This window comes from Mirounga leonina, unplaced genomic scaffold (genome assembly GCF_011800145.1).
Source record: "Mirounga leonina isolate KUSES-001 unplaced genomic scaffold, KU_Mleo_1.0 Mir_174, whole genome shotgun sequence".
Lineage (NCBI taxonomy): Eukaryota > Metazoa > Chordata > Mammalia > Carnivora > Phocidae > Mirounga > Mirounga leonina.
In genome coordinates, this window is record NW_023270451.1 from 59,165,032 (window position 1) to 59,237,120 (window position 72,089).

Sequence of the window (72,089 nt, forward strand, 5' to 3'; positions counted from 1 at the left end):
TGTTTCACGGAAGGGTGTCCCTACAAAATATAGAGAAAAGCCTTTGACTAGCCAAGGACCAGAACCTTGAAAGACTTAGAGAATAGAGAATCCATGAGCATCAAAACCGGCTTGTTTTCCAGAGAGGAAGGAGGAGAATCAGAGAGGAAGCAAATAATGAGCCAGTATCATGGGTTGCAGGGACGAGAGTTAGGGTGGGGTTAGGAACTTCAAGTCTAGAGATGGGGCAGAGAGAGGAGACATATCAGATTGGTTTGGGGGATTTGAATTCAGAGCAGACCCAAGCCTATCCTCTAATGTAGAATCAGAGAAGCAGCAAGACCCCCAAGTAGAAATACTTGGATGATGTGCCTTGGCACACAGGCCCGAGCAGCCCATGGAGCCCTCTCTCCAGCTCAGGAGCAGGGGAATAATTCCTGTGTGCCTAAGCATAATAGGGAAGGGTTGAAGGGCTATATAGGGCCACCAAGCTTTGTATGGCCCCATGTTTTGCAGGCACAGCAGCATAATCTATGTCCCTAATAGGGCCATGAGAATGAGCTCAGGGAAACCCAGACCCTGGGCAGCCTTGGAATGGGTTCCTAGTGGACCCTACTGAAAACCAGATGGGAAAGATAAACTTGAACCCTAATAAAGAGAGAGGGCCATCTATATCAGAAAGCCCTTCAGATTATGCCTTAGCACTAAATAAGGCCCCAGAATTAGCTACAACCTCAGTGGAAAGGCTTGTTTCAGCCTCGTGGTATGATGGGACCTTCACTGATGGACTAAGTTTCATACCTGCAAACAAACCCACCTTTTGTCCCATCATGACTGACCCTAACCTAAAACCCACTATCAGGAATACCTCCCCAGCTAGAAGCCAAAGACCTCTTGCTTTGCTTTGTGAAGATGGAAATAGCACACTATTGACCCTGTACTCCATCAAACTGTGCGTACTGAATTGAATTGAAATGTGCTAGAGGTCAGATGGAGCTAAGTGTCCAGCCTGAGCAGCTTCAGGGCTGGCTGTCCTCCCAGAGCCCTGATCCTTGTCCTCTGTATTGGTTCCCATGGCTTCCCATCGGAAGTCACCCCTGACGGCTCTGTGATAGTGCATAGCACGAGAAAAGGTCACTTCAACCTTTGACAACTCCTCACTGAAAGCACACAGAAGGGCATGCCCCACACTGGTTCTCCCAATTTCCATAACCATGAATTGTATTCTGCTGTTCAGGCCAATGCCTGGGAATGTAATAAGGAAAATTGAGATAAGGTGGAGGCTTCTAGTTCAGCCCATTTTTTTTTTTCTTTTGTAAATCTGGTTCCTGCTGCTGTTCATTCACATTTCATACCCTTCACAAACTATATTTAGTCCCCAATTTTAGAGTTTTTAGAGGCATGAATAAAGTTTCACATGCAAAATAAAACCTGTGAAATTTCTCCTTTCCCCAGATGAAAGAACTCGCCCGGCACCTGGAGCAATTTTGCAAATTGTGCCAGAAACAAGAATCAGATTTCAGCAGTGAATACAGATTTATGCAGCCTAGAAACTGTACTGCAAATAACATTCTAGAGGTCACACTGAAATGTAGCTTCTTGCCTTCAGAAGACAATCCGAAATACAACCAAACCAGACAAAATTACCATACCATCGTCCATGCTCTCAACTGAGAGGACTAGTTACTTGTATCTATCAAGGAAAATGAAAAGAAGAGGAAATCATGCCGGTCAGAAGTAATTTTGCTTGACACTGGATTGCCAGCTCAGGCTGCCGTAACAAAATAGCATAAATGTGGTAGCTTAAACAACAGACATTTATTTCTCATGGTTCTGGAGGCTGGAAGTCCAAGGTCAGATTGCTGGCATGGTTGGACTCTAGTGAAGACATTCTTCCTGGCTTGCAGATGGCCAACTTCTTGCTGTGTCCTCACATGGCAGAGAGAGACAGAGACAGAGACAGAGAGAACGCTCTCTTTCTTCCTCTTTTTATAAAGCCACAAATCCTATCAGAATAGGGCCACATCCTATGACCTGATTTAACCTTAAATACTTCCTAAAGATTATCTCCAGATACAGTCATATTAGGGGTTCAACATATGAATTGGAGGTGTCCTCATTGGTTTTGAAACTTTCAACACATGCTAGAGAAGTGGGAAATCAGTATAGTGAAGGACCACTGGGGCTGGCAGTCTGCTAGCAAACATTCTTTGGTCAGTAACGAGCATTTCAAGGCTAGTGAGTCCAATAAACACTAAATCTTTCTCATCACAACATGAGGTTTCCCCTCAAAGAAGCTGCTTGAGTCAGCTAGAGCCCTTGCCTAACAGTAGCACAGGTGAGAACTAACTCCTTCATACACTTCATGAAGATACCTTTCAATGAATCTAATTCTTCCCCCACAACATCACACATCCTGCATTCTCTTTACTCTCTTGTGTAAATCCCGCATGCTATTTAAGAAATCCACAGATGAAGGATTAAAATCTCTATTTAGGTAAGACCTCATCTTCCATTACCTACGTGTCTGCCTCCAAGACCATGACTAAATGTATCTTACACCACAATGATAACTAGATTCCAAGGTCTTGTCACTTCCATAAGCCTACCTCACTCAACATCTGAACACAAAACCATCTTTCCTCTCTGGATTTCTGTAGCACTTATATTTCCTGTTTGTAAAATTCACCTGGCAATGAACTGTTTGTTACAGTCTTTCTCCACCTCAGTCCTGTTCTCAGGCACCATTTGTTCTCTCTGAGAACTTATATGTAACCATATATATGTGTGTGTGTTTCATTTTGGTGATAATCTAAAAAATACAGGCATGCTCTGGATCATCAAATGAATACCTCGGAACTGAGAACTGCCTTGTGTTTTCAGTGCCCATTTGAGTTGCTGAGTGTTTGGCCTCAAGTAGCAGCACTTTAATCATAATGAGCTAATGAGAGCATAAGCAGACTTAAATGCAAATGATAACTTTTGCATTAAGTGAAAGCAAGGTATTCTACATGCAGAAAAAAAATTATCATTAGTTCAAAAAGAAAGTGTTCGCAGACCTCTGTCATCACTCAGCACACAGAGAAGCCTTTAAACTCAAAAGAATCTATGCCAATTTAGTTTCAGTAAAACAGTATTACCCACCACATTCAATTGATGACTGAGTATGTGACTTCTGTTATTTTTTCATAGTTTATAGATTTGTTTTGGCTTTACAACTGTGCGAGAGCTGTAAACATACAGAGTACACATGGTTTATATTTGCAGATATTTGAGTGACATTATAATATAAATAATTTAGTCAATACTGGAATTCCACAGGCTTTTTTAAAGTCATGACTGTAAAAAATGTTTAAAGTAAAATTATGACTATAAAATACTAATATGCTTTAATTATTTATTTTAACATACTACTATATTGTGACATATCTTTTACTGCGGCCTTCAATGGTTGTTTCAGTCTTTTACTACTTACTTATTTCCACTCATCATTGCCTTATTGTTCCCAAATAAAATGCCAGGTTTTGCAGGCAGAAATGAGCTTTCAGATCACGTGCATCCTCCTTAGCATCAAGCACAGTGCTGAAGACAGAATGAATGCCCCTTCGTTTGTGGATCGTAGCTCTTTGATCAACCATTCTAGACTTAACTTCCCAGTCCAGAAAATTGTCTATTTGTTTTTTAAAATTCACTTCCAAGAAAGGTATTTTAAAAAAATCTATTTAGCCTTAATTTTCTGGTGTCTACTATAGTTACAGGCAAATAATAGCCTGCTTTACTGAGTATAATCAGGTGCTAAGAACTGTACTGAGCATTTTATACTGATCATCCCACTTTATCATAAAACCTGCAGAAAGGCAGGTGGGATAATAAACAGATTACTTCTGCTTATTAATGAAGAAGCTAAGACATATTGGGTTTAAGTACATTCCTAAACGGTCATACAACTAGTAAGTGGTAGAAGGATGGTTCTAACCAAGGCATACCAAACCCATGGTCCATCCCTGTACTGCCTGAATCTTAAATTACAATAGGAATGTGAAAATTAATGCACTGACGTTTTGTATCCTACATCAGGAAAGTGCAGAATGGGAGGGACAATGTTCCCCTTCACTCTATAGGGAGCTATGTGGCTATCACATCATTTATTAAACACCTACCACATGATGATTATTATAAAGGTGCAGATGAAGTATAAGTTGTTCGCATTTCAAATTTCTTAAATGGACACCTATTGAAAAGCAAATATTTTGATATCTTTGTTTTGTTGGGAATAGTTCTTGGCACATACATAGCATTCCAATATTTGCTGAATGGATGAAATCCTCTCCTCTTTCAAGCTTAGAAATAGTCATCTGTCCCATAGTTTAAGTTCATCTCCCATGCGTGCAACACTCACTTTATTTTCATTGTCAATTCATTCTTTACCAGTTTAAAAAAAAAATCCACTAATTCTCAAACCATGTCTGGATGCCTGATAACATGGCCTGTGGCAAAGGTGACCTACTATTTTTATGACCTTCATGATGCAATTTATTTGGGCCTAATGAGTTATTGGAATAATGACCCATGTGTGGACTCCAGGAGATCAATTCAGTTGTGGTCAGTACACAGAGCCTTTGAAACACATTATTTTCACTTTATTATTTTTCAGCCCTTTTGTCTGAGCGGCCAGAAGAATGGATGATCTCTGACAGGGTCTCTCCTCCCAGTGAGTTTACAGTACATATACTATTTAAATGTAACAAATCTAATTCCCTCAGCTATTGCACGGAGATCTGATTTCCCAGGGGACCCTCCTTGTTCCTGCCCTGGTGACAAGATTTGTTCTCTTGTAACTCCACAGCCTAGGCATCATCTCACAGAAGTGATCAATTCTGTCCTGGACTAAACATGAAGGCAACCCCAGGGTCATTATCAGTCTATTATGTGCTATCAGTGGATGGTGCTATCAGTCTGCCTAGGATAGTTCCGGAGACTCATTCATGTGTCTATTTATTCACTCATTCCTTCAACACACAATTATTGAATACTTACTCTTTGGCAGGAGCTAGAAGCTAGGGACATAGAAACGATTAGGGGGAGAAAAGCCTGCTCTCAGGACACTAACACTTTGGTGAGACATGCAAATAATCGCTCTGTGGGGAGGTAACCACTGTAATTTCATGGGTGCTCAGATCCCATGATGAAGGTGTGGTAGGGGTGAGGTGGTGAACATAGAACGAAGCATGATGTTGGGCTGTTTGATATTTTTTCCCAGTTTTAAGGAGATATAATTGATATAGAACATTATATAAGTTTAAGATTCATAACACAATGATTTGACGAATGTATATACTGTGAAGTGATGACCACAGGAAGTTTCATTAACATCCATTACCTCACAGTCACAGGTATTTTTTTCTTTGTGATGAGAACTTTTAAGATCCCCTCTCTTAGTAACTTTTAAAAATATAATGCAGTATTTTAACTATAGTCACCATGCTGTATGTTACACCCCAGAATTTATTTATTTTATAACTACACGTTTATACCTTTTGACTACCTTCATCTCCTGCCTCTGGTGACCACAAATCTGATCTCAGTTTCTATGAGTTTGGGTTTTTTCAGATTTTACTTATAAGTCAGAGCATAGAGTATTTGTCTTTTTTTTTTCTTTTTTTGTCCTTCTTACTTCACTTGGTATAATACCCTCTAGGTCCATCCATGTTGGTGCCAATGGCAGGATTTCCTTCTTTTTTTAAGGCTGAATTTTTTTAAGGCTACATTTTCTTTATCCATTCCTCTGCTGATGGGCACTTAGGTTGTTTCCATGTCTTGGCTATCGTAACTAATGCTGTAGTGAACACGGGGATGCAGATATCTCTTCAAGATACTGATTTTGTTTCCTTTGGATATTTGCCCAGAAGCGGTATAGCTGGATCATATGATAGTTCTATTTTTATTTTCCTGAGGAACTTCCATACTGTTTTCCATAGTGACTGTACTATTTTACATCCCCACCAACAGTGCACAAGAGTTCCTTTTTCTCCACAGCTTCACCAATACTTGTTCTCTCCTGTCTTTTTGATGATAGCCCTTCTAACAGGTGTGAGGGGATATCACATTGTGGTTTTGATTTTCCATTTCCCTAATGATTAGTAATGCTGAGCACCTTTCTGTGTATCTGTTGGCCACTTAGTATCTTTGGAAAAACTATATTAAGGTCTTTTGTCCATTTTTAATCGGATTATTTGTGTTTTTGCTATTGAATTGTATGAGTTTCTTACAGACTTTGGATATTAACTTCTTATGAGATGTGTGGTCTGCAAATATTTTCTCCTATTCCGTAGGATGCCTTTTCACTTTTTTGGATTGTTTCTTTTGCTATGCAGAAGCTTTTTAGTTTGATGTATCCCACTTATTTGTTTTTTATTGTGTTGCTGGTGTTGTAGGTGTCATATCCAAAATAAATCACTGCCAAGATCCATGTCAAGTTTTTTCCCTATGTTTTCTTCTAGTCTTATGGTTTCAGGACTATATTTAAGTGTTTAACCCATTTTGAGTTGATTTTTGTAAGATAGGGGTCTAAGATAGTTCCTTTTTTTTTTTTTTGCATGTGAATATCCAATTCTCCCAGCATCATTTATTGAAGAGTGTCTTTTCTCCATTGACTATTCTCAGCTCCCTTGTCAAATATTAGCTGACTGTATATGCATGGGTTTATTTCTGGGCTCTTGATTCTGTTACGACATCTTGAAGTCTGTTTAGAACAGCACCCAGAGTGATGGGTATAATGCCCCATCTGCAAGGCCATCTTTAGAAAGTATGAAAACTCACCCAGAGATGGAGTGAGAAGCTGAAAATTCTGGCGGCCAGCTTAATAGTGATTTGAAGTTTTGTGTGCTGTTCTTTTTTAATATGTATAAATTCATGTGAATTTTCATTCTAGCATAATATAGCATATTTATTTTAATATAAAAATGTGTTAAATTAATTAGCCCCCTCCATTTTGCAACTGACAAGTTCCTCAAGTAAAATGTATACTCTAGGAAAAAATGCCAAATTCTTTTGACGACTTTTCATACTCTATGGCACAGGAATGAGTACTCCTATTTTAAGCTGAGAAAAAAAAATGCTAAGAAAAAAGAAATAGAATAACAGAATATTTCATTCAGTATGGGAAGAGTATGATAAGCCCCAAATGTCTTTGACTAAGCTAATAACAAAACAGCATAAAATCCCATTCAAATCCATAGGCCATAAGAATTTAGGCAAAAAAATTAAGAAAAGTTTACAAAGCTATTGATGTGACTAATTTTGAAAATGCAAAGCATTGGCTTAACAACTAGCCTTTTTTTGAGTAGATAAGAGGGAAGATTTGAGAATATTTATATAATAGTTACCATAAAATATATCCTGAAGTTATACTTACTCTATAACTTGTCATTATAAAATTTGGTTTTGATCTAAGTCTATTCCTGTCTTCTTATATTGAACATTTTGTGTAGGTGGTTCCAAGTTGTTGATTTATAATCTTAAGACTATGAATGTTTATTGTAGGAAGCTACATAGAAAATGCTTGTTAAAGAAAAAAAAAGTTTAATGTTTAAACTATTTGCCCGAGGAGACTGATCTTACTCACCAGTGTGTAGATACTTAACCCACTGACTCAGACCTCCTTGATCTGTTTTTAATTAGCTAAGCTGGTATAAAAAGTTTTGAACAGACTCTCTTAGAACTAGGAACACTTTTAAGGCATTTCTGCTCATAAGAAGCTACTTCTATAAATAAAATAAAGTGATTCTCACAGACTAACTTTATATTTTAAATTATTTTATTATTTTTAAATATTTATTCATTTATTTGAGAGAGAGGGAGAGAGAGAGCATGAGCGGGAGGGGCAGAGGGAGAGGAAGAGAGAATCTCAAGGAGACTGTGCACTGAGTGTGAAGCCCCATTAGGGGCTTGATCTCAAGACCCTGAGGTCATGACCTAAGCTAAAACTAAGAGTCAGATGCAGACACTTAACTGACTGCACCACCCAGGTGCCCCTCACAGATTAAAGTTAAAACACAATGCAAAGTCTTAATTTTCCTCTAAGTTCCCCAACTGGAAGTTAACAAAATCTATTTATTATCTGCCCCCTGTTCCTCCCTCCCCCTGCATATTCTGATGGCAGCTCTAGCAATCTGCTGTTCCCCCCACCCCAACCTGTTAACTCATCAACACTCACCAGGTTACCCAAACTACAGTCTTTTTTGATTTATCCCCTTCTCTCTACCCACCAATTTTTCATCACCCTTAACAGCAAGCTGCATCCAATAAATATTCATGGTGGCTGCATGCTGCTCAGCACTGGGCATTCTTTCAGGTCCTCACTTCCTGATCTGTTCTTGGCCTTCTTAGGTCTCCACTCCATGTTCTAGAACCCAGTAAACTAGATTCAGATGCCAGCTTGGTGATGAACTTAGAAATCCTATATGATGTTACTATTCAGAATCGGTCCCCTCCTGGCTCCCAAGGCCATAACCAGGTGCAGGTTGGTGCATTCCAATCTCTATCCACTCCATCTCTTCCACTCAAGGAGGGAGATCAGGGTCACGTCTCCCATTCCAATCCACACCCCACCTGCCATCAGAGATGCTACATAATTCTCCATTGAAAGCAGTCACTGAATCCCTGCTGCCTGGTACATAGCATCTGAAACCTCATTTAGAAGCACATGTAAGGCCCACTGCAACCTGGCTTAGACTACCATGTCCCCTACATTCATGTCATGTTAGTTGCCCCAAATATTCATTATTTTATTTAATATTCTATGAGTGGCTGTTATGTGCCAGGCATTGGGCTCGGGATTCCACAAGGAGTAATTCTGACACTCTCAGGGAAGTGATATCTAGAGGGGATATGGAAAAGCAGAGAATTAAAACCGTGATGAGAGCTATGGGTGATGGTTAAGAGACAGCCTAGGAGTATACAAAGCCCCTGGTAGCAATGGATTTCCAGAAGATAACTGGGAAAGGTAAGATCTGAAGGATGAACTTACACTATGCGAAGGATTTATCAACCAGTTTCTCTCTTTGAAACAGCTTTCCCTTTCCCAAGAGAATTCTTACTTGGCCTTCAACGTCATGTTGTGAGGCTTTCCCTGACCTTCCCAGGCAGACTGTTTTCCGACCTATGACCCCATAACACATCTTCCATACCCATATTATTGTTCTTATCCTATTGCATCACAGTGACTAATGAAGGTGATTGGCCTCACTCACTCAGGAGCTCCATCAAGGCAGAGAAGATGTCTTTGTCCATCTTTGTGCCCAGTGATATCTGACACACAGTATGTGTTCAAGACAGTTTGATGAATAATAGAATTTAACAAGGAATGAATATGAGTCAACTTTGACATTTTAAAGATTTATTTCTTTGAGAGAGAGAAAGAGAGAGGGAGGGAGAGTACGTGTGAGTGTGGGGAGGGATGCAGGGAGAGGGAGAGAATCCTAAAGCAGACTCCCTGCTGAGTGTGGAGCCTGATGTGGGGCTCGATCTCACAACCCTGAGATCATGACCTGAGCCAAAATCAAGAGGCAGACACTTAACCAACTGAGACACCCAGGCGCCCCAACTTTGACATTTTGACATTTTAAAGTCCATTTTAAAATAGCTAAGACAGGGGCGCCTGGGTGGCTCAGTTGGTTAAGCGACTGCCTTCAGCTCAGGTCATGATCCTAGAGTCCCAGGATCGAGTCCCGCATCGGGCTCCCTGCTCGGCAGGGAGTCTGCTTCTCCCTCTGACCCTCCTCCCTCTCATGCTCTCTGCCTCTCATTCTCTCTGTCTCAAATAAATAAAAAATAAATAAATAAATAAAAAATAAATAAAAAAAATAAAATAGCTAAGACATCTGTAGGGACATACATTCAGGAGTGTCCTTTACTATACAGAAATCTTTTTATATTTTAGAATACAACACATGAGGAAATCAGAAAAAAAAATTATTCCCAATGGAAATGAACAAGAGAACAAACACTTTCATATATTTGGAGACATTTACTAGAGCTGGGCTAATTCAAGCAATGTTTATAATAGCTCCTAAATTGTGGGTTGTTAGACACTGCTTTTCATAGGCTTCAACTGTGAGTGGGGCCAGTAGGGACAGCTCAAGGAAGCATCCTAAAGTCACCTGCCATGCCAGCCCACAGCAAAGCCACCCACAGGCTTCTGGACTACTGCAACAGCACTGATCTTCACCCAGGCCACTGGGGCCAATGTGTATGGCCTTTGCACCTGGCAAGAAAGACAACAGGATTTGATAAGCATGTGCACACACACACACACACACACACACTTTCCAGATAATTAAACTAATAACAATTATACCAAAAGCTTAGTATCTATTTTGTTATCTGTAAAGGTCACTCCCAATTAAATTGCTGGTGGACTTCTCTACAGTTTCTGACTTCCATCCTCTAGTGGTATAATACATGGGCTATTTCGGTCATTAGCAAGCTCCAGATAGCAGAAGATATATTACTCATACACTTCACCACCACAGGTTGTTTTAAAATTCCTTCTAAAATGTTTAGAAGACATTTCTTGTGGAGATTGGCAGGCTATCATTTGTTTTGCTTTTCCATCTGGTGTTCAATTAATATACTAATAACCACTCTAATTTCTCTTGCTATCATATCGATCTCATTTTTCCTGTGGCATGTTTATTTTTACTTGGGGATTGAGAAGCAGTGCAGATTGAAGACAACATTTCATTTACAGCCTCTGCATGTAATGCAACCCAAGTGTTGTTAATGTTCTGTCATGGGGTCATGGCCAACTCTAACTCCAATCGCTCCATGTGCTTAGCATTCTCTTGGATGTTAGTGTTCATTAACTTTATAATTTTGTTTATAAATATTATGTTAATAAACACCACCAATATTGTAAAGCACAGATGGAATATTAAAAGTCAGAGAGAGATGTCTTATAAAACACTGGCAGATAAACACATGTCTTGTGTGGTCTCTTTTCTCCCATTCACACTTTTCATCTTTCCTGGTAGTTCTGTCATCCTTATGGAAGTCACTGAACTTTGCTCTGAAGTCTCAGGGGAGTTTTACAGGTGTAGAGCTAGGAATTTAACGACAACTGAGTGAGAGATAGAAATATTTGAAGAAAAGTTATTGCAACACAGGTGAGTGGGCTAGAGATAGACTTGACGGAAAACCTATTCATGGGGCGAAAGTGTAACTACCCGATAGAGGGGACGATAAAGGCAAAAGATTGTTGCCAAAGACGATGGCCATGAATTATACTTCTTTTCTATTTCTCTTAGGGTCTTGTACAGTGCTGGGCAATTAGGAGGTGCTCAATCAATTTTTGCAGATTGACAGAAAGAGATTAGCTATGGTTCAAGTGAAACCCACTCAGTGAGTTCATTTCTCTTTTAAGCCAATCTCTACCATATATCACAAACTTCATACATTACCCACCCCGGATCTGTCCCATTGTCACAGGAAACTCTGGGGTCCATAGCCAGGTCTGGTACATCTCTAAAAGGTGGGCTCTGTAGATGGTAGGTCAGCAATATGGCTCCTTTGTTCCAGTTTCCTTTGCTAGCCCATCAAAATCTCCAAGTAACTTCTAGGCCTTTCTCTTTCTGTCTGAATAGAAAAATACCTTTAAGCCAAGTTCTTAAATTTTCTCCTCATTATCTCTAAATGCTGGGGATGAAATGCTGAAAAAGACCCAGACCCTACCTTCCAGGATTTTTGCACACTGCTGTAGGAGATTGAGGCCCTGACCAAAGCACAGATACTCAGTGAATGTCTGCAGGATTGAATGAGCTGAAGGAGACATCTACTTCCTGCCTCCTGAATATTACAATTATTTCTTTCTTAAAGATACTTAGACTAGAGTGAACTTGAGTCATTCCTCAAAACGCCTCTGTTGAGTTTTCCATTTGGCTTCACATTTTGTTTAATGTAAGGAAATAACTGCCATCAGGAGTAAATTTGCTTTTCAAACATGGTCAAAATGTCACTGAGGTGCAAGTTTCATAAATAAAGTGGCTGGTAAGTTTGGGGAATAGTACTGTAAGATCAAAATGAAATATAGCTTTTTTAAAAAAATTAATTATTTATTTCACAGAGATGGCGAGAGAGGGAACACAAGCAGGGGGAGTGGGAGAGGGAGAAGCAGGCTTCCCGCCGAGCAGGGAGCCTGATGCGGGGCTCGATCCCAGTACCCTGGGAATTATGACCTGAGCCGAAGGCAGACGCATAATGACTGAGCCACCCAGGTGCCCCGAAATATAGCTTTGAAGTAATGAGGTCACTGATAAACTGATATGGAATGACACAGTAATAATAGAAACTAGCATTTTGAACACTTACTTAACACCCAGCACTTTGCATGCATTATTTCACTTAATCCTCACTACCACCAAATAATTTGCATACCATTTTTATTTCTATTTATTTATTTATGTTTACTTTATTTCCATTTAAAAAAGGAGTAGAGAGGTTAAGAAATTTAGGAATGACTCAGACTCTTCAAATCCAGATACACTGGCTGTGGTATGTTGGCTAAAAGTTAGTCCAAAATATATAATGAAGAATCAGTATATACATGGCTGCATGAGGTCAAGGTGACTATCTACAACCATAAATTTTGAGTATGCACTTAGTAAATAAGCATGGAAGTTTTAATGTATAATCTCAAAGGCAGAGAGGGAAGCAGATTAATGTTACCTTTCATTTTATCAAAGAAATCTGTATTAATGCAAGACAGGATAGAGAAGAAAGAAGAACAAAGAATATACTCAGTATCAAGATTAGAGAATTAATGGGCACCTGGGTGGCTCAGTTGTTAAGCTTAGTCTGCTTTGGGCTCAGGTCATGATCCCAGGGTCCTGGGATTGAGTCCCACATCAGGCTCTCTGCTCGACAGGAAGCCTGCTTCTCCCTCTCCCACTCCCCCTGCTTGTGTTCCTGCTCTCACTATCTCCCCCTCTGTCAAATAAATAAATAAAATCTTTAAAAAAAATTAGAGAATTAATTATCACATTTTTCAGGTTTCTTTTATTTTTTGTAAAACTTAATAAGGAAAAGAGAGAATACAAAAGTCAACGTTCAGAAGTTTTGACTTTTAACGTTAGTTTTTCTTTGCTTTTATGATTACCCAGAGGATTGCCAGAATTCACGAGTCCTTGTGCTGTCAATGGTCTGCTGTAGACCACTTATATCATGCCCATCTTTAAAAGAATCAAATTTGAAGACCAATGTAAGGCTAGTAATAAAACAAACAAAATAAACACAAGCTCAATGAATTTGGAGATACATGTCGGATTGGGGAAATGTTAAGTTGATTTTCATTTTCACTAAATGAAATAAACACATTTAACTCTTTGAAAGGTATTTGTGAAGGTAAGCTTGGAAAATATTCCAGGGATGACTTTGAAATGCAGCATGTGTGTGTGTGTGTGTGTGTGTGTGTGTGTGTGTGTGTGAAAGAGAGAGAGAGAGAGAGAGGGAGAGACTATCAGTATTCATGGGACCTGTATTACACGTTACTGTCCTGTCCATTATAGAAATGCTTCTTTGAATACAGATTTATCATCTGCAGTTATACAATTAAAGTATGATCACTAAATTCATAATGCATCCAGGTACTTTTTAAATGTATTTTTATTTTTTTATTTTTTAAAGATTTTATTTATTTATTTGACAGAGAGAGACACAGTGAGAGAGGGAACACAAGCAGGGAGGAGTGGGAGAGGGAGAAGCAGGCTTCCCGCTGAGCAGGGAGCCCGATGCGGGGCTTGATCCCAGAACCCTGCGGTCATGACCTGAGCCGAAGGCAGACACCTAACGACTGAGCCACCCAGGCGCCCCTAAACATATTTTTAAATGAACAGATTTTTACTGGCAGACAGAAAAATAATTGCTGGAATAATCGTATATTGTTGAATCTTTGAAGATGAAAAGCTTGAAAGGGAAAGAAAGGGCATGTAGTTATTAAACGTGTAACTCCAGGCACATCAAACAAAAAATCTGGGGGAATCAAAATACTTGGGGTTTTTCTGACCCTTTCAGGCTCAGAAACTTTAATTTCAACAGCCTCAGGATATTATTTTGCATGTTTTTGCAACTCGTTAAGGAAGATAAAAATCTTTTCTTCTGAACTGAACCCTTTATTTTAAATCAAAACCTTTAGACATTATTGAAGGATGTAAAAAAAAAGGATCCAAAATAGCCCAATATTTGTTAAAACAGTACAGAACTTTAAATCCTAAGCCCTGGCTCAGATCACACATCACTAGTATGCCAGTCGGTTGCTGGATTCAATTTAGTATTAGTAGATAGGGAACAAATCAGCCCGTTCTTTGGCCTACAGTACTCCAAGTAGACCGACCGCTCCAGTGTCTTTCCTCCCAAATCAGCCACTTTGGGTACAATTGTACAATTGTGTCACCGCATAGCTTTAGGCTTCATTGTTTGCATCCAGATTAGCCTGTCAAGCTGGAAAATGCTCTTGATAAAAATTTAAAAGAAAAACAGTAAGTTATAAACCTACTTATAAAAATTTAAGTATCTCTAATATGCTCATAAGATTGTATTTTAAAAGTTATATATATATGTTCATAGAAAAAAATACAGAAATATTAAACTGTATGTTAAGTGTAGTTATTCTTGGTAGGTGGGATTGTAGGAAGTGCTTATTTTTTTCTTTGTGGTTTTAAAATTATTTCCTAAGTATCCTACAAGTGCTACTTTTGCAAACAAGAGGAAAAAAAAAGTCAAGGGTATTATTATTTCAAAAAATTGGCATCAAACATAAAAGCTAAAATTAAATATGTTCAAATGACTATTGTAGTCTCCTGTATGGATTCTTCCTTCTATCATAGACCTAAAAGATCTGCTTAAATAATTTATATACTTATGAGGAAGATGCGATCTTTAATACAAGGTATCTGGTTTTGTGTTTTTGAATGCAGGCTGTTAATAGGAGGATGACAAGGCTTTTCAAAGATGGCGTTCACCACATCAAACTCGAAGCATGATGGCACCCAATCAGTGCAGTTGATGTAATAGGATAAGAGTTGAAAGATAGGGGTAATGACAGCCTGAGCTGAGCACGTTCTATTTACCCCCCACCAGTGGCCAAGTGCCACCAGGCCCTTCCTTGAAGCTGAACTGTGTCTCTCTATGAAGTGACTTCTCAATTGTGCTTTGAAGGGGCTGGCTGCAAAAAGGTGAAAAATCAAAAAGATTTATTTTGCATAGTTCCAAGGGGGAGAGCTGGGACCAGTGGAGCCAGATCTAAGTTTAGCTTAAGGGAGAATGCTATGAGAGGCATGGTCAAAATCTCTCTCCCCTGTGGGAGGAAGTAAAGCGTCTGTGAGGGCCTGGTCCAGCTGGGGCAGACTGAGGGAATCTCTCCACCAACACTGGTAACAGTGAAATCAAGACCAGGAAGAACAGATAGTCAAGCAGGAACCAAATCTGGTAAGAAAGAGAGTGGAGTTGCCCTAGTGGAATGGTGAGAAGCAGTAATCAAGGTGGGGAATTAACGCAGGGATAGATAATGATGGTGATGACTTAGCTACATGATTGTGAAGCCTGGTGCAAAATAAAAAGTGAAAAATGAAAATACAGTCATTTGTTAAAATTTTTTAAGAATTTCAAGATGGCACCATCAGAATATTAAGTCAAGTTGCGGGTCCTTGTAAGCACAAGGCTCTATGAAGCTGGCCCTGCACAGGAAGAATGTTTCATCACCAGGAAAGGGGGGTAGTGTTCCTGGGCTTATCATCTTTGGATGGTTTTTCCTTGCTATCTCACCCAGAAGTTGTGTGGAGTCATGGGATGCATTAAAGGACGAGGACAAGGACAAGGAAGAGATGGCTATTCAAAATGGATTTGGCAAGTATGGTAACAGGAAATATTCAAATAGAGGCTGCATATTACAGAGAAAATCCAAGCATTGAGTGGGTTTTTAGACTTGAGGAACTTCAAGATCCTTTTCAACTCAGCATCAAGAGTTCTATGCTAGGTCTGTGGGGTTTAAAATCATTTAAAAGTATTCTTCTGACTATGGGGTCTATAAATCCTGAGTTTTCCATGTATTCCCAATTCCAGTTGTTTTCATTCTCGTAAGTATTATGCTTACTTGTCAGCCAGTTCTATCTCAGAAGCATAGATGCTCTAACACAGTAGTCCTTACTGACCTGCTTAGCCCAGTACATAGATTTGTGATGGCTCGAGAGACCTTTCACACCAGTTCCCTCATCTCTCTACATAAGAAGTACGAATAGCACATTAGATTCTATTTCTCTGCTCAACTGAGGTCAAGTCTTCTTCCTGTTTCTTCTTCTGTATGAACTCTTACAAAATGCAGAGAACTCATTTTAACTGTTTATCTCCTCATGGTAGAGGGTATAAATCCTTCTCATTCCCCTTTCCTCCCTGCCTCTCTCTGTTCATGCTCTTGTCCGTGTGAAGTTGCATTCCTTCCCACCAAAAATGGAATATATTTTTCCCGTCTCATTGGTGGTGAGATGTACTATGTGGCTTATTTTGTCCATGTAACATGAGTGGGAATAGTGTGCCAGCCCCAAGTCTGGACCTGACATTGTGTGTTTCCACTGGCCTCTTCTTCACTTCTGTTAATGCCATGAGAATAGGTTCCAGGTAGCCCACTGGTCATGGGGATAGGACGAAAGACTTGTGGAGCAGACCTGGGCCCGTACTGCAGCTTGGGACTAAGACCACTAAGCCAAGCTTCAATCAGCTAAGTTTAAAGCAACTCATAGGTGTATGAGCAAAACTAAATAATTACTGTTGTTTTAAGCCACTGGTTTACTTTGTAGCATTATCGTAACAAAAACTGATAGACTCCTTAACTCCCTGACTCTTCCATACTTTTAATCAGGTAAAGGATGGTGACCATTGAACCCATTCATCAGCTGTGAAGAGTTTTGGAGTAAGTTCTGGAGTAGGTGGGCCTGGACTGACACAGCAGTCCACTTTCCCTCTTAAACTCAGAGCCTTCCTCTACCAGATGGGGATAATAAGATGCACAACTTCTTGTGGTTCTTATGGAGATGGAATGAGATAATATACCTCAAGTTCTCAGCACAGTGTCTGATGTATACTAAGAGCACAATAATTGTCAAGTGTCATTGAGGTTAGCCCTGAGGAAACACAGAATGGCCAAGCAAGTACATCTGGAGGGGAATGGATATTTGAAATAGGAATCACCTCAAGAAGCTCAAACAATAACTTTGGTCACATCAAACACAATCAAAAGGAATCAACAATGGAAAAAAAATTGTGTCAGGTGAGTAGGATTAAGGGAGACTACACCTCATATTTTCTGAAATTTGTACAGTGGTATCGCTGCGACAGCTAGATCCTACAATCTACGGGATTCACCGGGAGTGAGAGAAAAGGCAAACTTGTCCTAGGACCCATTATTATTTATCATGGCACAATGAGTAAAATGAACAGATGGCCAATTATTTCTGCAATTGCAATAAATAAAGTATTTTTATTGGGGGAGGGTGAATTGAGATCAGCCGTCCGTCCTGCTTATATGCTTTTGGGAAAGGCCAATGAAAACTTTGACATGGTAGAGATTAGATACAACCAACATCCACAACCTGTTCCTGGGTCACATAAATACTGTAATTTTTCTTTTGCAATAATTTCTGTTACTGATTAATCAAGGGCATCTGTGCCTTAAACACAGTTTGATTTGATTCTTTTCTGTCAATCATTTTATCTTAATTGTTTTTTTGACAATTAAATGAGATAATGCAGGTGAAAAAGAGCTTTGCAAAGTGTAAAGGGATGTACTTAACTGGCTGATTTTATTTAAACTGAATTGTGCAAGGAACTAAACATGCTTATCTGTTCCATTATGGCAAATTGCGAGATGTCAAACCTGGGCTTAGAACTTGGTGACAAAACCAAGGAAAATGAGCAGCTGACTAGGGGGGTTGAGAGAGGGGGAATAGCCTTTCCTCCCCAAACCATTCCCTGAGGGGATAGAGATAGGAACAGGAGAACAGATAAAGGAAAAGTAAGCTTCAGAAGTGCTTGTTTTGGGAGGTGGGGGCATGGGTTAGCCTGGTGATGGGTATTAAGGAGGGCACGTTCTGCATGGAGCACTGGGTGTTATACGCAAACAATGAATCATGGAACATACATCAAAAACTAATGATGTACTGTATGGTGATTAACATAACATTTAAAAAAAAAGTGCTTGTTTTTCTCTCCCAAGGATGTTCCTGCCTGAAAGAGTGACCAAACGTCTCTTTACTTTAATTGAATGAAAACAAAATATAACTTGCTACTTGGACACCAAATGGTTCCTACTGTTTCTTCTGCAATTTCCATTCCTCTTTGCATGGACCTAAGCCTTAAAATTGTCTTAGAGATTCAGTCACCAAGAATGACTTAAGCTCAGGACACAGTCTCCCCTCATCTTCTCTGGCCCCTCATAGATGGTGTGCAGTCCCCAGAGAAGGGGCCCAAGGAGGAAAATCACCTGGGGGGGCGCCTGGGTGGCTCAGTCGTTAAGCGTCTGCCTTCGGCTCAGGTCATGATCCCAGAGTCCTGGGATCAAGCCCCGCATCAGGCTCCCTGCTCGGCGGGAAGCCTGCTTCTCCCTCTCCCACTCCCCCTGCTTGTGTTCCCTCTCTCACTGTCTCTCTGTCAAATAAAGAAATAAAATCTTAAAAAAGAAAAGAAAAGAAAAGAAAATCACCTTGGAAGCTTTGTCTCCTCTTGTGGTACCCCAGGGAGATGAGGAAGAGTCAAAGGTGGGGCTACTGGCTCTACTTCAGATCAGCTCTATGATCGTAAACAGTTCAGGTTCCTGATCCACTACAAATGGGATAACAATAGTACCTACTTCAGGGGGATGTTATGAGCATGAATTAAGATAACTCCCATCCAAGTACTAACCAGGCCCGACCCTGCTTAGCTTCCAAGATCAGACGAGATCGGGCGCGTTCAGGGTGGTATGGCCGTAGACAAATTAAGATAACTCATGAGGACTGCAGCCCAGTGCTCGACTGACTGTGCTCATTTAGCCTTATCACCATTAGAGTCAGTCTGTGGTGAAGAAGAGAGAAGGGTGTCGGGGTGGGGGGCAGCTGGGGGAGGTGGGAGAGATGGCAGAAATCACTGAGCTGCTGCAAACAGAGGACAAAGAACTCACTAATTTAAACTAATTCAAATTTTGTGAAAACCAAATATCTGATAGGTCTAAGTTCTTTTGTATTACAATGGAAGCAAATGCTAAAGAAACTAATAGTGTGCAGAAGTTACAGGGAGAGGGATGCCTGGGTGGCTCAGCCTTTGGCTCAGGTCATGATCTCAGGGTCCTGGGATGGAGCCCCATGTTGTTGGGCTCCTTGATCAGTGGGGAGTCTGCTTCTCCTTCTTCCTCTGCTCCCCCCCCAACTCTTGCGTGCTCTCTCTCTCAAATAGATAAATAAAATCTTAAAATGTTAAGATACAAGGAGAATGATTAAGAGGGGGAAAAGGGGTAGGGGGGAGATACTATTTTTAAGGACAGGGGAAGAATAGACCTAGTCTTCTCCATTTGATAATATATTACGCTAGTCCTATCTATTTGATAATGGAACCTAAACAGCCAGGTTAACTTCACTGCATTGATTTAAAAGAGACAAAATCTCCCTTTTAATATGTCAGCCCAGGGTACCTTTCTATCAAGTCACAGATTTTAGTGATATTTTCCTGTAAACGTGCCATCTTGTACAACCGAGCTACTGAAAACAGCATTTTCAAGTCCCTTCTAGAAAAAAACTTCGCACAGATCCAAATAAATCATTCTCAAATAATACTGCTAGTGACTTTGTCGTATGAAGCTTTATGAAGGAATTTTGACAAACTATGTCTTAGCCTATCTGTGCAAATGATTTTCAAATATATTTAAGGCTACGGATATTAGTTGGGCCCACAAAGCAAATCAACTCCATCCCCATTCTTCATAAGAAAATGGGCGCCCCCACCCCCATCTTTGGTGTCAGATTACTTGTGTCCCATGCCAGAAAACACACAATCAGATCTGGCTTGGCCTTCCATTTTATCTCCTTCCCATGTGGGCAAAGCCTTCAGGAATCATGGAGGGGTACCACACTGAAATGTGTTCATTAGCCAGCCCGCCTGGGGTGAGTTCTCTGGGTGGGGGGCCCTGTCTTGTTGCTGCAGAGATTTCTAAGACAATAGTGACGCGCAGTGAAATCAGCTTCCAGTTGCCCAAGCAGGGCGTGAAGATTATTTAGGCTTGGGTCACAGCCCCAGTCACTCTCTGCTTCCTCACTGAGTCAGAGGCAAAAGGACAGCAATGTCATCATTTCTTAGCCACAGCTCCAGAGTCTTTGGGACATAATTGTGTAGTACTCGGTTTGGGAGATCTCTTCACTCCTGCCGTGAAAATATGCCTCTTTTTTCTCCCAAAAATATGTGCTCAAGCCTTTCTAAAGTAGAGTTGAGGGTTACAAAGTTTCTTTCCTAAGCACCTTTTATCCTTTAGACCACTCTTTTGAACTAGAGGATAAATTTGAAACAGGATAAAGAAGGAGGCAGATAAAATAGAAACAGGAAAGAGATCAGGGATTTGGCAGCCAAATAACCTGTGCCCAAATATAATTTTAAACATCTTGATCTTAGATGGTAGGTGCAAAATACATTATCTGGCTTTTTTTCCTTCTTTTTCAAAATGTAGCTCTCCCTCGTAGGACATAATCTTTGCCTGGGTTATTTCATAGGGGAAAACTGAGCCAGCTTAGAAATAGAATGTGTGGGTGGCAGGGGGTGGGGAGAGGGGACAAGAAATAAGGCCCTCAGCATGAATCTTTGGGTCTTCTGGCCTGCCTGGTTCATGGTATATATATTGTGTCCTATGTAGTTACTGCGCCAAGAGATTTGTAGATAACCTTTAATGATCTCATGCATTTACATATGACAGACTACACTTAGATTTAAATATAACAAAACAAGACAACCAGCTGTGGCTCATTCGTAGCAAAAGACTTACGGAAAGTTATTCCTAGCATGAGCCTGGGCATTTCAGCAAGTTTGATTTGCAAAACTCCTCCTAAGTTGACAAAATATGTGGTGACCAAAAAAGGGGTGACTTTTATAGTCAGAGCCCTGTATATTTGATGAGATATATCAATTCACTTCCGAACCTGGAAATTACAATGAATATGTTTATACTTGAGTGGACAGGAAGCATCGGTGACAGCCAAGAGGTTGAATCCAACTTACCAGTGTATTCTGTTCACTGTTAGACATTTTTTTAGAGAAGCATTTTATAATCGGGAGAGTGTACACAAAAATCCGTATTTGTGGCTTCTTCTGAATATTGGTCAATCTTGGGGCTATAGTCCCACATGGAAAAATCTGCATGAAGCCTTAGGAAGAATATATTCTTTTGGTATGTCACAGTGCTCACTATTTTCTATTCCATTACAGCTAGCCAAAGCATTTGTTATTTTTACCTATGGGGTCCTGGCAGAATTTGAATTTATGACTTCTAATATAAATGACCCATAAATAGACTAAAAATTAACTTCTAAGATATTATATAGATAGTGTGAATTATTTTATGCATTTCTTAGTGGTTTAACAGCCACACAAAGTGTGAGTGCACATGTGAACACACACACACACACACACAACATAGTTAAAAGGGCACTAAAATGAGAACTAAAAGATATGTTTTTCTTTCAGTCCTGGCTCTGTCAGTAAACCAGTTACATGACTTGGATAATTTTCTGTATTATTTCTAGGCCTAAAGGACTCATCTGTAAAATGAACCTAGAGAGCATCCTAGCTTCCCTCCTAATCTAATACTCTCTGCTTTTTTTTTCCCCCTTAACATTATTTAGGAAAATTTATTTTGGGACTTCAGTAATCCAGTTTGATTTCCTTTATGATTAAAATTCATGGGATTAAAGAACTAATCTGAAAACAAAATTAGGGCCCAGCCCTAATTTTATAATTTTATTTTATAGATAGGAAAAACTGATGCTTGGAGAGATCACTTAAATAAATACCAAAAGAAATATGTGGTAAATGCAGAGATGTTCAAAATGCTATGCCAGTACAGAGAAGGAAGCAGCCATTCTCTATTTTGTTAAAAGCATCTCCTTTCTTCTGCCTACTATTTTACCTGTAGGACATTCTATGAGCCACAGGGCTGGGAGGAGATTTGAAAGTGACCCCATAGAGACCCATGACCCAATAATGCGATCTGGAATTTAGAGTGACAGGTTAAAAATTACTATTTCCCGAACTCTTATTGTACTGACTTGTATTATTTGGGTCTGTGTCTTTCTTCCCTGCTAGACAGTAGTGAGTCTTTAAGAGTAAGCACCTCTCATCTTTTTATTTCCACCCCCATTTCACATTCCTAGTATGGTGTATTGCATAAACTAAGTATTCAGTAAATGCTTGCTAAATCCAAAGAGAAACTTCCAGATCTATAAACCATAGAGAGGGACACCTGAATAGCTCAGTTGGTTAAGCATCTGCCTTAGGCTCAGGTCATGATCCTAGGGTCCTGGGATCGAGTCCCACATCGGGCTCCTTGCTATGCAGGGAGCCTGTTTCTCCCTCTGCCTGCTGCTCCCCCTGCTTGTGCTTGCTCTGTGTGTCTCTCTCTCTGACAAATAAATAAATAAATAAATAAATAAATAAATAAATAAATAAAATCTTAAAAAAAAAAAACAGAGAGATTTTTCAGTTGGCACAATAATTAATGACATGATACCATAAATGGGCTTGATAACCAACAACAGTAGATTAGCTATGCCCTGAGTGATACATCTTATTCCACTGCATAGCAGTTCAGCTCAGTAAATCTGTACTGTTTATCTACTATATGCAAAATAGATACTAAATGCTTTAGGGCAAAACTCCCTAAACCTGGTGATCATCAGCATTACCTGAAGAGGTTTTAAAAATACAGACTTGGAAACTATAACCCCAGAGATTCTGATATAATGTATCTAGGCTTGCGGTCTCTATGTGTGTTTTAAGTTCTCTGATTCTAATCATTAGTCAGGTTTGGGAAATATGTAAGCAATATAAAAGCAAAGACTGTAACTGCGGATTATGTACTTCATTTTAAGTTTGTGATCTAAATTTCAGGACCTTAGTTACTTCCTAATCTCCTAAAATCAACCATAAATTTATTAGTGTCTATGAAGTTTAGAACAAATAAGTAAAAAACAAGAAAATTAAATTACACAAAATGTTAAATGTCGTCCATCTCTGTAGCTAGCAATAAACTACCATTTTTTTCTTATCAAGATAATTCAGGAATATTAGTAGTAGCAATGAAGAGCACTGCTTCCTTATCTCTTGACAAAAAATACTCAATTACCATGGTAACCACTGAGATGGGACAAGATTTCTCCTTAGAGGCAGAGAATAGAACCAAACATCAGTTGGGAGAGAAGAGTCTTAACTACCCACAAGTGATACTTTTAGCTGTATTTGCATAAACTTAGGTCATTTTAGCTAAGACTTCTAAATTAAATTTTGAACACTTGTCATAGTAGCTTCCCACATTGACTACCCATATGTGGGTTTTGTGTATTCATATTAGCGGATTTGAATATTTTTATTAAATCACCTAGTCAAGAAAATCAAACCAGTCTTAGCATGTAAAACAAAATAAAAAAAGGAATGAAAGCTGATGAAATACTCTTTCTCTACAATAATGATAATCATAAGGACAACTTCCATTCAATGAGGACTCACTATACCAAATACTTTCTCTATATTGTGTCATTCTTTTCTTATTGCAGCACCACAAAATAGGTATTCTTTTCATATCTTATAAAAGAGGAAATTTAACTTCAGAGGGTTAAATATATTTATCCACCATCATATAGCTAGCAAATAGTAGAGTTAAGATGAAATCATTCTGACTCAAGAATCTTGCCCTCCAAAATAAAAACATAACTTACACCATGTAGATAGGAACTGTGGTCTTCCTAGCCCATTATTCTCTCTCAAAGGACACCAGAATCTCTTTGTGGAAAAAGATGCACAATACTGCATTGCCCTCAAAGGTTAGCAATATACAATCTTGCCGGTTCTTGAACTTATTCTCGAATATCTTTAATTTATTGATATTTTACAGCTAAGCAGTCATGCAACAAATATTATTATATAATTACCAAGAGCCAGGCATTATATTTGTTATTGAAAATATAAAAGCATAAGGCAGCCTCTGCACTAAAGAAGTTCATAATCTAGTAATAGAGGAGTAAATAAATAATATCAATATAATATGTAGGAATTGCACTAAAGAAAAGTGTTTGCAAAGGTGGGGTGGTCAGGGAAGCCATCACATCAATGCTTTGAACTGGATCTGGTAGTGACTAGGATTGGCAGGGAGATGGGAGAATGACACTTTAAGCTGTGGGAACCACACTTGTGCAAGAAAGCAGTCATGAAATGGCTTGAGTTGGGAGTCTATTGGGTTGGAGTTTAACTGGCAATGGGAGGAGAGGGAAGAATGAGATTGTAGAACTAGGTAGCATCTAGGGGCTTATCCATTACTATTATTATGCTCATTTTTTACTTACTCAACACTATGTGCCCAGCATGGCCTCAAGTACTTTGCATACATTATTTCATGAGGAAGTTTACAGTTGACGAAATTACAACTCAGATAGATGAATGATTTGCCTAGATCATGGAGCTTGGATAAGGGTAGAATTTGAGCTCAGATTTGATTTGTCTCCAAGCATGCATTTCTCTTCCATCTACCACACATAGGTGTTTGGAGATTATTTCTCCATAAGCAATGAGGAGCTGCTCGAGAATTTCTAATTACCATGTAATATGCAATGCAATGAAATTTGAATTTTGGAAGGATCTCTTTGGCAGCAGTATAGAGAATAGACTGTGACACAGGACTAGAAGACCAATTAAGAAGTTATTACGAGGGTCCAAGTGAGAAAAAATGAGATCCTAGGCCAGTGGTTCTCATAATTGACTGTCTAATGGGAAGCTTTTAAAAATATATAATGCCTGGGTCCCAGAGAGTCTATTTTAATTGGTCCCAGATGAGCCCTGAGCAATGACATTTTTAAGACTCTCCAGATGATTCTGTTATGCAGTCAGAGTTGACAACCATTGACCTTGGCCAAGTCAATGACACTGGGATTTTCTTAGTGCTCTTGGGTTATGTTAATGTGAGGCCTAGGTTAAGAACCTTTAGTACCTTTATGAACCTCTCAACACAAAGATTTCATTCAGGTTAGCAAGTAGATTTTTCTGGGTTATTTAGAATGGCCAGAAAATGCCTTCCTTTTATTAGAGGATAAGCAAAAACTATTGCACATATTAACACTTCTGAAAGCAATGTGCTCTTAGTGGTCAAAATTTCATATATAAAATTCTAGATATTAGAGCCAGAGGCCATAGTTTTTGACTTTTCAGGCAGAAATGAACTCTCTGAATTGTAGTTCATGGTAACAGAGTCTACTCAGAGAAACAGACCTATGCCTGGTAATATAGCAAAAGGAATTTAATGTGGACACTAGTTGGGGGGCACTTGGGTGGCTCATTCGGTTAAGCGTCTGACTCTTAATTTAGTCTCAGGTCATGATCTCAGGGTCCAGATCAAATTCTTCCTCTCCCTTTGCCCCTTCCCCCTACCCCACTCATGTGCACGCACACACACTCTCTCTCTAAAAATAAATAAAATCTTTAAGAACAAATAAATGAATAAACAAAAGTGTTACAAGAGCTGAAAGGGAAAATGGGCTGGGCATACACCCCAGGGATGGGAGAAAAAGAAGCTACACACCACATAAGGAAATGGGGGACAAAAGTAGGGAACATTTTTACTGCCACACATTTTTAGTGCCTGGGCTGCCTTTGAGAGCTGGATCCTTGAAGCAAGTAGCTGACTGACTGAAGCTGGAACCACAGAGATGTACCACTGTTGGAGATGCTTTTTAAAGCTAAGAGGAGAGGGGGAAAACCCTGGCTCTTCCTTTCCACTCGCTCTCCAATCTCACGCCTGTGCCTCGCATTGGCTGAAGCTAGTAGCTGGAAAGGGATCTTGGGATGCATACTTTGCAGGACGTTTTCACTCTATAATACATTGCCGAGCTGGAGGTTGTGGATGGATCTGAAAGCAAACAGGCAAATGACCAGGGCTAGGATGCTGAGCCAGATTTGTCCTAAATTCTGGCTGTAGATAGATTCCGTACCTGCTGTTAAGTATATGTGGTATAGAATACAAAATAACTACAAAGTACCGAGAGTTTTCCTTTTATTCCAGGTACATAGGAACAACTTTTTAGAGACATGTGTTAGTATTGTTCTGACATTATCAGCTTCTCAGCTAAGTTCACATTTACTGAATATATTCCAATATAAGCATGTGGAGAATATATTTGACATGAATAAAGAAAAGATACAGATTACAAAAAGGAGGCAACTTTGGATAGGTGTAGTCTCCATGTGTAGAATTTTACTGACACTGAACGGTTAGCGGTAGGGTAGCAGCTGCGTCGAGGGTGCTATTTTCAGAGAAGTGGTAAGTTTCATTTCCACAAGCCAGTTTGCAAGAGTTACATGTAGAAGAGTAATTTTTTTCCCCACTTAAAAACTACCTTGGCTACATGTACTGAAAAACAATTAAGAGTGGAATTGTCTTTATGCAAACGGGTCACTGAAGGGGTCATATGGGCTTTTCAATTCCAGGACTAACTTTCTACCTATTGGTGGCCATCTATACTGTTTAGAAGGGTCTTGCTTATTCCAAAACAGCATCCTTGGTTAAGACAGAGGAGTCTGGTCCCAGATGGGCCATCTGGCTGGAACACTGATGACAGGCACACCTTGATGAATTTGGACTAAGCCATAGATGGAGATCCAACAACTCAACTGTATCATTTTCCTAAGGGAATCTTGCATGATACCACTACACCAGCGGGGCTCATTTCCCTAAGGAAGCATTAATCTGAGTCATGTGGAAAAACATTATTTTCCTGTTCCCCTTTGAACTTTAAGAAGATTAGAAAGAACAAGATCAGTCTGGGAGGATTGTAATTTAGTTTTAGTAGTCTATTCATGAGTCTATTCTGATTGAGATGACTGTTACAGTAGATTAAACCCAATTATTTTACAGTGGTTTCTCTTTTCTAAAATGGAATTTCTCCACAACTTGGTAGTTTGTCTTCTTAAAATACAAATAAGTACAATCAAGGCCTCAAAAACCCTCACATCCAGATGAACATGGCCTATTCCCAATCCATTACACATACACCATTTATTTGGCCTGTACCTCTGTGTAGTTCTTCAAGAATGCATTTTCTCATGACCAGTTTCAAACAAAGCCAGAGCTTTAAATCAGTTAGGTTAGTCTGAAAATATGCCAGTCCTTATCAGCATCTTTTGGGGCATACAGTATCTCTTTCAGATCTTGGCTTCCAAGAAGAGAGGAGTCCTTGTCTTGACGGGTTGATTTTCTTTGCCTAGGCTCAACCAGTAGTGATAATAAGCAGAGGCACTAGGCCTATTGTGTTTCATTGGCAGGATTATTATGTTCACTTAAGACTTGAAAGGTTGCGAGCTAGTACAACAACTTCCTTGCGTGGGGCATGTCTAGGTTTTGCATACTAAATGCTAATGGTGTGTGAATTGCCTGGAATACCTGATATGGTCCAACCAAACAAATATCCATGAGGGTTTTTTGTAAGTTTTCCTGTTGGTTGTGACTCTCATTTTCATGAGGCAAAAGGTAAGGTTTTAAAATATTTAAATTTTTTGTTTTTAAAGATTTTAATCAATTGGTTTGTGTAAACTCCCCTTCATCCTTCACCTGCTCCTGTGCTTTGGGGAGTAATGAGGACAAGACCAGAATTGTGTGTCCAAGAATTTATTGATTTTATTTTATAGGAAGACCTATGGCATGGGTCCCTCTGTCACAGACAATGGAAATAAGCAATCCCCACTGAGGAATGAAATCATTCAGAAGTTTCTCTGTAACTAAATCCAATCAGCTTTCCTGCAAGGGTAGTCTTCTCTTCATCTAGAAATTTACGTATTTGTAGAAAACCTATAGCCATTTTTATCTTTATTCTCTCTTTTCACTCCATCCAGGTTGCATTAAGATAGTCCCTAATTCAGTGCGGAAATTAGGCTTTTTATTTGCACTTCCTTCTATACATGTGACATTATAATAAAGAAGTTTGTTGTCCTCAATAATCTCATTTGGCTCCAGCATATTTTTTTTGAGATAATTCCCTCGTTAGCTGGTTGTATTCTAAATGTGTGCAAACCATATTATGCTTCTCGCTTCTAAATTATGCAAAGACGACCCTTACTTTCTACTCTATTTTATAGACACTAGTTTTCATTAAATTGACATAAATAAATCATCCTTAAACTTTTGAGTCTGTTCTCAGTTTAAATTTCTCCTCAGATTTGACACTCTGCTTCTTTCTAAAACATTATTTGAAATTGAACATATTAGAGCATTGTATGGCAAATTTCCCCCCACATTATTTTATTCTTCACTTTCTAACATCCTCTCGTTATTTCCTATACTTTATTTGTTTAACTTCATTTTCACATAGTTCTGGGGATTCAGCCATAGAGTTGCATCTTAAGGACTGGGAAGTTTTTAATCATTAAATCAGCTTAATGACCAAGAAACTATCCAGACCAATCTATATTTTAGTCATTCACAGTAGAATGACAAACCAAAGAGCTGTGGGAAATCACTGATATAAGTTACACAACAGAATATTGGGAATCCATTAGACATTAGTAGACATTCTTAAATTAATTAGTTCAAAACTACCACCCTTTCAGAACCATGGACAGCTATATCAACCTCTTGTGCTGATCTCAAAAATTGGAATTGTATAATGAAATATCTAAAGGCTTTTAATTAAGTAGCCTTGCTTAATGCTTTGAAGTTTTAAACATCTTAGTTATCCTTAGGAGGATTATACTGGGTATTGGGGTCTGAGCTAATCCTTCAGAAAGCTTGCCTAGGACCATAAAGTAGGAGCCGTCTAACATTAGTATATTGGCCAAGCACATTACTATCCTAGAGCCTTCATGGCTGAGACTTGTCTGAGGGATCTTTGTATATCTGTATCTGTCTCAAAGAGACTACTTTCCTGGGAAAGTTTAGTGACCCTTGGCTTTGACCTAGTGATAGTAAATTTTGAGGCTAGGTAACTTAGCTTAATAGAATATCATAATTCTATGCAATTACGTGTGAATACATTAGAAAAGCTAAAGAGATGAGAAGACAGAAGTGGGAAAGGTGAAAAATGTGTGAGTGATCTTGAAGAGGTAGTTAGACATTTGTGGTCAATTTGATCTAGAATATCATGGGACCCAGTGAAAGTGAACAAGAAAAAAGAAAAATGTAGTCATGGCAATATGCAAAGAAAGGTTATTTTACCTCTGTCACTAGATATATGAATATTTCACTGTTAGAGAAAAATCATCCTATACAGTAATTATTAGGTTCTTCCCTGCTTTTCTGATAAACTTTTACCACCCAAGATAAAATGTGAGCACAAGGGACCTAGATTAGATTCTTGGCATATTTCACCCAACTTTTTACACTGTATTTCTACTATCTACCCTCTCTCTCTTCTCTCTTCGGTCCAACCTTCTCACTGTCATTATATTCTTGTGAATTTTTTTATTGGGAATGTTCCCCTTCATGGGAAAATGTAGCTGGTATCTCTTTGGAAAGGAAATAAGACTAATTGGCTACTTTGGCAATTGCTTAGTCCTGAGTCTAGCAGGAAGGGCTGGGTTTTGGCAGGAAAGCGAATTAAATGTTCAAATTCTCAAGCTGTCAGCTAGCAGATGTATGTTCAAATAGGAGAACAAAGAACCTTCTGGAACAAAGTTGAGAGCCCTGGGTGTGTTGTCAGTTGGAAGGGGAATCTGTTTCAGCTCAGAAACAAATGCTCAACTCCATGTGTTCTGACTTTCTGCACCAGTCCCCTTACTTCAACTCTGCAACCCTGTGCCTCCAGCCTGCTGAGAAAATATCACTCTAAAGGGACACATATGGCTACAAATTCAAATTTTCACCCTTGCCACATGACTGTGCATCTTTATTATTGAGCTAATTGCATTGGACAGCATCAGGTGCTTTCCACCTGTCCTTTCTTTGCAGTTGTGTCACAGCTCTATCTCCTTGCTTCCAACAAGGCCAAGCTCAGGAAGGCCACTGACTGTCTTCTGGCCCCAGTCAATGGCAAGAAGCCAGCAATCCCTACACAAAGAGCCAACAACCTGTTTCCTGGCATTTGGTTTCTGCTAGAAGAACCCCTCTTTCATTCTCTTTTGTCTTTATGGTATTGGTGAGGGAATATAAGAGACTGGTATATCTTGAAAGATCTTTAGATATTATTGATACCATGCTACTTTTAGCAAACCTGTAAACTGTTTATAAACTTTTTCTACTTAGTAAAACCTATTATAGCTTCAAATCTTATCCACACTCAGACTACTTCTTACCCCCTCCATTTGTCCCTCCCCTAGTCTAAATCACAATCACATCTCACCTGTAATATCTTTGCCTCCCAAGCAGCCTTTGGAATTTACCTTTGTTCCACTAATCTCAACCCACCAGCCAGGGGGATTTTGTCATATCACACCACATCTCTGTTAGAGCCCAACACTGGCTTCTCAGCACACTCAGATGAAAAGTGAAGCCCTTACGGTCATTCACAATGCTCTGTAGGGCCTGTCCACCAACTCTCTGGCCTCAACTCCCATTTTTTTTTTCCTTAGAGTCACTCAACTCTAGCCATGCTGTCCTCATTGATGTTTACTACACACACCCCACTGCAGGGTCTTTGCCTTGTTCTTCCCTAAGAGAGTCCCAAAGCTCGCTTCTTCCCTTCTTACCCTGCAATTTTTTTCTTCCCTTTTTTTTTCCTCCTTAGCATTCATCACTATACATTTTACTTATTTATACTGTTTATTGTCTTGCTTGTTATCATGTAAGCTTCATTTCCCTCTAATTTCCCCATGTTTGCCTTGTGAATTTTCCTCTCTTACTAGCATTTGGCATTCTTTGAGGTATTTAACTTGATATCTTTGCATCAAGGCTAGCACTTTGTTTTTGTCTTTACCAGCTTTTTGAGATATAATTGACATATAGCATTGTATAAGTTCAAGGTGTAAAACAATGTGTTGATTTGATACACTTATATATTGCAAAATGATTACCACCATAGCATCACCTAACACATCCACCACCTCACATAGTTATGTTCTTTTTGTGTGGCCAGAGCACTTAAGATCTACTCTCTTGGGAATTTTCAATTATACAATACAGTATTATTAACCATGCTATACATTAGATTCCCAGAAATTATTCATCTTATAACTGGAAGTTTATAAGTACCCTTCGACCAATACCTACCCACTTAAAGCTACCACTTTGAATACCTTCTTCCCCCCACAGGTCCAAATTTAATCCATTTAATTTCAATCCATACAAAACAAATATCAAAATAACAAAAATCCTTTATACAATGAGGGAAAGGGGAAATATTCTGAGGGAGAATGGGTTTTCATGATGCAGGTCTGTGTAATAGGTGAGGAAGTGCAGAATAATAGAAGGCCAAAATATTATTTAATGCAAAAAAGGATGGGATAGACATTTACCCAGAACAGATTATCTCCAGACACCTACTGTGAAAGCAAGGAAAACAGACCAGCTCCTCCCAATTCTGATTAAGTTCTCAACAGTGATAAAACTCTTGGAAAATCTCAGGCTGTCTGGTCGTTGGTTATTTCCTGTCTGACTGGGTCTGCTTTTCTGCATACTTCTACATTCTTAATTATCTGAGTCACTTTAACTCAACATAGGAAGAACTGTCTTTACCTATGTCTCCAGACCTTTAGAGATTAAGTGGACCCTTATGAGACCTGTCATATAATCCTTATATGTCCTTATATCTGTGGCTTAGGAGGCCACAGCCTTTTTCTGAGTTTTCTTTTGGGGAAGTGAATGAATGGGAGTGGCTCTTACTAGATTTTTTTCCAATCTGGGGAATAACCTCATGCCCAAGAATTCACAGGAGTATGTTCTCTTAACTCTTGCTCACAAATAAAATTAACCCGTCAAATACTTTTACTTTAGTCAAAAGTTCAAACTAATTAAGATGGAGAGTTTGCCGCAAACACCACTACCCTAGGTTATTTTTGTTCATGTACACTTTTTTAACAATTTTGAAAAATATTTATTGCCTCAAATATTTTTATTTTCAAGGGAAAAATCATCATAATATTAAATAGTTACAAAGCATTTAATTTCTCGCACATGGTTAGAACTGACATTTAAAAATGAAACTATTACAACATTCTTTCAAATGTTTCATGAGAAATCAAATGCTATAATTTGATAACTAACATAATCCATTTAAAATATATTAAACTGTTCCATAACATCTAGAAATTTTCTATCTTCCCTTTTTCTTTGTCAACTCATACTTCTATTGTCAACTCATATTTCTATTGTACTACACCTGCCTAGATATTTAATCTTATATATTTTGTGCTTGAAAAATATTTTATCATCATATCATGCTAATCTGTAACAAAATATGCACATAGGTTTAAATTTTAATTTTATCTAATCATGAGATTTTAAATGTTATGATTTTTTTTCTGGATTGAGTTACAATGATAATTTTTAGTAATATATTCTTGATCAAAACAACATAAGTATATTATAAACATCAGTGAATTAAACATAAAAAGTAAACTTTTAATTGAAAAATCTTTAAATGAGATGGATAATGATCAACCTTTTCTTAGGCTTTTAGTGAGAGAGAACTGTATTTACTGCATTATTACTACATTATAATCTATACTACATATAAATATTTTATGATATGAAATTTTATAAGAACTGACTATAATTGGAATACTTTATGTAATATCATGAACACAAATATCCAAGCCCTACCCCCAAGGGTTCTACGGTAGTTCACCCCTCCCTTACACTTTGAGAAGCAGTAGCTTTATAGAACCTACTGGAGACCCCTACTGGGTCCTAATTCTAAGTGCAAATGATAGTCCCCTTGAAAGATCTAAGTTAAGGGCAGACATCATCAGGACTGTGGAAAGAGCGGTGAAGAGTGCATTGTTGGGAACCAGAAGAGGGTACAGAGACACCAGTTGGAGATTATCTCAATAGTCTAGGTAGGAGAGGATGGTGGCTTAACACAGGGTCATAGTATTCATGATGGAAATAAATAGTTGCAAAATACATCCTAAAAGTAGAGTTAAACACAGTGTCATGTTTAATTGAATGTGGAAGGCGAAGTAGAGACAAGTGGCGTGGGTGATTCTCAGATTTCTGGCTTAAGAAACTGAGTGATGATATTTACTGAGATATGGAATACCAAAAGTAGAACAGTTCGGGAAGTAGAAGAAGATCACGGTTTCCATTTTGGACATGTCTGTTCCTAGACATCCATGAAATTCTCGTTGGTCAGCTACAGCGGCATGCAGCTCAGAAAACCAGTACAAACTAAAGCAGTAGCCCTAAAACTAGCTAGAATCAGAATCGCGTGTGGAGCTTGTTCAAATACAGATTACTGGACCTTACCCTCAGAGTTTCTGATTTCTGATTTTATACATCTGGGAGAGTAGGGGCAGACACTTGAATTTCTAAGTACCCAGAAGACGTTGTTACTGCTGACTCAGGGATCACATTTCCAGAATCACAGAGGTAGAGCTTCATATTTGGGAGTCATTTGGTACAGGGATGCTATGTGAAGCCATAGGAATGGATGAGGTTACTGAAAGGCCAGAAATGGAACCACAGAAAGCTTCAAAATTTAAAATACCAGTGGAGGAGTTAGAGTACCCTAAAGACAGTGAGGAGACTGAGAGTATGAAGAAGGTAGGTGACCTTTCACTCATCTGACCTCTTATAGGTCTTTGTAGCCCTGTAGAATTTGCCATATCTAGTGCTAAGAAAATACAATAAAATAATGAGTAAGTATATTCTGGAAGCAGATGCCACCATCTGGGACTGAAAAAAAAAAACCCAACATTTAGCTTTCTGATTCCCTCAGCTGAAAATTATGAAGCCAAATTATGACATAAGAGCTGAGGAATTTAGGTTTGTTAGAAGAATGGATACATCTCTTAGAAGGAATACAACACCCATCCAAATCACTAAGGATCATCAATATGCAGATCATCTTTAGTGTACGCATCATTTCTTGAAGTCTCATCTGGCCCTGTGGGTTCTATTTCTGTTATGCCTGTATTTCATGATAGACTGCCTCTGCATCTTCAGAATGTTAAGGATGGTGGTTAGTCCTGGACAGGAAAGAAACACTGCATGCTTTCTCCCTGCCGCCTTACTGAAGGGCCCAACACTCTTCCTGACTTCTGCTACTTTCTTCACTGTTTCCCGTTCAACCAAGCCTTTTCTCATAAACTTGAAAATATTAGCCACATGGTTTATTTGCTAATGTTTAAATAAGGGATATCCAAGCAGGAATCTTAAGAGAAATTGACTTCCAACCCTTTTGGGGTCTTTTGTAAGCTCAAGGAAGGCCACTTGGCCTCTTGAGCCATGTACATGCCTCAACATCCAGTGACATCTGTTGCATGACTGAAGTCCCCAGTAGAGAATGCAGAGTTATTTCTGTTACCATCAACTCCCAGAGGCAAAGGGAACATTCCATTAGTGATTCTCTTCTTCGCATTCACAAGGCTGGTCTGGGGGTAATTTTAGTATCTCTGATCATGGGTAGAAATTCGCTTGAGCTCTCCTGACTTTTTCTGGCTCTTTGTAACCCTGTGGGCCAGGACTGCCCACACATAACAGGTGATTTGCCCACACAGAAAGCACAAAACAGTTCCTACCTTAACAATGAAGTCCCCCAGCCGTATTTTCTGATGCTTCTCCTGTTGCCAATCTGTCTTGTCACTCTCTAGACCCTGCTTACAAATCCCCCACCCGCCCCCGTTCATGGATGGAACAGCCTGCCAGCTTACCTACCCACCTCTCCACTCAGGCCCAACCACCTACCGACCTGCCTGCCCACCTGCTCGCCAAGCTATGGATCTGGCTTTGTCTGTTCCTCTGACACATGATTTTTGTTGTTGTTGTTCTCTTTTGTTTCTATTTTTGTAGAGAAAAAACTTTGCAGTTTTGTTTTTGCAATTTGAGCATTGCAAATTTGACCCACAAAATCTCCCCCACCTTTTGTTTTAGTTTCAGTTACCAGTAGTAAGTGTGAAATCAATGTTCTCTGGCAACTCGTGTTATACAATAAATACGAAACTATTTTTAGTAAATTGGACATTTTTAAAATTCAGCTGTAGTTGGATATTTAAAGGATTTCTGGAACAAAAACATTTACATATTGAGAAGGATTCATTTACGCTATGAATCCTTTCCCCTTTAATGCACAATTTTCATACATTTAGACTGGATCTTCCTAATGTGGAGTACTCCAGCAACCTGAGCATAACTTTCATCATTCATAACCCTTCTTGTCTATGGGATGAGGGTAATTTCAATCTTACTGGGCGTCACTATGGCACTTGCCACCATACAACCCAGATATAGTGGAGAAAGCCCTCTCTCCACAAGCCTTCCGGCTGTGCCAGCCTACCATGTTCAATCCTGAACTGGTGTCTTCTGGATGACACAAATGTCAAGAGTAATAAACTTCTATGTTGATGATGTTTTCTGTCTGAAGGTCCCAGCTATCTAGAGTAATACCAGGACTCTATACATAAAACAATCAGAATGTGGCACAATGAAACCAATCATTTCTGTCAAGTTAATGAATATGCTAACTGAGAAATGAAAAGTCCATCTGCAGCAATTGGGACTATCTGAAATGAGTGCATCAGCTGTGCCCCAGTTTAATGCAGAGGCTGAGTATAGAAATGGCCTATATACTGCTAACATTTTCTTCCACACAAAGAAGACAATGATTATGTTTACGTGACAGCCAAAGGAGGATATTCTTTCCTTCTTGGAGTCATCAAAGTGCTCCACATTTGCCAATGACCCTACATGAGCAAATTATTTGAATCCACCATTTTAAAGATATGGTACTAAAATAAAACCAGCCAGTTATTTCTCCCTCCTATCTAGGTTTTTGGGAGGCAAGATTGCTGGAACTTGGAGTTTACTGATGATGAAATAGGGTCAGAGCAAACATGGGGTGAGCCCACCATGGCCCTTGCATATGAGCAGAACTAATAGATTAATAAGTCAATTTTCATCATCTACTAAATACTTAAGTTTCAGTATGTATATATTCTAAACTTACTTTGAAAGATACTGAATTATAACCATCCTGGGGTCAGAGAGTACACCAAATGTACCTTTATAAGTCCAATAGTAAGTCCTATAGGGAACTGCACATAACAGGTGCACAATTAATCCCTAAGATAATCATAGAATACCAGAGTTGGACCCCAGGAAACCCTTAAAAATGTTGTAGTCCAACATTTTTCTGAAGCATGAATTCTTTTAAATATCTGACACAAAACATCTGCTCAATCTTTGCATGGGTACTTCTATTTTTTTTTTAGTTTTTTAAATTTTTAAAGAAGATTTCCTTTATTTATTTGAGAGTGCGTGCATGTGTACATAAGTGGGGGAGGGGCAGAGGGAGAAGCAGACTCTCCACTGAGCAAGGAGCCTGATGCGGGGCTCAATCCCAGGACCCTGAGATCATGACCTGAGCCGAAAGCAGATGCTTAACCAACTGAGCCACCCAGGCGCCCCTGCATAGATACTTCTAAAATTAGGGAAGTCACTGCCTTCTGGGCAAGTCCATTCAAAGTTGGGGAGTTTTAACTTACTGAATGAAAAAAAGGAATAAAACAAACACTGGAAAAATACACAAAAATATAGCATTTTGAGATGGACACCATTCTAGTGATCAAAATCAACATCTCAAACTCCACGATCAATTATTATTATCAGCCCCTTGCATGTACCTGCAATTCACTTGCCCTTCTTTAGCTTTATCCTACTCCCTTGGCTAAACCATAACCCTGCTTAAATCCATCTCTCCTACTGGCCCCTGCCTGCATGTTCTGCAGCACATGCATGAGTAAAATACAGGTCTGTGCTGACTGGTCACCCTTTAAATTCACTTCAGAGGGCTCCTAAGGATGCATGACATCCTATCCCCTGACCAATTCCTTCTCCCACTCTTCTGGATGACTTTCAGACCTCTCCTCTTTCCTCAAAACTTCAAGTATTCTCCCCATCCCCATTTACAGTGGATCACCTTGCTTCCTATTTCACTGAGAAAATAGATGTAATCAGAAGAGAAGTTCCTCATTTCCCCTGCTGTATCTAAGCAACTACCTGTATCTGTGCTCATAAGCTGTCCTTGTACAAAGGCCAACCCCTCCAGTTGTACAGTAGTTCCACCCTCTTTTGCCTACTTAAGGTTTTATCATCAATTTTCCCCTCCCTACTGGATCATTATCATAAGTATACACAGGGTAATATTTCTCACAGTTCAAAATAACCTATTTCTTTATCCTCTTCCTGCTTCTACTGTCTCATTGTTCTCATTCCTTTTACAACAAAACTCCTAGAAAAAGGAATTGTCTACACCATCACTTCTGGTCATCCATAGATTCTGTTATCTTTCACTCCAAAATCTGACCACATCTCACCCCCTCCCTTGATACTATCTTGGTCCAAGGCATCATATTTCTCACTTGGATTGCTGCAACAGTCTGCAATCTAGTTTCCTGCTTCTCTTCCTATCCTACCTTCACCTTATTCTCAGTGCATCTGCCACAGCAATCTTGTTAAAACTTGTCAGATCATGTCATTCCTCTGCCTCAAACCTTCACTTACCCAAAAATCTTATCTGAGCAAAAGACAAAGTCCTCACAATGATGTGTAAAACCGTCCATGATTGGGCCCCCATACCTCTCTGACTCATCCTCTCACCTCTCTGCTCACACTGCTCTAGTCCTGTTGGTTTCCTTGATGTGCCTCAAATCTGCCCGGCTTGCCCCACCTTCAGAGGCCTTTGCATTGGCCTTCTGCCTGGAACATTTCTCCCCTCAATGTCATCCCCTGCCAGTTTTTATGCAAATATCAACTCCTCTGTAGACCGTTTCTTATCACCCTCTCTAAAATTACAACTCCCAGCACATTTCATATTCTCCTTACCTATTTTATTTTTCTCCTTAGCATTTGTCACTATCTAAAATATTGCATTTTTACTTACTCTTTTTTGTTGTTTGTCTACACCACTGTAATTCATACTCTATGAAGGAACAGATTTTTGTCTGTTTCATTTTCTGCTATTTCTCAGCACCTAGAACTATGTCTGTTACATAGAAGATGCTCAGGAAGTAGTCACTGAATGAGCAAATACATTATTTTTCTGAAGTAAAAATACATGAGCCAAATTTCACTGTCTGGCACATATAAAACACTCAATAAATATTCATTGAACAATGAATTCTTTTCCTAAGATTTAAAACACAAAATACACGAGCAAAAATTTCACGGCAGTGAATTAGAGATACAATTGTTTGTTTCACTGAAACTGTACAGAGTATATCTATAAGTAGGTCATAACTGGGGTTTAGGAATCTGTTTATCATGTAGATATTTTCAAAATATCTTGACCTTCCTTGTAATTTCTTACAAGGAAAATACTCCTTGACCTTCATATGTAATTTCTGTTTCTTGTCACTAATCTATTGGATAGCCTATCTTTGACTACTAATCATGGTAGAATTTAATTAGAACACATTAAAGGGAAAAATCCCCTACCTTATTTCTGGGATGAAGAATGCAATCCAACTGAATTCATTTTGTGATGAAATTCATTTGTTCAGGTAGAATGTGCAGACTTAAATGAAAGAAAGAAAAAGGGAAAAAAGGATAAGCTTAAGCATTTAAACTCCTTATTTTCTCAATCCCTATAGATGGAGAAGGCACATCTTTAGTACCTTGAGCCCTGTAGTTTTTGGTGCCAAAAATTCCACTCCTCCTTCCTCCTACTCTTCTTGACATATATTTAAAACAGTCAAATGCAAAAGGAACTCACCATATCTTCACAAGGGGAGGAAGCTGTGCATTCCCTTTACTGTATCCTGGGATATTTTTAGCACATTTAAAGAACAGTTTTTGACAATAGCAAAATGGGGCTCTTTGAGAACTAGTTATTTAAACCCCTGCTGAATGTATCCTGACAAAAATTAGAGAGTTTTATTAATTAGATAGCCTGAGGAGAGAATTAAATCTTGAATCACCACCCTGTGTGCCAAAATAAGTTGAAATCTTCAAACTTAGCCTTGTAATTAGAAGGTCCCAGTGAGAGAGCCAGAGTATTCACTATTCATATTGAAGAACCTGGCAGGCAGCGCACGTTAGTGAGAGAAACTGCAGCAGCCAGTTGAGGACAAAGAAAAAATGGGTGTCACTGAAAATATGTGTGCCTGACTTCAATCTCCAGGAAACCAGGACAGGGAGTTAGAATTTACTGCTTTGAAAAACAGGAGCCTGTGACATTGTCTTTCCAATTTACACTGAAACATTTGCGCCATTTTCTGCACAAAGGATAAAAAAGCAAAGTTTAATGGCCCCCCTCCTTTCTTAAGGATAAAAAGGTCAGGATGAGAAACCAATGGAATTTCTTCCCAACCCCCAGCAGGCAATATTTTTATCTAATAATTTGTACTGGAGCACTAGAGATTTTCGTGTAACTTCAAATATTCTCTAGAATAAAGTACCATGTTGTAGCTCCCATAAATGAGAATGCTTACTTTTCAAAAATATGACATTTTTCAAGTCATTTGCATTTTAAAGGTCTAAAGAATTTTAATCACTGATCAGTTTTAACCCACGTTTCCTGCATGCGAACATGAGCATACACCCTCGACTTTGCCATCCTCACAGTAATTCTCTCTTAAGCTCTTGCTTTCATGTGTTTTTAAAATGGCTCAGCTCCCCAGCAGCTCTCATCAGCCTGCTTTCCCAAGTGGTCCCCCTGCTTGGAAGATGAAAGGCCCTCTTCACCTCAGCCAGCTCCCACTTCCACTTACACACTAGTGGAAAAGAACTTAAAGACGGAAAAGGAATTGAGTAGACAGGCTGACCTCGAGCTGGCACGATGCATTTCCTCACTGGGGCTTTTCAGTTCTCATGTGGCCTTTATTCCCACTGGGAAAAGCCACCTGATACTCAAATTTCTTTAATTAAAATAAATTCTACAGCTTCATATCTACCCAGTCATTATAGAACATAAGAAACCAACTTATTTCATGGCATAATAGCTTTGGATTCTGGAGTCAGGCTGCCCACGTTCAAATCCCACCTCTCTCCCTCATTAGCTGTGCAGTCTTGAACAAGTTACTTAACCTTTCTGTGTCCTGTTTCCTCATCTATGAGAAATATTGCTTCTATAAAATGGGAAATAATATTATCTATTTCAGAAGGTTGTTGTAAATATTAAATAAGTAAATATGCATATTTATTCTATAAGCATAAGCTATGATTATTTTATATATCCCTTTTACTAACATAGTAAAGATATACAGTTAGGCTCTTAATGATATTTACTGCCTCCAGGATTAAAACCACATAAAAGTTTTGTGATAACTACTAGCTCATTAGTATTGACCACTGCTACAGTCTGAATATTTTTGTCCCCCCACCCCAATACATATGTTGAAATCTTAACCCCCAAAGTTGATGGTATCAGGAAGGTGGGGTCTTTGGGAGGTGATCAGGTTAAAGGGGTAGAGCCCTCATAAATGCAATTAATGTATTATAAAAGGGACCTCACAGAGATCCCTAGCCCCTTCTGCCATGTGAAGATACAGCAAAAGATCAGCAATCTGCAACCCGAAGGAGGGCTCCCATCTGACCATGCAGGCATTCTGATCTTGGATTTCCAGCCTCCAGAACTGTGAGAAATAAATTTCTGTTGTTTATAAGCCATCCAGTCTGTGGTATTTTATTATAGAAGCCTGAAAGGATTAAGGCAACTATTTTGACAGTTACTAAACACTTCTCACGTCCACAGCAAATGTTCAATTGACGCCATTTCTGGCCATCCATTAGCTGGTGTTCAGGGCTGCAAGGCTAGTTTCCTTATGAATGAAGATATGGTGTTCTTGCCAAATAAAAGTCAGACAATACATCTCTCAAGTAATATGCAGTTGATAATATTTAAGTGATTCTCATGGAATTATGTGCCATTACCACTAATAAACTTCTTTGGGTGATGATTGTGTGCTGGGCATTGAGCCAGATGCTGTGGACACAGAAAGCCACAACATAGTCCTCTACAACAGGCTTAAGATCTAGTTTGAAAGACAGGATATATTCATCAAGAGATAAATAAAAACAAATGGCAGCATAAGGTCAGTACAAAATAAGCAGAGCAGATGATCATGCTCCAGCAATTCTAAAGGAGTAAGAGGTTATTCTGGGTTTGGGCAGTTAAAAAAATATCTTCCTACATAAAAAACTGGAATTCAAACAAAGTCTTGAAGATGAAGCAGAACTTTAAACAAGTAGAAAAAAAAAGGGGAGAAGGCATGTCAGTGGTCAAAGAATTAGACATGTTTATGACACAATTGGGGAATGAGCTGGCTAGTTTAGCTGGATCAGGGTGTCATAACCCTTCACCAATGGTGATTCCCCAATTTCATGGAATATGTACTTTTAAATTTAATTTGAATTTAGAGTCACTGAAAAATTCCATATTCCTCATGGAGGGCACTGTCTCTCACATCTACATAGTTAACCAATGTAATGGAGCAATTCCCTAGCATGCTATATTTAACCTCCTTTGCAACTATTTTTTCATTTGTCAGTACATCCAATCAGATGAATGTTGGGGTAAGTTGGAAGAGAGACTTGATTCAGCCGCAGGACTACAGTAAAATTTCCATTCTTGAAAGAAATATACATTTCTTTTGCCGATTCTACTCTTCTTCATTCTACCCAATACCTAATCAGAAAAGCAGAACATGTAGAGGTAAAAGCAACTCTTCGTACATTCCTCTTACTCCACAATGAAGAGACAGTGATAGATTCATGAGAGAATAAGAGCTCATAGTAATTATTGGCAAAATCAGGACTAGAACTCCAGACCAGAACTCAGAACCTGGTCTCTTGATTATCTCTATACCAGGTTGGTGGGAAGAACCTGGCAGGTGAAAATTGGCCACAGAAACTAGGAGGAAGTCAATGGGCAGTCACTGTTGGATGGCCTGTGGTGAGAGAAGAGAAGAGAAGAAACAAAAAAAAAAAAAAAAAGAGAGAAGAGAAGCTGAAGAGAGTATGGAAGCCTGGAAGGGTGAACGAGACATGATGTTGGGGCCAGAAAAAAAAAAAAAAAAAGAAAAAAAAGAAAAGACTACCAAGATCAGAATCTTAGAGTCTGAGGTCTCTTGATGTGACTTAGGGATTTGTGACTAGAGTGGGAGGTACAATGGCACCTCCTATGAATTCCAATTCAACCTATGAAATTAATTATACTTTTGATTATCAGAAATGGGTCTCAAGGAGTATTTCCTTGAGTATCAAAGACTCAAATATATTTTGATAATTTTTTTAAGGGTCTTGTTTTTCTTGTCAGCTGATTCTAAAATTATTGCTATTAGGAGCTCTAACCAATAGAATATAGGAAGATTCCAGAAGGCAAAAGGCAATGGTAGAGCATATAAAGATATGATAGATATGACACTCATTTATATTAATCTTGATAATCAGTAAGTCAATGCTTATTATAATGGTTATTTTTAGTTGGTAGATGACTTCTGCAAACTTGCTTCTACTTTCTGGTTTAACTGTAACATTTTAAAAATTCTTTTCTTAATGTCTATCACTCCAAAGAATATTTTTCTCTTCACAGAGAATCTCAGTGCCCACTCAGCAAAACTGACACATGAATAATATTGGTGTCGAGATCTGTCTTGCTGAATATTTTATAAATGGTAATGATGAGGAAGTGAGAGCACAGTGCCATTTGTAAGCCTGAAGATAAAAGCCATGTTGTAGATAATTGAATTCTACGCAGATGGAACTAAATCCCAATGAAATATATGAGGCCATGTCAGTGGGTAAAGTGACAAAGTAGTTTTAGTATGGGAAAATGTAAGAATATTCATTAAGGAACAAATAAAAATTAAAGTTGTAAGATTCAGAAATAATGAATTACAAGAAGGTCAGTTTGATCTATTAATATCTTATTAGAAAATTATTTAAGGTGGATTGAAGTCTATTTATTGTAATTGTACAACTTGACAAGAAGGCCCAGAAATGGATAGAGCAGGGATAAATATGGGACATAAGATGTTATCATTCCCTTGCCCACAAAATGCTATAGCCTCACCTGAACTGCTTCATTCACTTCTTGTCATTGTACCTCCAGAAAAAGAGAGTCAGTTTGGAAAAGCCTTGCAATATTACTAGTCATTGTTTCCCCAAAGTTCCTGGTACATAACAGGTTTTCAAAAAATGCTTTGTAAAACAAACCCTTAGGAGACCTGCTATGATAAATTAGAACAATGGGATGGTGTAAGCAAAGGTGTAATTGCAGATTTGAAAAAAATCAGTCTGAAAGTTAGAGGCTGAAGAGAAATTAGAATAAAACCAACAAAATGAATGGACATCCCCACCCAACAAAAAATTCAGTATATAATAAATATGAAGAATCCTTTGACATTAAAGAGATAAATATAAGTCAGATAAAAGGGATTTGCAAAGCACACAGTAAATTTACATATCTCATTACTTCACATGTTGAAAATGCATATGAGCTTTTTAAAAAGGGTTTTATATAACATAAAAACTATATTCAAGGAAATAGGATGTTTAAGTGTCCTAAATTTTTGAGACTGATACAATGAAGAAAATTATGCTCCAACTCTCTCAAAGCATAAATTATGTATAGTGTGAAAAACACTAAATTTGGAATCAGAATAGCTGTACTCAATTTCATTCTGCTACCTGTTATCTCTATGACCTTGCACAAGTCACAATTCCTCTAAATCTCATCTCCTCACCTGTGAAGTGGGGATAGTAAGACCTCCCTTGTGGAATCGTTGAGTAATAAATACAATAATGTAGTTGAATGTGTATTCAACACAAATTGATATATCATATACAAGGTATGAAATGATGCCTTTGTACCGCTAAGATATAGAATATTAGGATGACCCAAGGTGACACTGATGGTTTGAGAATTCAATATCCAAAGTTTCCATTTATCAAATTTCCAATTGACATTCTGTTGGGAATATACTCATAGTAGTTCTCTCTGCCAGGGGTACTTAAAACAAACACCTACCTTTCATTCTTAGAACGCAGAGCTAGATGGGAAGGTAAGTGGGGAAAGGAGCGGATTCTGAAGGCCTTTTAAAAAATGCCTGAGGAGATTAGAAGTTCTAAAACCTGGCCACCCTGGCCATTTCCCTGGCATGAGCAGATACAAGGGTTGGTATACAGATTATTGGATAAGAACTACATTTTCAGAGCTAAGTCAGATCTTCCAGGATGCCGGTCCCTGGGTGGCAGCTCCTCAAAAGGACTGGCTTCTTGGAGAGAGCTAACACAGCAAAAGCGTTTTCTCCCCCTTTCCTTAAAGAGTACATCAAAACTATAATGTTAAATAGTAAAAAAGGAGTAGCCCAGATTTTAATGGAGTCAGGATTACTGACCGCCATGTCACCCCATTCAAACAGCCGTAAGTCTGGCACTATAGAACACAGGCAAGCAAACAAAAACAGACCGGCTCTAAAATACTTACTGGTTCCCAGACAAAGCACGCAAACTGATTTCTGGTCATATCACTTGTCTCCTCAAACTCCTTCAGTGCACTGGTTCTCAGCTTTGGCTGACAGAAGAATCACCTGGGACGCTCTCAAAGTCCTGGTGCTTAGCAATACTCCAAAACAACGGAATTAGAATCTTTGGGGGTGGGATCGAGGCATGGATATTTTTAAGGCCCCCCAGATGATTCCAATGGTGGCCAAGGCTGAAAACCACAATTAAAATAGCTTTCCATTCCCAGCTGAATCAAATCCATGCTCCTTAGCTTGGCGCTTAACTCCTGCCACACCTTGAGCCCCATTTATGTTTTCAGGCTTATTTCCTGTACTCCCAATGCACTGGCCTTATCAGTCTGCTGTGTTCCTGCACGGTTTACCTGCTGATACAGATTCCGGTGTTTACTTCCACTTATCTTACCTTTGCTATTTCAAATTACATTCATCTTTCAATAGCCAGCTCAAATGGTAGTACTTCCATGAAGCGCTCCCTGATCCTCCAGTGTGGTGTTTTTAGAACATGCCCACAAATCCTTTGACTCGTCTCCCACAAAAGGTAGAGTCTAATTCCTTTCCCTTTAAATATGGGCTAGCCCTAGTGAATCGATTCCAACAAACAATGTGGTAGAAGTGACTCTTAAGTAAGGCTGGATTAGAAAAAATCATCCACCCGCTGCTCTCTCTCAACACATAGGCCAAGACAGAGAGACCAGGTACAGGGACCAGAAAAAGACAGAGTGAGATGCCTGAGAAGCCCAGCTCTTCCGGCACACCAGCCTTTTGAGTCTAGGCAGCATCCACTGCCAGATTTCCAAACAAATGAACTTTCAGTTGATTCGAGCCCCTATGCTTCAAGCCATCCAACTGAAGCCCCAGACATCATGAAGTAGAGACAAACTGTCCCTGCTACGCCTGTCTTATTTCCTGAACCACAGAATAATAAATGGGTATTTAACAATGCTACGTCTCAGGATAATTTGTTACGCAGCCATTATAACGGAAACTCTCACTTTTCTAGCTCATTTTATCTCTGCTTCACATATGGTACTTAACATATTCTCTTACTATTTTTATTACTAAATATGTTGAGTCTCCCACCCTAGATTGCTAGGAGCTTGATGGAAGAACTCATGGATTATTGATTTTTTGTCTTCCACAATGCCTTGCCTTAAAATGTGTTCAAAATTTGAGTGAATTTGTAACCTCCGGCACAGACAAGCATTAGCCTTACTAAGGCATCCTTCTGTTTTCACTTGGTTCCAAACTCCTGTCACTAATTGTCAATTATGTTCACCTCATTTAATTAAATTGAAGGCCTTGTATTACACTGACAATACAAAGACAATAAAAGGAAATGTTGAGAATAACTGAATGTACAAGAATGAATGATAGCAGCATGGAGACATGTAGCTGATAAGATACAATAATATGTATGAATGTAAATATGTATGAATATAAATTACAAATACATTACGGGTCTGGTGTTAACTGTTCTAATCCTCACTCTAGGGAACTGATGAATTCGTCGCTCTGTGGCTAAGGGGAATGTTTCTGACTTTGGTCTATATCCCCTTCTTTTCTTGGGCTGGTTGTATATCTCTGTGCATGGTGTTTATGTCCCACTGCATCTGTTGCTGGAAGGTTGGTTCCTTTTAAGGATTTTTATCAAATGTAAAGAGTTGTCTGTTTTAAAAGGCAGTACAGCATGATGGGAAAAGCCTGGACACACTGGGTTGAAATTCTCGGTTGAAGTTCCAGTCGGCTCATCTGCCTTCAGCAAACACCTTCACATTGATGATACACACTCAATCCCCTTAACTAAAAGAGGGGGAAGGGAAATACTTACCTCACAGAATTATTAAAAATTAGTGAGATGAAATAGGGTGAATAGGCAGTGATTGGCACATAGTTGGCATTCAAAATTGTTAGGTAACTTATCGATTCCCTTACACTTTCAAGGAAAATTTACTTAGGTTTAGAATCTTTGTAGGGGCACCTGGGTGGCTCAGTTGATTAAGCAGACATCTGCCTTCAGCTCAGGTCATGATGCCAGAGTCGTGGGATCCAGCATCGGGCTCCCTGCTCAGCAGGAGAGTTTGCTTCTCCCTCTCCCTCTGCCCCTACTCCTGCTTATTCTCACTCTCTCTCCCTCAAATAAATAAAATAAAATCTTAAAAAAAAAGAATTTTTGTGATCTTCATGTATAAGGAAGTTCACTTTTCTCTAAAGGGCTCTACCAAATGGTGGCTGGAGCTGTGACTTGAAAAAGTCTTTGGTCTCTCTCTGTCTCTCTGTTTCTCTCTCTTTCAGGCAATCTCCTTTCCTTTCTCCCTTTCTGATCTGTTAGACTCATGCTAACCTAAACTAAGACAGTGCTATTTCAGTCTCTGATATGTTGCCATAAAGAGAGAAGTTTTGAGGTAGGATGTAATCTAAAAAGTGCTACCCTACTGAGCAGATGTCTTTGGTTCCATAATATTTCCTACGTTATAATTCTAAGCATTCCCCTGGCTGTAGTTTTCAGAGCGGAGATTAGCTATATAATAATTTTATTACTTCTATGAATAGATTTCAAATCAATTTTTTAAAGTACAGGCCCAAGAGATCAGTACCAGCTCTCTCTCCAACTTTTTTTTTTTTTTTCCACTTAAGAGATACCACATTTGCTCAGCTATTCTCCCCTCCCACCCCTTAGCTCACCAAGTCTGGTTGATTGTTCCAGTGAATTACCTCTCAAATCTTCCCATTCTTCTTAGCCCTGCTACCACTAAGATAATTAAGTCTAGATCAGTGCATCTCAAACTTTAATATGTATTGGAATTACTGAGTGAACTTATTAAAATGCAAACTCTGACTCAATCTTGGTACACCCTAGGATTCTGCATTAATAACAAGCTCCTGGGTGATGTAGATGATGCTCTTGGTCCAGAACCACATTTTGGGTTACTGAGATCTGGATTACAGCAATAGTCTCATTCCTGGGCTCCCTGCCTTCACTTTTGCCTGTATCAATCTTGATGATAAGACCAAAGTAATTTAAATTTAAAATACAAGTCTGATCACATCTATTTTGTACCCCTATTCTCAGCCCTGTCCATCTTAACATTCTTTTCAATGGTCTCCCATAATTGTGAAGATGAAGTCCAAACTCCTTAGCCTGGCTTAAAAGGCTTAAGATTTCGTTCCTCCTTGCTTCTACTGCATTCTTCTTCTCTACTCCTTCATTCCACATATGTTTGATAAGTGCTACTATGACACTCAGTTCCTGGCCACAGTTGAGAGCTTGCAATGCCTTTGGCAGATCTATCTTACTTCTAAAACTTTTCAGGTGCTGCTCCTTCTGCTTTGAATATAATAATCCCTCCCTGTTCCTCTGCTTCGACTTCCCTGGTTAGAGCCTCTTCATCATTCAGTACCAAACTTGGGATCACCTCTTCTGGAAGACCTCCCCTTCCCCCATTAGATGTTCCTTCTATATGGCAATTTATTTGTAATGTCTGCTTTGCACAGTGCTGGGACAGAGTAGGAGCTCAGAAACGAATTGAATGAATAAATAGCACTTATGACACTGTAATGGACTGTTTATTTGACTATTTCCCCATAGTAAATTTCTTGAGGGCAGGAACCATTATTTATCTTTTATCTCTAGTGGTTCCAAGGCAACTCAGTAAATATTTGCTGAACACATGAATGAATGAATGCATAAAATAAATTAAAAGGTGACCCCAAATCCTCAAATCATAGATAAAAGCACAGTTATGAATGGATTAAAATGTTATAGCCAAAGAAAATAATAAATGCCAGGACTCAGATATGGGCTGGAGACAAGTAGAAAAGATCAATGTTTAGATTTCTAGGGTTCTGTGAGAAAAAATTAAGAGTGCTATGGGTAAAATTCCTTGATATTCAGGTTTGGTAGAAGTTGGATGCAAGTGTAATTATATAGAAAAAAAAAAAAAAAAACCCCTCTGGAACAAAACAAAGAGAAGTTCAGCCAAAACCAGTTTTCACAGTTCCCAGATGTTCTGATAACTCTTAAAAATTCTCCAGTTTTTAAGTAGCAACTACCTAGTAGAGTGGCTGAGCAAATCTGTTATCAATTAGGGAGTATTTCAAAGGGAGGACTAAAGAGAGATAATTTGAGCACATCTTTTATTGAGCCACAATTATACCCACATGTTCACAAGAATAGTCAGAAAAGACAGTGAACATGTATTTTGTACTTTCCTCTCACTCTTGACATACTGTGCCTTGAGAATTTCCATGTGCAGGATTCTACATGTAGAAAAGATTATTTTCTGGTGAATGCATGCCATTAAAACAAAAGAGACCTGTCCCTGCCCTCCCGGTGGTTTAAATTAACAAGAGACATGGCAAACCAGACAAACAACAAACAAACCCATAGTGCTGGGATCAGGGTAAGTGCAAGCAGTGGTGGAGCATTGGTGAGGACTCTTCATCAAATGGCGCATCAGGGAATGCTTCCTGAAGTCCTGGCAGCAAAACAAAATAAAACAGCTCTTCAAATTAAAAAAAATCAAATAAAACAAACCAACCAACACACAAAAATCCAAAGGTGGTTTTAAAAAAATATCCTCAAAGTTCTCAAACAAGAGACAGACTCATTTGAAGTCTGCAGACGATTTCTGGAAGCAGCTTATTTCCAACTCCTCCCTTTTCCCCTCTCCCCTCCCTCCTCACCCTTCTCACATGGTTTTCCTTCTTGTCCCCTCACTTTTGTCCTCTCTCCTCCTTCTTCCCTAGTCTAATTCCCACTACTAACATGCATGGCGGTATGCATGAAGGAGGTTCGATCCCGCTTGGAGGGGGGGTGGGTGAGAGGCAGATCCAAAAGCAAGAGCTAAAGTTCTAGCTCTGAGTCCCTGGGAACCTGATGGGGACAGGAATTCCAACCTGGTCCTGGCAGCCAGCCAGGTGTGAGTCTTGTCCTCCTCAGCTCTGATTCGGGGCCCCGGGTACTCGAAAGATAAACAGGTCCAGTTTTGACAGAGATCACACTGGGAATAGAAAGAAGGTGGGAAGATCTCGGAGGATCCCAACCCATGAATTACCAAGACCCAGGCACCAAACCACCATCTTGGCCATCTGTGTGAGCAGATTAGAAAAGTCTAGGCCCTCCTGGGTTATCCACTGAGTTTCTATTTTTATACATTTATATTTTTACCTATTTTCAGCATTTTAAGTGTGTTAAATCTTTACTTTCAATGATGAAAAAAATTAGATGAATTCTGAACTTTAAAAATTACATTTTCACCAACTAAAGACCAAAATGGCAATGCCATGTCATTGTGCTACAGTGAATCTCTAAGAGTAACTTTTGTTTACTGGATGTTGGCAGGTCATTCATCATGATGGAGAGAGTTTATAGGTCCTCTGGTCTCTCTGAACTCAGTTACAGCAGAGTCAAACAAAGGGTTAAGTAAAATGCTTTCTGGGAAAATATGAACATAAATAAGAACTACTATAAGAATTTCCATGTCATAGAATACCAGAAAGAGGGCTATTTCATTTCCAGTTTCTCTTACAAGGGGGGATTTTTAGTGTAAGGACTATTCTTTGGAAAACATTTTTTCTTTTCATGTAGAATTCTTTTTTTTTAATATAGAATTCTTATAGAATATGGATAACAGTTCAATCCATGAAATAAGGCTAAAACTCCAAGACAGAGTATTTAGAGTGCAAAGGGGAAGAACTGTCAAAGCTACAACCATGGGGAATGCACTGATGAGGGTTCTAACAAAGAAAAAGTGAACATAGCTGGTAGGAATAATCAGGGAGCTTGGAAAGAACCAGAAATTGTGTAAATCAGGGAGAAGATATTTTTAAGAAAGGTGAACAATTCTGCGTTTTCAAAATATTAAACCTTGAAATTACTTCTTAAAAGTCACTGCTTGGAATTCAAGGATTGTCTACGCAAGAATGTCTCTCCAAGATCTAAAAATATTTTAAGTCTAGGCTCTTATTTTTAAAGTTGTCAAGGTTAAACAGAAATAAAGGAAACAAGGCAAATAGTTTCATCAATGAGAGTTTCCCTCTTGTTAATACAACTCGCTTGTATTAACTCAAGGTTTTTATACCTTCTTCTTCAAGTTTCTTTGAATCTCCTCCAAATAGAGGAGCTCTTGAGAGCGTCCTGAGCCTCGGGTCTAGAAAGCAGCCAGGAGGACGCATCAGGTGGCTGCACAGGCCGGGGCAGGAAACAACAGTAGGCAGAAAGAACCACTGGCACCACGTCTTTTCCCTTTGGATCCGTTTCCTTTTCTTCACCCACAATTACTCTCTGACGCTCCCTCATGGCTTTCACCATACGACCTCATGTTAAATAAGGTTGTGCTGCTTTCATATCTTGGCTATCGTAAATAATGCTGCAATGAACATAAGGGTGCATAATAAAAGAAGAAAGAGAAAAAAGAAAAAAAAATGTTTTGTTGTTTTTTTTTTAAAGCTTTGCTTTCGGTCAACTTTTATATCTCTCTGTCTGTTTCTCTGTGAGCAGCTAATTCAATCACTTGCATATTGCCTGACTCCGTCAATCCTGAGAAAAGTTCACTGAAACAAGCTGGGTGACTGGTTAGGAAAGAACAGGAAAAGAAGGGAGAGAAAAGTGCCCAGCTTTGTGACTAAATTGATGGTCATCTTTTGGTTGATAATACAAGTAGAACAGACATACTAGTTATAAAGGATAATCTGGGGGCTCAGGGAGTGTCTGCACCCCACCCCCATCTGTGTCACCCAGCCATATTCAACAAACTGATCTTGTTTCTTTTTTTTTTTTTTTAAAGATTTTATTTATTTATTTGACAGTGAGAGACACAGCGAGAGAGGGAACACAAGCAGGGGGAGTGGGAGAGGGAGAAGCAGGCCTCCCGCAAAGCAAGGAGCCCGATGCAGGGCTCGATCCCAGGATGCTGGGATCATGACCTGAGCCTAAGGCAGATGCTTAACAACTGAGCTACCCAGGTGCCCCATGATTCTTGATCCCAAAGCCCTTTGTGCCGATCATCATACTGTTGCTGTTGCTGCCAGTAAGGCATGCTTTATTTTCCTCTCAATGAAGCGCAGGTATTAGATTAGGTGGAAGTGAGTTTATCCTAATGGCTTATTATCTCTGCAGGCAATACTCTTCTTGATAAAGTGCTTCAGCTGAACACAATTCTGCTAGCTATGCAACATTGCTCCACCACTCAGAAACTCATTTACCTATATTGATATAAGTAAATCTCTGTACACATTTAGTTTCCAGCATCCCCATCAAGGGAATTAGTTAAGCTTTTATCACAGCATGTGCTGACCAGTGTTGAAGCTACTTATGATATGGGATTATATTTTTAAAAAAATTTTGGACATGTAAACCAATAACCTTTTAATTTTTTCATTTCAGATTCACTCATCCCATACATCATTACTCAAAATGAGCAAAGGCTATATTTTGTCTCATGGAACCTTCGAACACCATGCATCTGTTTACACGCGACAGCCCCCAAAATTATTAAAACCAGATGTTATCCAGGATCCTCATGGAAATAAGTCTTTATGGGTAGCTAAATTTTCCAGTTAGATGAAGCTTTACTATTTTAAGAACTTTATTCTAATGATCTTAGTTGGAAGCTTTGGAAAATAGGATTCATATTCTCTGTTTTCCTAAAAAAAAGTCATGTGATCATTTAGGAACAACATAAACACCAGTAAAATCCAGCGACCACTTGCCCCTATACTGATGTGCTTTCATATTAGTAAATGGGATTTGCGCTGCTCTTCTGTATTTTCCTTGTTATCATCAGCCCTTCTCTTCTCCTTCTATTTTGCTACCTCAAGTCAATCATGAGTTTAGAAGCTAGATTACAAATCTTAATAGAACTGTGTATATTAAATGTAAATAGATACTGTATAAAAAGCTGATTTTTATTTTTTTATAAACATGGCGTATCTTTCCTTTTATGTAGCCCTATTCATCTTTTTTTGTCTTTTTAGTTTTTATTGACATTCCAGTTAGTTAGCATACAGTGCAATATTAGTTTCAAGTGCACAATTTAGTGATTCAATACTTACATTCAACACCTGGAAAAATGGATTTTTTTAAAAAACACACAAGCTTTGCTGCAGTGTGGTATTCAAGCAAGTTGCTCAGAGGCCTTTTTGCTTTCCTCCTGTGCCCTGTGCATGCGTCCTCAGCTTGCTTCGCTGGTGGGGATGGGGAGACAGAGGTGTGACTTGAGGATAAGCAGCATCTGAATAAATGAGTTATCCCTGAAGGCAGAACTCTAAGAATCAGATATATGACATTCCTTGGAACGTTTCAGTCTCCAATGCCACTGAGAAGCATGGATGTAGAATTCGGTGGTCCATATATGAGGGGTGGGGCAGAATTATTAAGGGAGGAAAGAAAAATCACTCCAGTTTTATGTGAGTATAGTCATTATTATGCAATGATGGCTCAATTATTGTCATGTATATGGTATTCTGTGGGATTCGGATGCTTCCTGGATGTTTGAGGGAGAGAGAGACAGGAGACAAGACAGAGACAAAATCATGTTGTCAGTGAAAACTATAAAACATACATTCTCAACAGAAGTGAAAACTGGCTCTCAGGAGGAGAAAATCCTATTTTTACGTATAAAGCACAGAGCATATACAGCAGATAAATAGCTATACAGCACATGTGTGGTATTAAAGTTTCAAAGGAGTGGTATTAGAAAAAAATGTTTAAATAGCCTCCTTGGATGGAGTGACATTATGAGAAAAAGGCTAAGACACGCCACTGTAAGACATACAATCTGAGATGGGCTCCTCTGAACGAAGGGCAAAGGCTGGGCTATTGGCCGACGTGGGCAAGAGCAGCAGGGTCTACAGGTACCATTATTCGCATATCCACAGACAGCCCCGTCTCCTCACTAACTTCCTTTCTCCTATTCACCTGCACCACATCCTTTACCCCAGGGGAACCACCTGCCTTTCTCCAAAGTGGCATTCCATTTCTTGATGCTGAGCCTTTGCACATGCTGGTCCTCTGGCCTGGGATTCTCTTCTCTCCCTTTTTTTTTTTTTTTTTTAAAGATTATTTATTTGAGAGAGAGAAAGAGTACATGAGAGGGGAGAGGGTCAGAGGGAGAAGCAGGCTCCTCGCTGAGCAGGGAGCCCTATGTGGGACTCGATCCTCTTCTCTCCCTGTCTTACCTGCTCTTTCATCCTTCAATATCCAACTCAAGCATCATCTCATCCAGGAAGGTTTCCAGATGTGTGCAAAACAACAACAACAAAGCTAACCAACCAACTTAAAAAAGCAGGATAAATCGACGACAGCAATGTTGTACCATTGAAGGTCGCTGACTTTGAGCACAGACCTGGATGTAGTAAGAGATGGAGCCATACGACGATCTGTAGAAGTGTTCTGGGTAGAAACAAATACCCTGAAGTCAAAGCAGGTCGTCAGACTCATAAAAGGTCTCTGTGTAGCTGAAAACAGCAACAGAGAAGGGAAGTCACAGGAAATTAGGTGGGAAAGGTAATGGGGAGTCATATTATATGGGGTACTGTAGTGTAGGACTTTGAATTTTCTACCAAATATGATGGCAAATTACTAGAGCATTAAAAGCTGGGTGTACCATGAGCTGACTTATGGATTTAAGGCCACCCCGTTGGCTGCTGTATGGAGAACTGATAGCAGAGGTATAAAAATCAAAGCAAGGAGGCCAGGTAGAAGGCTGGTAGGAGAGCGTCGTGAACACAGCGGTCACTTGGACTAGTGTGTTAGCCACTAAGTGGGTGAGAAATGGCCTAGAGTCCTGTGCTCCTTCCATTTTCCTGGACACGTACTACTCCCCGAACTACAAACTTCAGTTCAAGTACCCAAACGTCTAGAAACCTGGCCCAACCACCCCAGACTGATGAGCGTCGCCCTTCTCAGAACACTCACAGCTCTTTGTATGTTCTTCCAAGTCTGCACTTCCCTTATTCCATTGTAATACTTAATTATCTATCTGTCTTTTGTACCATACTGCAAGCTCTAAGGTTTAATTTTATGTGTCAACATGAGTGGGCCACAGGGTGTCCAGATATTTGGTTAAACATTATTTCTGGGTATGTCCGTGAGGGTGTTTCTGGATGAGATTAACATCTGAAGTGCTAGACCAAGTAAAGCAGATCACTCTCCCCAGTGAAGGTGGGCCTCATTCAATTCGTTGAAGGCCTGAACAGAATAAAGGGCTGAATAAGAAAGAGTCCTTTCTCTGTACCTGTCTCCGAGCTGGGCCATTGGTCTTCTCTTGCTTTTTGCCTCGGCTTCAGACTGGAAGTTATCCCACTGGATCTTTTGGGTCTCCAGCTTGCCAATGACTCCAGGTCTTGTACTTCTCCACTTCCTTCTCAGATTTCTTATAGTAAATCTCTCTACATCTAGAGTAAATCTCTATATCTACACCAATTTCTTACAGAAAATCTCTCTAAATCTATTCTATATCTAGGTACTCTAGTGAGTCACCACTTCAGAGCTTTACTGCTTAACAGATTTCCTTGGCATAGTTTTGGTGTGGGCATCCAGTCTTTTTTTTTTTTTTTAAATGTGCTCAGCCAGAAAGGCCATGTCCATGTGGCTGTGGCAGTTACAGTTCTGTGGTTTCACGTTAGTTACCTAATAATTTCTGTGTAATTAGTGCCACTTAATGTATGTTACCAAAACTAAAGATATTTACCCCAGACTGCAAAACCTGTATTGGTTTTTAAAAAATAACATCCGATGGAAATTTTAAAAAAATAATAAATCGGTATCTCCATATCCTATTTGTTCTGTTTCTCTGGAGAACCCAGACTAATACAGGCTCCTTGAGGGCAGACTATTTAATCGTCTTGTGCTATAGACTAAATGTTTGTATCCCGCCCCGCAACATACATTCATATGTTAAATCCTAATCCCTAATGTGATAGCATTTAGAAGTGGGAACTCTGGGGGATGATTAAGTCACTAGCATAGAACCCTCATAAACGGGATTAGTGCCCTAATAAAAGAGATTTCAGAGAGCTCCCTCCCTCCTTCTGCCGTGTGAGGACACAGTGCCTGTGAATCGGGAGGCAGTTTCTCACCGGACACCACATCTGCTGGCACTGTGATCTAAGAGTTCCCAGACTCCAGAACCGTGAGAAATAAATTTCTGTTGTTATAACCCACCCAGCTGATGGCCTTCTGTTACAGCAGCCTGAACGGACTAAGACATTTTGACACCAGTAAGGCCCAAGACAGTACTAGGCACCCAGTAATAACAGCCAACATCAATAAGCTTGCACATTGTGTTTCAGCATCTTAGGGGTGGTGTTTCAATTGATACAACAAGGTGATGAGGTCGGTATTCTTATTACCCCATTTTCAAATGTGGAAACTAAAGCACTGGGGGTTAAGTGACTCGTCCAAACCCATAGCATGGGCCGTAGAACTAGCTAGGAAGTGGTTGCAGTTGTCTCAAACTCATCTCTATAAAGGCAGAGACTTCACTTGTAGCCATTTTGCAACTCTACCATAGTAAATGTTTTGTTCTTGACCTTGGAGAGAACCCAAATTGGTTTGAGATTAAAATTAGATTAATTGAAATTATCAGTAATTATTAAACATCTTGTTCAGTCTCTAGTGACACATCTCAGTGCCTCTCTGCTATAGTTTTTCTGGTAAAAGAGGCACTGGTTTGGGCTAAAGTTCTCTGAGGCTGAGGATCACAAGAGTGCACTTCTTGGGTTTGCCAGGAGCATGGCAGTTGAGTAGGTCAGCCTTAGTGGGCCTGCAGGATCCTCTGGAGCAAATACACTGTTGATCATTTTCAACTAAAATTGCCCTACCTTCATCTATTGCTGAAATGGCTGCAGACCTACTGTTAGTTTAATCAAATAGCATTCTGGCTTATTTGCCTAGTTACAATAACAAATCTGTACTCCTCTATTCACACAGACATCCTTTGAAAGGATCACTTATGCTTTTAATTGACTAAATATGATCAATGCACAAAGCACAATGAGCTTGCCACCTCAAAGCATTTTTAGAACAAAGCCAAGTGTAAATGAACCCACAAACAAGCAACCAACTAAACCCACAACTTTGGCTTACCTATCACAATGTGCTGATGAAGCTTAGCAACCACCAATGTGAAAACATTTTCCCAAGAGAGACACATGGGAAGAACCTCCTCTGCCAAGCACGTTCAGTGAAGAGAAGCCTGATGATTTGCTACACGGAGAGCTTCTCTTTCTTCAGGCTGACAGAATATCATTAAACTTATTTAGCAGAATTTTTACCTTCGCTCTTTTCTCCTGCAAAAGGCCTAGGTGTTTTTTTTGTTTTCATCGCTTTGTTCTTTTCCTTTGCTGACACTGGGTGTTGGACTGTTCTGGGAAACTAGGCAGAAGAGGTGCATTGCTTTTCTCTTTTAGCTTATACTCTAAAGATGAAGTGTTCTCATCACCTCCTTCCTCCCACCCACTCTTCACCTGTGATTTCAGAAAGCCTATTGTTTTTATGTAAACCTAATCAAGTCTTAGTGAATTATTCCCAAATATCATATCAAACATTAAGAATACAAAATATTAGCAGGGAGGCTGTGACTTTCAGGCTGTGATTTTGCTCAGAAATCAGTGGGCTTATTTTTCTAGTCTTTGTCGTCCTTTCAACACACACCAAAGTAGTCCTTAAAGAGACTGCTGTGTTTGCAGATCAGAGGTGGAGGCTCACAGAGTTCTTCTGAAAATGAAGGAAAGCTCCCTTACCAAGGCTAACGTACCACAGATTTTTATAGTGTTCCTTGACAAGTGGGATTTCATACTTACAACTTGTAACTTTTTTCTAATGTTCAGGGTCTTTTGTGGCCAGGGACACAGGTAAAAAGAAGTAGAAGGGATAGGAGAAGGTACAGAATCTGAGCTGGAAGTGTACCTATTTATGGAGGGCTGGCCCTTGACCCATGTTGGGAAGTTGGTAAAGAAGGAGCCTCAGCTCTACTAGCCCCTCATTTTAAAAGGTGCCTTCTTTTGTCCTCCCCATCCCAGATGTGTCTCCTTCCCAATCCTTAGGTTTTTTTCCAGCTTCCCTACCAAAGCCTGTTCATGGAGTCAATAGAAAATGTGACAGTGTGGAATACTGGAAACAGTACTCAAATATAATCAGCTTAGTCCTGGTCCCAACTTCACCATTTACTACTGGTTTGACTTAGGGCAAACGGTTCAACTCTGACCCTCTGTTTCTTCATCTATAAAATGGGGATCTCTTCCCAGTTCACTTCACAAACCTATTTTTTAGGATCAGGTAAGAAAAGGCTTGGGTGTGTTCTACAAAATCTAAGTACTGTGCAAATACAAGACACGATCGATTTCTACTTGATTATCTTGCACTTGGTGCTCAGTGGATACTCTGAGTAATTGCTAAATGACTGTACTGTCTCATTTGACAAATGTTATCGTTCTGAGAGATATCTGCAATTCCACAGGGGTAAATCTGGCATAATTGGAAAGGGAAACTTAACCACTAAACTCATTCTTCCTCAATCAAATAGAATAATCAAGTTGAATAATCAAATTGCATTGTTAAAATCAATTTTTAGGTACCATGGGGCTGGTACATGGCTAGCAACCTCAAACTGAAGACCAATCTCGTCATCCTAAAGGGGATGATGCTGTAGTCACTGATGGTTCCATTACCAAATAGTGCCAACCTGTATGGGTTCCATTATATACCAGAGAAGCTGGACAGTAAAACAAAACAATAAATTACATTTCTAACATTGCCTTGAAACCAGGGCAGGCATGTAACTTATTTGCCTCTCAGTAGTACGCACAGTGAGGTTTGGACACAAGTGCTGAGTGCATAAAGTAATGCATACGGGCCTTGTGGCAAGCACAGTGGTGAAGGCTTCTGGGTTTTCAGGGGCAACCATGGCAAACTTCCAGCACCCAATACCTTGATTTGCTTGACTAAGAAATCACTGCATTTGACAGTCTACTTAGAAATGACTAAATTAGGGCGCCTGGGTGGCTCAGTTGGTTAAGTGACTGCCTTCGGCTCAGGTCATGATCCTGGAGTCCCTGGATCGAGTCCCGCATCGGGCTCCCTGCTCGGCAGGGGGTCTGCTTCTCCCTCTGACCCTCCCCCCTCTCATGTGCTCTCTCTCTCTCATTCTCTCTGTCTCAAATAAATAAATAAAATCTTTAAAAAAAAAGAAATGACTAAATTATGTCTTCTTCCATGAGGGATAACGGGAAATAAGAGTCAGATATTACAGCAATTAAGGACAAGTAAAATTATATAGAGGACCCTTGAACAACGTAGGGGTTAGGGACACATAACTTTTGACTCCCCCAAAACTTTACAAGTAGCCCGCTGTTGACCTGAAGCCTTACAGATAACAGTCAATGAACACAAATTTTGTATGTTATATGTATTATATGCTGTATTTTTACAATAAAATAAGCTAGAGAAAAGAAAATGCTATCAAGAAAACCATAAGAAAGAAAATGCATTTTCTGTACTGTATTTATTGAAAAAAATGTGCATATCAGTGGACCCATGCAGGCCAAACCTGTGCTGTTCAAGGGTCAACCGTATTTTCGTAAAATGCTTGTGACAATGAAAAATCCAACTTGCTATATCATCTATTTTGAAGATGGTTCCGTATCAATACATGTAGATTGATCACCTTTTTTTTTACCTTGCTTTTAAGGTATATTGTGTTTCTTTTTTACTTAGGTAACTCCATATATCATTGCAAACTTGGAAAGAAGTTTTTTTAGTAGCTGCACAAGATTTCATTGTATGTATACACCACGATTTATGGATCCACGGCTTCATTTTTACACATTTCTGTAACACATTTTTGCTATACTAAAAACTCTGTGCTAAAAATTCTTTTGACATTTTGAATTATTTCCTACAAAATATCCATCATCAAGTTTTATGTTAATACTTTTGGTCATTTCCATATTTCAGAAACTTAAATTTAAAAAAAGAAAAGCTTTCCAAAGAACATTCCTTACACTAACAATCCTTATTTATAAGGGAAACTGGAAGTGAAGTATTCCCCTTTTATAGCATCCTACAAGATGGAAATTCTTTTTTTTTTTTTTTAAAGATTTTATTTATTTTCTAGAGAGCGAGCGAGAGAGAAACAGCATGAGAGGGGAGAGGGTGAGAGGGAGAAGTAGGCTCCCCGCCGAGCTGGGAGCCCGATGTGGGACTCGATCTCAGGACCCTGGGATCATGACCTGAGCCGAAGGCAGACGCTTAACCATCTGAGCCACCCAGGTGCCCCAAGATGGAAATTCTATAATAGTTTTCATTAATATTTATATTTGTCCAGAAAATATTTTATTTGCCCTTTGTTGGACTCTGCTATAAATAAGCTCAGAGAGAAGAGAAAACCTATAAACTTTCTCCACGCTGGCTGCCAGGGCCAGGTCAGGAGTCTTGTCCCCATGGGCCTCCTGGGCTAATGGAATCTGAGCTTTAGCTCCTTCTTCTGGGGCTGCCTCTCATCTGGCCCACTCTCCCTCCACAACTCAACCTGCCTTCACCCTTACATTTCCACCCCTCAGGAGACTGGCCCCTCAGGAACAAACCATTCCTGGGAGGCCAATGCCATAGGCAGGGTGCCAAGTCACTGTATAAATTTCTGGAGAAACACTATACTGACAAAGCCATTGAAATGGACAGTCTGGGGGTGCCTGGGTGCCTCAGTCAGTTGAGTGCCCGAATCTTGGTTCTGTGTGGGTGGCGACCTTGGGGTCATGGGATCAAGCCCTGTGTTGGGCTCCGCACTTAGTAGGGAGTCTGCTTAAGATTCTCTCTTTCTCCCTTTGCCCCTCCCTCGGCTTGCCCCCCTCAAAATGAATAAATAAATCTTAAAAAAAAAAAGAAATGAACAATCTGACCATCAAGCTGGTTATCAAGATCCTTCTGGAAGTGGTTCAGTCAGGAGGCAAAACACTGAACTTACTGTCATGAGGTGAGATCAACCCCTCAATATTTAAAATCCTTAAGACACTGAGAAATCTTTTGTTGAAACTGAAAATGAAAAAGAAGAAAATGAGAAGAGAAAACAAAAGAAAGCATCATGGTGAATAAAATCTTGCTTGTAGCAATTTTAAAATTCACAACATAGGTGATTCTCAAAATGACCTGCAGGCCTTTCCATTCCATTTAGCCATACTATCCAAGTGTCCTACAATAAACTTCCACATTTTTTAACTTTAAAAAATTAGAATTAGAGGGCGCCTGGGTGGCTCAGTTGGTTAAGTGTCTACCTTTGGCTCAGGTCATGATGCCAGGGTCCTGGGATTGAGTCCCACATTGGGCTCCCTGTTCCGCAGAGAGCCTGCTTCTGCTTCTGCCTCTCTCTCTCTCTCTCACTCTCTCTATCTCTGTCTCTCATGAATAATTAAATGAAATCTTTAAAAAATTAGAATTAGAGACTGGAGGGTGGGAGCAGTCTGCTCCCTGGACTTCTTCCCAAATTTTCCCATTTTTCATAAATGCCAGCAGTACCCTGGATCCACCAGGGAATTCAAGTTGTTGTTGTTCCTTTCTTTCCATTTTCTGTATTCAGTTTTGAAGCAAGTATTTTTGATTCTTAATTTTCTGCCTTTTTTGCATCTATATCCTCCCTTGAAGCTCCCTACCACCATCCTGGTTTGGACTTTTTACTACTTTTCATCAGTACAGTTACGATAATTTCTTGATTTAGTTTCCTAACCACAAGTCTTCTTTAATCCATCTTGTATATTGTTGCCAGATTCCTTTTCTGAAGAAACTGTAAAACAGGAGTCTGAGAGTGACAGCCTATCCAAATTCAGATTTGTCTGAGTTTGCCTGGTAGTTGCATAAGGAACTCAAGATTTTAAGAGGGTATGGTCACCAGAAAAGTGGGGAAATTCTCCACAGTTGTGGTAGGTGGCTTTTAAAATGGCCCCAGTGATCTTTCCTTCCTGGTATTCATGCTCTTGTGTAATTCTGTCCCCTTGAATGTGGGCTGGACCAGCTGACTTGCTTCTAACAAGTAGAATATAGCAAAATGATGAGATGTTGCTTCAGAGATTCATTGACAAAAAAAACTATGACTCATCCTGCTGGTTCTCACTCACTCTGTCCCTCACATGTTCTGAGAGAAGCCAGCTGCCATGTTGTGAGCTGCCCCATGATAGGCAAATGTGATAAAGAACTGGTGTCTCAGCAAGAGACCGGAGTCCTGCCAATAGTTATGTGAGTGAGCTTGGAAGTGGAACCTCCCCCAGATGAGCCTTGAAATGAGACCACAGCCCTTGCTGACACCTTTATTGCAGCCTGATGAGGAATACTGGGCCAAAGGACCCAGCTATGTCATGCCTCCTGACTGACAGAAACCATGAAATAATAAATGCTTATTGTTTTAAGCTGTTAAGTTTTGGGATAATTTATTATGCAGCAGTAGATAGCTAATACAACAGTTTAGTGTATATATATCCAGATTTTTTTTTTAAAAAGTAGGCTCCACACCCAGCGTGGAGCCCAACATGGGGCTTGAACTCATGACCCTTAGATCAAGACCTGAGCTGAGATCAAGAGTCGGACGCTTAACCAACTAAGCCACCCAGGTGCCCCATATCCAGATTGTTTTTTGGCTTTCTCTTCTCCCTCTACAACTTATGGTCAGAGCCAAGGGGGTAACAGGCTGTGATAATTTTTGGCAAGGCCCTGAAAAAAAATAGCTTGCTGCTTCATGGACCAAATAAGAGAGTATAATACATGACGGGAGTAGTCCCACATTAGCAAAGGAAATGGGAGGAGTTAAATGCAACGGCATCAGAGGTACATCAAAATCAGGAGACATGACTATGACCCGGGTGCCAAGCCACATTATCTTCATCAGACAAAACAGGTGATATCATGGCAACAATGCAGGATACATGCAGCCAGTGTTAGGATCCATCACGGGGAATTGGAGAGAACATGAGATAAGCAAAGAAAAACAATTAGAATTACTCATGATACACCCTGGGGTCTTCTTGAATGATGTGAAGAGAGCTAGTACAAAAGCCGGAAAGCATCTTGTTTCTTTTGTACCATTAGGCCCCAGTTCATCTTCCATGTAGGTGGAAACACGGAAAATAGAGACCTAACCTGCTTCCATTGTGTCACTTCACTACTTCTGTTGCTTGTTTTTGAGCATCCCACCATTTGGCTTCTATATCTAGTCCCTGTCTTTAGTCAAAGAGATGTGCTTACCCTCTCATAATGCACTGTATTCACTCTCACTAGCCTTCCCATTGAATATGACCTCCTTTTCCCTTCTTATCTAATGCCCATCCATTTGCAAAGCTCAAGGGAAATCCTAAATTCTATATAACATGCAAAACGATTTAAACAATGTATTTGTATCTACCATGACGTTATGGAATATCAATCTACTCACTGAGTATATATACCAATTTATTTAGAACATAGCTAACATTGGTTAGATGTTCTCAGAGATACAAAATATATGTACTGCATAGCCACACCCCTTAAAGATTCTCAAACTTATTATAAAGACAAAATCTTCCCCTTTGAAGCAATCAGAGAACATAGACAATGTAAGTATATTCTTAATCCTTCTAAAACAAGTCAAGTTACTGCTTAGAAGTGCTTACCTTTTAAAAGGAAAGCTTAAATTTTTTTTGCTGTTACAAAGTAAATTTCTCTTTTCACCCTCACCTTGACATTGATCATAAATGGGAACTTTCAGGTTCTAGTGATGGCATAGATGGTTGTCTGGAAATTAGTTCTTACCTGAAGCTCATTAATCAGAGTTCTTCTTCGTGAATAACTCAATCCTACTGCTCTCGGCTGTCTGTCACCAAATCTAGATGTTTGCATCCCAAAGAGAGGTCTTGAGGGAGTAGAGGTAATGCCAGTAAACTAACTTGGCCAATGTATAAATTTAACATCAACTTGTTATGTGATGCCTGCCAACACATTAATCCAACTTATTTTCTAGGCCACTCCTGTAGGCCCATATGAATTAAAATGTAGAAAGTCTACAATCTTTAAACTTGTTTCATAGTATGATTTTACTGTCACTGAATACTACTTTATTTCTTATAACTTGTCTATCATGCTTGTCCCTGAAAAAGAATATAATTATACCTGGGAATAATTGCAAATTGTTAATAATTTCATAATAGGATAATACTTTGAAATATCACCTGATACAGTCTTTACTTATGATAATTGTTATTACCAAACCCTTTACCCAACAGGGATGAAGCGACCATTACTTCAGAGCATAAGCAGAACCAGCCAAGAGCAAAGAAGAAAGTATTCATCTTTAGGTCTCAAAATAAACTTTTAAAAGTTAGGTACAGAAAGTCATGAAAGCACAGGGCTTCCTATAACAACAGCCTTGCAACTGAGAAAGAAAAGGATTTTCTAAATTCCTGAAGCTTCCCTTTAAAGGTCTGGAATCATAAAGCATACAGATTTGCTACCAGCTATGGGGGGAGAAAGGATGTACTTTATGATCTTTTTAGAGGCAATTTCTTGTTGCGCCCAGATGGTAGCCTGGAGAATGAGGGGAGGGGATGCAAAGGAAGTGGGTGTGGTGCCTCTGATAGTATTTTGGCCCTTCTCCTCTTCTAAGGTGAAAACCCTGAGTGGGAGCTGGGAGGGGATGGAGGGAAGAAGAGCTGGAGAGATCTGAGGGCAAACAGAACTTACACTTCTCTTCCCAACTGGCACTGAAGTGATCTGCGTTGATTGACATAGGGTGAATGAGGTCTCAAGTGAGCATTTGTTCCTGGTTCCCAAGGATTTGTCCAAACCAAGGTAAGGTCCAGAAGGTACCCACCCCCTTACCCCTGGGAGAACTAGAAAAACGAGAGTACACAGACTTGTGGGTTCTTCAGGTGGGGATGAGGCACATAGATGTCACTACCAGAGGCTATGACAGGGACCACAGACATCAGTAACAATAGCTGCTAACTTGCCCTAAATATAGATGGAACCCATTGCTTTAGAATATCATAAAGAACACAGAGAATGAAACACCCAGAGCCATCAGAGAACACCCCAGTACAGGATGTGGACCAGATAACTATCCCTCTGAGGTCACAAGGTTTCAAAAGTACTCTGTTGCCCACATGCCCTGTGGTTAAAGGCAAAGGAGGAAGGAGAGGGAAGCTGTGAAAGACTGACCATCATCCCCAACAAGATAAGTGAATCTGGAAGAGACAAATTTTCAAGAAGTAAATTATCCTTAATTAGAAAAATTAAGGTTCTCACATCCACCCCTAATCCTCCCAGTCCTCTTCACCCCTTCCCCCCATCTAGGGAAGCAAGGTCATCAGATTTCTGAATCATAATGTCTATAAATCTGATACTGCCTACGATAATTTCTTCCTTTCCAAGTATACTTGAGGAACATGGGGAATATGTAGGGTCCTAAGATTTAGTGATTGGTTTTGAAACAGTTTCACAACATGGTAAAAATCCATCATACACTATTAGAGAGGTCCAAAAACTCCAGATGCATAAATGGTGGGGATAACAATTTGCTAGGTGAATGAAATGAGAGGTCTGCTTAGAGTTGGCCAATCACTGATGACACTGTGATCAAATTTATATCACATCTAAATTCACAATGTTGCAGGGTGCTTCATCCGGGGGTGGTTAGAGTACTTGAAAAACATGTTGTCATCAATATTTAAAATGGCTAAGATTTAAAATGTCATCAATATTTAATGAAGCAGTTCTATTTCTTTTCTCAATCAGAGGGGTGAGAAGACTATGGCAGTCCTCTAGGTGGTGGTCTTCTGTTTATTTCTTTAAAGTTTTTGTAATACAATAGTACTCACTGTTTCCCACTGAACAGATTAAGATCCTATAATACTCAATATAAAACACACAGGAACTCCTTAAAGTTTTGTGAAAAGCTGAGCCATTCTTTCCATCTGTACTAGTGAGGCTATATTTTATGGTGATGAATGTGAGTGGTTGAGGAAATACCTGGCCTGAGTCCTTTTCTACTTTTCCAACACGTGTAAAATCTGCTACAAAAATCTTAGGTTTAAACCTTTGTCCTCAGACCCCCAAAACAATACCATATTTTGAAGTAATTAGATTTTTCAAACTCTTGATCAAAATGCAACCTGTCCCATTTTACAGATGCCAGGGATAGAAAATGGAGTATTTCTTTCTCTCTTGTGAGCATTTGTACCCACCCCTGCTGCAATGCTCTTCTCAGTCTCCTTTGCTTTGAATGGCAGCAAGTCTGCTCTGCTTACAACTGTGTAAAAATTTCAACAAAATCACCTTCACTTGAGTTGTCACAACTATACCCACTTCCCTCAAGCAAATGAGACCATTTAATGGAGTTGACAGCCTTCACCATCCTATCATACCTAAATGGATGAATAAATATACTGGCTGATGGGAACTGACTCTCTTTTTTTCCTTTCCAATTTCTATCCCAAGTCTCCTAAATCAGTATTCAAGCCATGTCTCACTATTTAATCCCTATGAAGACAGAACACTTCAGAGGAGTCCTCCAAGACTCTCCTATGGTGCTCTCGAAACCCATTAACTTACACTACCTCTGGTTTCAAACAGTCAGATGCTCCCTGATTATGGATGAAGAAAACTGTGGTATTCTATGGCAGAAACGCTCAGTAGGAGTCATGACAATCCCCTGCACGGCCAGACAACAGAAACACTGCAGAGACACCTAAGTGGGACTCTGCCGCTGTTAAAACAAAAGTCACAGGGGCACCCTGGTGGCTCTGTCAGTTAAGCATCCGACTCTTGATTTCAGCTCAAGTCATGATCTCAGGGTCGTGAGATTGAGCCCCATGTCAGGCTCCGCACTCAGCATGGAGCCTATTTAAGATTCTCGCTCTTCCTCTGCCCCCTTTTCCCTCTCTTCATCTCTGAAAAAAAAAAAAAAAAAGAAGAAGAAAAGAAAAGAAAAAAGTCACATATGCCTAGGAGGCATTATAATTTTCTTCATCGTGAGTGTCTATTGACACTTGTTCCGTGGCTTATAGTTTTCAATTTGGCTAGTTATATTTACATGACATAAAGTTCCTAGAGCTGTTGATAAGTTAAGAACAATCCTCCTGCTCCCTGTGTTATAATTATCACTGTTTTATAGATCACTGTAAAGGGGATATTGGAACACTTAGATAAAAGGGAACGAGCAAGTAGAGAGATGGAAATAGCACGTCTTCTTATAAATGAGTATTGATTAAAAAAAAATTGAAGTCCTAGTACTGAATTGTCTCTGATACCTCCCAACCATAAAGTCAGAGCCAAGGAGGAAAGATTATTGGGTGACAAGCAAGGAAGTTCCCACAAGATAACCGAGTGACAAGCAAGCATATTGTCAAATGGGTCATATAACTTCTGAGGCAGCTCTTTTATTGTGTTTGTGGTTATTATGTTCCAGTGTGAGGGCGCATTTGAGACATTCATGCTGTTTCTGGAAATCCTCCTTATCCATGGAAGATACTTCTAAGATCTCCAGGGGATGCCTGAAAGTGCAGAGAGTACTGAGCCCTATATGTACTGTTTCTTCCCATACATCCATAATTATGATAAAGTTTAATTTATAAATTAGGCATAGCAAGAGATTAACAATAACAATAAAATAGAACAATTATATAACAATATACTGCAATAGAAGTCATGTGAATGTGGTCTCCCTCGCTCAAAGTATCTTACTGCCCTGTACTCACCCTTCTTGTCGTGAGGTAAGACGATAAAATGCTGACGTGATGAGAGGAGGTGAGCTGAATGATGTGGGCATGTGACGTAGTTTGAGGCTACTACTGACTTCCTGCTGGTGAGTCGGAAGGAGGATCAACTGCTTCTAGGCTGAGGTTGACTTTGGGTAACTAACCGAAACCTCAACCACTAACCTAACCACTGTAGTACATGTATCACAACCACTGATCAAGCTGACTAGTACTTTACTTTTTTGCTGGAGATAAATACATAAAAACAGTCCTTCCACTAGAACATTTGCTAAGAAGCTTGGGCCCACCTGAGGCAGAATCCGGGCCAGCGTCTGTGTGTGTACGGGTGGCCCTTGGAGACCTGTCACTCTTTTGTTTGCTTCTGTACTTTCACCAGTCTTTTAAAAATTATTTTTTATATATATATTATATAATATTTTATTTAAAAAATTTAAGGAAAATAGGGTGCACATGTTTCTAACTCATTTACACTTTTTATTTGAGAGAAAGAGAGAGTGAGAAAGAGCACAAGAATGGGGTGAGGGGCAGAGGGAGAAGCAGACCCCCCACTGAGCAGGGAGCCTGACGCAGGACTCGATTCCAGGACCCTGGGATCATGTCCTGAGGCGAAAGCAGACACTTAACTGACTGAGCCACCCAGGTGCCCTTAACTCATTTACACTTAAATGTTAATAATATTCTGTAAGAATTAGTTGAAATCCAAAATAGTTTTTTTACTAATGTTTTAGAACAAGGGACCTGACTTTGGTCCGTTATAAATTATTTTGAGCACTCTCACTCATTCTTTTCCCTGTGATGTAGAGGGCTTGAGTTACTTTAAAAACATCTTCATTACCCTAATTTTACTTTATAGTATATTGATGTGGTGTCCAAGTTTTAAAAACCTAGATAACTAGGGGGAAGACGGTGGAGTAGGAGGGTCCTAAACTTACCTCATCCCACACATACACTGAGGCAACACCAACATCAGTATAAACAACCCAGAAAATGACCTGAAAACTGGCAGAAGAGACTTTCCACAACTACACATAGAGAGAAGAGTCCACATCAAAAACCACAGGAAGAATAGAGAAGTTGTCTGAAACCAAGCTGACCTGCGAGATTGACCAGGAGAGGGAGGGCCAGAGAAGGGAGAAGAGTAGACCCCCATACGGGGCATCTGGGCACAGGGGACTCGCACTGGTAAGATGAATCCCCCTAACATTTGGCTTTGAAAACCAGAGCTGAACATCATGAGATTTTACAATTAGTGGGGCTTAGCTCCTAGAACTTTAAAAATCAGCTTGCCATTTGCAACAACATCTAGAAGGTATTATGCTAAGTGAACTAGTCAGAGAAAGACAAATACCATATGATTTCACTCATATGTGGAATTTAAGAAACAAAGAAAGGAAAAAAGAGAGACTCTTAGAGAACAAATTGGTGGTTGCCAGAGGGGAGGTGGTGGGGGTATGGGTGAAATAGATGATGGGGATTAAGAGTATACTTATTGTGATAAGCACTGAATAATGTATAGAATAGTTGAATCAATATATTGTACCCCTGAAACTAATATAACACTGTACATTAATTATACTGGAATGTTAAAAAATCTAGATAACTATAATTCAATTTGTTCAGCCTTTCTTTAATCTTTTCACATGCCCAACCAAAACAGACTGAATGTAGACTATCATTTTTCTTTGAGGGGGAAGGGGCAGAGAGAGAGAATCCCTTCGGCTCCGCACCCAGGACGGTGCTTGACGCAGGGCTTGATCTCAGGACCCTGAGATCATGACCTGAGCCAAAATCAAGAGTCGGGTGCTCAACTGACTGGGTCCAGGCATCCCTAGACTATCATTTTTAGAAGCAAAATAGCAACCATAATGTGGAAAAACAACATTTAATAAAAAGAATGTGTTTTCTGATTTCAAGTTTTGAAATGACATCTAAGCTTTACATTTGTGCAACAGCTAGTTACTTAATCTTTGCTTGCAATTGCTACGCAAGATGATGGCTTAAAATATCAATGAATACAATGAATTGTTTTCATTTATTATTGTCTCACTGAAAGCCATCTTTATTTATGAAAGATTGGTCATGTTGCCACTTAAAGAAGAACTAGATGACTCAACAATCATTCATCAGTTAAAGACCTTCTATGCACTCAGATTCTTAGCTACTAGAATTCCTAGCTGTTTTACTTTTCCTGGAACTAACAGAAAATGCCATTAGTAGTTACCATATCATCACTCACAACAATGTTGCAGTTTAGGATATGTCTTTATTTATGCATTGATAACTTCAGTGCCATCAGTTTTATCGATTGTCCCAGGAATCCTATGTGGGAATTCAAATGACGACTGAATTTCAAATCCTTCCAGTGTTCTATGTTGCTATTCTCTGAAGAAACCATATGCTAAATATAGTAATATTTATATTCATATAAAGATGATTATGCAAGTTATAACTAGCATGGTAGCACCATGCAAATTCTGAAAAAAGGAAACATATACAAAAGTGAAATTAAAAAGAAAGTTTGTCCAGACACTAGGCAGAAATAAAATAGATTCTCTCCCAGCAACGGTTCTGAACTGGCGCTTTATAGTCAAATGCCCAATTTCCAAACATACTAGTGTTGGGATCATTAAATCCAAACCTCTGGAGGTGGGTCCCAGGCCTCATTATTTTCTCAGAGCATTTCAGATGATTTTTATGTGAAGGCAGATTTGAAAATCACTGGTTGACAGGAGTGGAAATCAGACACTAAACATAGGCTGAAGTAAGTTTATAGAAAATATGAGCAATAACATGGTTCAGTGCAAGGCTCTAACCACAGTCTCAGGAACCTGGGTGAAAGCAGATCCAAATTAGCTTTAATACCCCCAGTACTGAATGCTAAGACTTTTCTTTGGAGTGGATAACTTGAATAATAGTTTCTCCATAATTATTTATAGGCTTGATTATATCTTAGGCTTGACAAAGCCACTATTTATTTCACAAATATTGATTGAGTTCCATGCAGTCTATTGGGCACAAAATAACCTGGGGCAGAGACAGCCTCACCAGAGCCCATAAGCTGGTTGTACCAACCATTGTACTTTACGGGACACATTGACAATTACAACCACATGGAATTTTTTCCTGGCTAATTAACCTTTACTCTGGTAACTTTGCTACCACTCACTATTCTTACAATGCCAATTTCTGTGATTTATCTATATAATTAGCACTGATGTGATTTTTAAAAGATAGCCAGGAGTCTACTCCCAGGAGGAAAAGCCTCCATTTGAAAGCTATAAATGTAATAAGGACATCATAAGAAACTTCACATAACCAGTCACACAAGTAAATATATTAGAAGAGTGGAGCTGAAGCTAGTGATGGCAGGACCAAACAAGGGAGAAGAAAATAAATGAGCGCTTTTTGCTCCTTTGGGTGGCACGTTGAGTTCTGGCTTCTAGACGATTAGTTTGGTTCAGGAATGGCTTAGTTTACCAGAAAGTGTTCTCTCGTCATTAGAATTGTTGTAAAGGTCTTTGCTTTTCAGAGTTCATGGTAAAAAGAGCAAAACCTCACTGCTGGAGGTGGGTGATGAGGGTAGGGGAAGTAGAAGGGGTAAGCAGAAGAGGTGCTACTTGAATGGAGTTTTAATAGAAGCCTAGCCATCAGTTGAATAAAAAAGAATGTGTGGGTGGGGAGGGAGGAACATATTTCAAGCTAAGGGAGTGGTATATGGGAAGGCTCCGAGGCAAAACCCAGCAGGGTTGTTTGGGAATTTCCAAGTAGTTCAATATGACCAAGGCTTGGGAGGTAGAGAAGGAGGGCTGAGAGTTAAAGCCAGCAAGGCAGGCTCTGGGTGCACTAAAAAGGCATTTGCAATTTATCCCACAAGCTCTGTATAATCCTTGAAGTATCTTTAGTAATAGGGAAACACTGATTTATGTTTTAGATGTAAAGAACTGCTTTGGGAGCTTTGGGGAAGGACTGACTGTAAGGAGGGGAGATGTGGAAAGGTGGGCAAAGTGGAGACCAGCTGGAGGCTACTGGAAGTGAGAAGGCAGGAGGACCTCAATCAGGGGTAGTGCGGGGAGAAAGACCACAATCTTTTTGTAAGATGCCCTCTCTGTCACGGAAGCTGGATGAGAAGGAGAAGGCAGTGCCTAGGTTTCTGGATTGAAAAACTGGGAAATGATGACCCCCTTTTGCAGAAATGGGATATAGATAATTAGGTCTGGTGTAGGGGAAATGAGTGCAATACTAGATGCAGCGTTTTTTAAAGATTTTTTTATGTATTTGAGAGAGAGAGAGAGCGAGCCAGCACGAGCAGAGGGGAGGGGCAGAGGGAGAGGGGGAAGCAGACTCCCCCCCCCGCCCCCCTCCCCCGGCTGAGCAGGGAGCCTGACACAGGGCTCGATCCCAGCACCCTGGGATCATCCCCTGAGCTGAAGGCAGATGCTTAACTGACTGAGCCACCCAGGTGTCCCTAGATGCAGTTTTAAGTTAGTCTGAGAAACAGGAAAGATGTTTTC

At 39.5% G+C, this 72,089-nt stretch overlaps 2 long non-coding RNA genes across 3 annotated transcripts in view; both read right to left on the minus strand.

Annotated features, from left to right (window-relative positions):
• Positions 1-9,803: 9,803 nt before the first annotated feature.
• Positions 9,804-58,843, minus strand: LOC118021015. The gene is made up of 9 exons (XR_004682078.1): positions 55,083-58,843; positions 54,025-54,303; positions 52,900-53,330; positions 50,928-51,215; positions 49,229-49,847; positions 38,819-38,897; positions 18,725-18,843; positions 11,443-11,613; positions 9,804-10,243 (listed from the first exon to the last, which is right to left on the minus strand). It is a non-coding gene; the product is annotated as an uncharacterized LOC118021015 (long non-coding RNA).
• Positions 58,844-60,192: 1,349 nt separating this feature from the next.
• LOC118021016 overlaps positions 60,193-72,089 on the minus strand; it is an 81,625-nt gene continuing 69,728 nt past the window's right edge. The window contains exons 4-5 of one of the 2 annotated variants that reach the window (XR_004682080.1): positions 63,617-63,716; positions 60,193-60,877 (exon numbers count right to left, since the gene is read on the minus strand). This is a non-coding gene — a long non-coding RNA (uncharacterized LOC118021016). Of the gene's footprint in view, positions 60,878-62,892; positions 63,717-72,089 lie in introns of those variants that run through there. The other variant, XR_004682079.1, reaches the window with a different exon arrangement.